Below are 69,738 nucleotides of genomic sequence, written 5' to 3'. Positions count from 1 at the left end.
GTCAAGCAGGGCTGGCCATTCCCCCAGTGCAGGCCCTGAGCCCAGCAGGAGGAGGCAAAAATGGCCATGCAGCCAAACTCACCCATAAACCTGTGGAGAGTGGCCAGTGCTGGAAGTGGCCAAATAGGGCGGGCACCACTGAAAGCTCCCTCCAGTCCCATGCCCTAACAGGTTGCCCTGAGCTCTACTGTCCTCAGCCCAGAGAATCAAAGCACAGCAGCACGGCCTTGTGGGGGCAATCCCTTCAGCCTGTTCCTGACCTCAGCTTTGGAAGAAGAGCCCAACCTCCAGACACCGGCACTGAGGAAACCCCCTTTTATTACAGAGATGTGACACGGGAGGCCACTGTACCATTGAGCCAGGCACATGTGCAAAGACCTTTGGGTCAGACAGACTGGGTTCATGCCTCTGGAGAAGCGGACTGCATGCAGACATTCCAGAACAAACAGAATTATCACAGATAAAAAGCCCAAAGCACAGGAGGTTCCCCAGATACATTGGAAATCACTGGTGAAGAGACATGGGCAGCTTATTGCTGCTGAAAGACTACGGATTGAATGAGCTTCTTCAGTGCCTCCTTGAGCTCCTGGTTCCTCATGCTGTAGATGAGGGGGTTCACTGCTGGAGGCACCACCGAGTACAGCACTGCCACCACCAGGTCCAGGAATGGGGAGGAGATGGAGGGGCGCTTCAGGTAGGCAAACATGGCAGTGCTGATAAACAGGGAGACCCCGGCCAGGTGAGGGAGGCACGTGGAAAAGGCTTTGTGCCTTCCTTGCTCAGAGGGGATCCTCAGCACGGCCCTGAAGATCTGCACATAGGACAGCACAATGAAAACAAAGCACATGAAGACCATAAAGACACCAAGAACAAGAAGCCCAATTTCCCTGAGGTAGGAGTGTGAGCAGGAGAGCTTGAGGATCTGGGGGATTTCACAGAACTGGTCCACAACATTACTGTGGCAGAGGGGGAGTGAAAATGTATTGACCGTGTGAAGGAGAGAATTGAGAAACCCAGTGCCCCAGGCAGCTGCTGCCATGTGGACACAAGCTCTGCTGCCCAGGAGGGTCCCGTAGTGCAGGGGTTTGCAGATGGCCACATAGCGGTCGTAGGCCATGACAGTGAGGAGAGAATACTCTGAGCCAATCAAGAAGAATACAAAGAAAACCTGGGCAGCACAACCTGCGTAGGAGATGACCCTGGTGTTCCAGAGGAAACTGGCCATGGCTTTGGGGACATGGAGCCCAGGTCGACAACAGAAAGTTTGAGGAGGAAGAAGTACATGGGGGTGTGGAGGTTGTTGTTGCAGGCTACACCGGTGATGATGAGTCTGTTGCCCAGGAGGGCAGCCAGGTAGATGCCCAGGAAGAGCCAGAAGTGCAAGAGCTGCAGCTCCCGTGTGTCTGCGAATGCCAGGAGAAGAAACTGTGTGATGGAGCTGTCATTGGACACCTGCTGCTTCTGGGCATGGCACACTGTCCAAGGAGGAAAAGACTGACAAGTTAGGGGGACTTCTCTGAGCAAAATCAAAGCCATTTGTCATACAACCTCCACCTCCTTCACAAACCCTTTGACAAGTTTGGTTCTTTTACATCTCCTCCTCCCCTTGCACCCAGGGGAGTGTTCTTGCATGTCAGAAAGCCCCAGCATTTGTGCTGCACTCAGGGAGAACAGAGGGAGTCCTGCGAGGCAAGAGGAGTGCCTGTGGCTTAGTGCAGAGGGAGGGGAGCTGGTCTGTCCCTCCGTCTGGCTCCCAGCTGCCCTGGGCCTGCCCCTTTCTGAGCTGGAGGGTGACCACACTCCCATATTACCCTGAAAAGCCACCATGCACTGCTGTGAGCAGAGGGATCCACCTCAGACCGCTAAATGTCTCACCCTTTCCTCAGGTCTCAGCACCCCACTTTTAGCCCAGGACACACAGGGCTCATGTCAGTAACCCATCAACATCTTCTCTGTCGTAGCATCTCTGATCTTCTCCATGGGGGCTTCAGATATCACAAAGGTGCTATAGGGCAGGTTTGCATCCTGGAGGGAAGCTCACAGCTTGGAAGGAATCCTCAAGGAGATGGCCAAGTGTCGTAATGATGGCATCTGATTAAGGATGATTCACTTCATACCCCAGCCCCAAAGACTGCATTGCCCACAGCCACACAGGTTAGAGGAAAGCTGAGACATGTGTTCCCATGGACACAGCTGCATGAAAGGACCCACAAGATGCACCTGTGACTTTGCAGCTAAAAATTCCCATCTCCGGAGAGCCTGGCAGCAAGACCAAGATAACAATAGCAATAGCACAAACAAGTGGAGAACCAAGGAAAAATATACATGGAGGTTGTGGCTGAGAGAGGCCAGGGCACTGGAGGGGATCATACGGAGGTTTCTGAATTCTCCCTCCCACATTTCTGGTTTTACTTTCCTCACATTCCCAGATCATATCCCTGCTGCCTGGAGATTTTCCTGCTGGGAGGTGTTTCCCTGTCCCATGGCTTTTCGCTGCCAGTGCTCACAGACCCCATCCCAACCTCTGTGCACTCACCTTGGCCCTCCAGAAACCTGCCTGTTTGCAGGGCACTGGCTGGGAGCATGTTCCTGTTTGCAGGTGGAAAAGGGCAGGTCAGAAGAATCCTGATGGGTCCAACAGAGGTGATGCTGGTGCTGTCCTTTGGCAGAGGAGTGGCTGAGGGCACTTTAGGAGGCTCCCGTCAGACTTAGTGATCACTCACTCAGCAGTCTCAGGGTCTTCTTCAAAGTTGACAGGTCCTTTTCCATTTATCCCTTTTCCATGATCCTCCCCACTCCATGTAGGAAATTGAAAACAAATTGAGGAAATCTTCATTATCTTTATGCTAATCCCTGCCAGGACCTTCTCCTTGAAACATCCCTGAGGAAATATTCTGGGGCTGAACTGGAGCTGTGAGCAGCCCTGACCCATGCAGCACCCTCTCAACAGCAGAAGGACCCTGCCCTACCAGGGGTCCCTTCTTCCACCCACAGATTCTCCCCACAGCGCTGCTGGGAGTTCCCCGGGCAGGCTGAGCACTGACCCTGGCACACAGACCGCTGGGGCACAGGGACCCTGCTCTGAAGGACAGCCCTGGCCATCCCTGGCTGTGCACCAGGCTTAACATCCTTGCAGTCACCCCCGGAGGAAGGCAGCCATCATGCCCTGTCCCTCTGATGGTGCAGCAGGGAAAACCTGCTCTGGAACATCTCTTCCTCCTCTGCACTGGAGAAGCTGTGAGAATCAACCTTAAAGATCCCACAGGCTGTGGGATGTAGCAGCTTTTGGAGATCCCTCCAGCAACTGCAGCTTCACTGCCCTGCTTCCAGGGACTTACCCTGTCAAGGGCTGTGAAGATTTTTCCCACAATGAGCTCTCAGCATCCTCCCACTCCGGGCTGCCTTTAACCTCTCCCTGCCTCGCTCCTCTCCCCTCGCTGCCTGCAGGTAGTGCCCTCAGCCCTGCTGCCCTTTGCAGAGGAGCTGCTCCGGGGCAGAGCTGTCTCTCTGCAGTGCTGCCCACTTGCCAGCAGCTCCCTCCATGCCAGGAGCCCAGCCCAGCTCAGCAGCAGAGGCCCAGCCCAAGGCACCACTTTCTCTGCCCCTCTGGCCTCCCTCCAAGTGTCCCTGGGGCTCTAAGGGCTGACAGCGCCTGAGAGGCAGCAGGGTCTCTCCTGGGGAGCAGGGGCTGTCACAGACTGATGTCATCACTGCCTCTCCCTCTCTGAATGCTGGAGAGATGGATTTTAGAAGTGGCATTTTCCCTAACATGGCGTGGTGGTCTACGAGAGGTGGAAATGTTCCCGTCCCTTTACCCCTCTCCCCATCACATTGCCAGGCGGGACACCTCGGCAGTGACAGGCAGAGATCATTTCCCCCCGGCACAGGGCAGGGATTCAGCTGAGCCATAAGGTGTCTCCTCTCTGGTGAAGAGGCCAGAGACTGCAGTGGGGTTCGGCTCTCCCCCATGCACCCCACAGACCCACAGCCGCTGGGATTCCTCTTGCTTCAGCTCAGGGTGCACAAAACAGGTGCCTGCAGACCAGCCCCTGCCCTGAGCACCCACTGGGATGTGTGGGGATGGGGGGTGGCAGTCAGCTGCTCTCACACAAACTCCTGGTGGCATTTGAGGTGCCAGGGGTGGTCCAAGACTTGTGCATGTGTCTGCAAGCTGTGATGGAGCATACCTGGGACACCCACACCTGCCTGAGCATCAGCTGTGGGGCTGGTGGGGAGGGTCCCTTGGCCACCTCACATTACACTCAATCTTTAGGGCATCTGAACGTCTGTCAGACCCACATTTCCATGGCAGCTGCTGGACTTTCAGCTGACCAAGAGGAGGAGTGCATGAGAAGGGGGGTCAGATTTGTCTTGCAGCACCATCCACTGCACTCCCTGGAGCTCAGCTCACTGCAAAGTTCAGGCACGTGCACATCCCTGCAGTGAAGGCACCTACCTTGTTTCAAGGCTCTGTTTTAAATGGCATCAGAAAGGCCTCTAGTGCCATGCCAGGGGAGGCTGGGGTGCCCAGTGAAACTGCCCGTGGCTGGCAAATGTGGCACAGGACCTCCAGGAAAGCCATGTCCCACTGGAGTGGGGTCTGGGCAGACACAGCAGGGCCTCCCAAAGGAGTCCAGTGCCTTTGTGCCAGCACCTGAATGCCAGCACCCCGGCAAGGAGGCAAGGTCCATCTCATCTACACACACATGTGCTGCAAGATTGGGAGGCACATCACACCAGGGTCTCCACTCATGTCCCTGGACTCTCAACCCCTGACAGTTCTCTTCTCCCATCTCCTCTACCCACTTACCTAATGATATGAAAAAAAAAAACCATGCCACTGATGTCCACAGGCTGGCTGGAGTGCAGGCTTACCTCACCTAGGGACTTTCTCAGGGGTACCTTGTGTTCCTGGAGACTGGCACAAGGTGCTGCTGAGTCACCTCAGGCAGCAAACTCCTCTCTTGCAAGGCCATCATGGCCCAGGCCTGCGTTTCTCTGCCTTGGAGACTGCAGGGTTTGTTGTCTTCATGAGCACCTCATTTCATCATTACATTGCCACCTGCCATCCTTCCCAGCACATCTTTGCTCTGAAGCAAAGCCTTTGCATACACGGGGTCCTGGGTGCTTGGTTCCAGTTTTCTCTATGAGAAGCCTTTGCTGAGCTGCTGCAACCGGAGTGTGCACCCATGCCCTCAGCCTGGGACACAGGCAGGAGCATCTGGAGCCCCTTATTCCATCACGGAGCTTCTGAGGGGGCCACTGCGGTGATGTGGTGGGACAGGTTGCACAGCGTTGGGTACTGTCATGGCTAGATACAGGCTCTTTAGGGGATGCTGGGAGTGGTTGGGGAAGGTGGGAGAATGAGACCGAGGCATGTCCTCTATGAAGGCTGGGGCAGATGGAATGTATGGTGGGGCAGAAGACAGGTTGCGTGAATGCAGGTGAGGAACAGAGGAGAAACCAGTGAAGGTGACATGAACGTGAGAGATAGAACCATCAGTCAGGGTGAGAAAGTGGACAAAGGCTTCTGTAGGCAGCCCAAGGAAGTCTCCAGATCAGCGACCTTTGCACTCATTGGATGGGCAAAGTGCTTGCGTGCAAACAGTCCCATGGGCTCCTGGAGAATCTCAGGGTCAACTTCTTTTCCCAGCTGCCAAGCTGGCCGAAAGGGTGAGTCAGGGCCGGGCAGGGATGTTGAAGTTTCAGCCTTGGCTGTGGTGACTGTGGAAACCAGCAGAGCACAGGTTTGGGATCTCAGAGAAGCAGACATTGTCCTGCTCAGAGCTCTGGTAGTAGGAGATCCCATGGAGAGGAAGCTCTGAAAGGGAAAAGTCTATGAAAGCTGAGAGGCCTTTAAGGACATCTTCCTCTGGGCACAGTGTAAAGGACCGATAGAAAAATGTGGTTTTTGTCTCGACATTGCCGCCGTAGCGCCATCCAGCGTCGCGCTTCGAAAAGACCACCTTCTCCACAGCTTTAAGAAAAACAACCTCGTGCGCCTGCGCACAGACTAAAGGCGCGAAAAGAGCCGAGGCGGGGACAAAAAGGCGCGAAAAGAGCAGAGGCGGGGACGGCACATCCGTGGCGAGCTGCACGTACGCATTTGTGATCCGCGCGTGCGTGAGCCCCTATATAAGGAGCACACGTGCCCCTCGGGCGGGGCGGCAGCGGCGGCGCGTGAGAGACCACTCCTCCTGTTCCTGCACCCTCAAGCCTCCCCCCCCCCGCTTCGGTCCCCGACGACGCCCGAGGCCAGCGGAGACCCAGCAGAAGATCGTCAGGACTCGAGGTGGTGGCGATAAACTCCTTTTCCTTCTCTTTCTTTCTCTTTCTCTCTCCCCTATTCTTTTCCCCTCCTCCCTTGCCCTCCCTCCTCCCTCCGTTCTCTTCTCCCCTCGAATAAAAGTCAAAGGTTGTATGACATTTGACCGATTCCAGCGTCTTAATCTCGTCCTTGGGATCGTATCGAAACCTCCCCCGACACTGGATCGGGACATTTAATTGGCGTCACGGACAGGATCCCTTGAGATGAGAGTGTCGTACAACCTTATGGTGTGCTGAGCGATTGTGTGTGAACGAGATGTACCAATAAGTACGAAGCGAGTGCGGAGTTCCGATCCGCGGTTCTGCTCTCCCGCGAGGGAAGCAGCCGGAGACGAACGAAGCGTAAGGAAGGAGTGGGTTTTGAGACCTTTGCACTGAAGCGCGCGCACTACTTTGTGATTTGAGCTCCTGAGGGGAGGATAGGGGAAACTTGAATTTTAGGGTGTGACCCCCTCAGGATGATATCCCCTTTGTAGGCTCTCCTCTGTCTCATACTAGTTTATGGTCTGGCCTCCTGGGGGAGTATAGGGGAAGCTTGAATTCTACGGTGTGACCCCCTCAGGACGATATCCCCTTTGTAGGCTTGTTTTTGTCTCATAATAGTGTGCGGATTGGCCTCCTGGGAGCGTATAGGGGAAACTTGTCTTTTTAAGGTTTGACCCTCCCGGGACGAATTCCCCTTTGTAGGACATGGCCGCCCAAAAGGCAGACAATTTTTGTGAAGAGACAGAGAGATTATATGAGTTTTTAGAAACGTACCGCTCTCGCCCCTCACCCCCAGGACAAGATTGGGCTCGGGACCACTGGTTCCAACTGCCAAGTGTTATGGACCGAATAGTGGTCTTACATAGAGAAGCTAGAGTAAAGAAAGGGAAAGGGAAAGCCATCGTATGTGCTGTGTTAGGAGCGTGTCTGGGAGCGACGGTGGAGGATAAGAAACGAGCGCCCTGTCCATCCGAGGCTCTGGCCGCTTTGTTGCAAGCAGCAATAACACCGCTGCGAGAGCAACTACTAGAGACCAAATGGGCGCTAGAGGAGGAGAAGCGCCAGAATATGATTCTGAAGGAGGAGCTGAGGGTTCAGCTCCTGAGGGAGGCAGACACCCCCGCTGAGGCTGAGGTAATGCTGGAAGAGAAAGGGGTACGCCAAATTTACCCCCAGAAAGATCTAAAGTGATTAAGGGAGACTGTGGATAACCGCCCCCATATGTGCCCGCTGGTAAAGACGGAATACATATACGAGGACGATAGTGACAGCCGTCCCCAAGTTGTAATGAAAGAAATCCCTTTTACTGCCACCGAATTGGCTAAGCTCCGAAAGGACTTTGCTAGAACAGCAAGGGAGTCCGAAACCGAATACGTGTGGAGGGTATCCCTGTCGGGGGGGGACGGGATCATGCTATCGGAAAAGGAAGAAGAGGGGTATTGGGGCCCCGGCGTCTTTCTCACAACGGGCGATCGCCGAGCCCCATGGTCTCTGACCCAGAGGGCTGCATATTGGGCGGGGGGGCTGAACCCATTGGAGAGGGGGGATCCCCTAGCTATAACTGGCTCGGTCGAGCAACTACTAGAAAACGTACAAAAGGCGGCTTGCCTACAAATGATGTACGACCGGGAGCTGAAACCAAATCTAAGCTCTCCAATGTTGCTACCTGTAGACCCCGAGCGGCTGACGCCGCTAATAAGAGGACTCCCTGACTCGCTAAAACCTATCGGGATCCAGTTACAGGGGAGAATTCAAAACGTGCCCCGCGAGGAGCGAATCGCAGCTGCCCTGGAAGGAACGGTAACCCCCGAAGAGCGGCAGTGGGGGAGAAAGGTGTGGACCTGGGGGGAGATAGCCCAGGAACTAATAAACTATGGGAGGAAATATGGGCCAGTAGGCAGAACTTACAATAAAGTGGAAACTAGGGCCGTGCGGACAGCGGAGCCGGCAAACAAACTGCTGGCTCCTTCAGGGGGAAGCCCCGACCCAATAAAAAGGGAGAAACCCCCATTCCAACAAGAATTGTGGCAGAAGGGACTGCAAAAGGGTGTGCCCCGAGACTTAATGGATGGGCTCCCCACCAAGAAGTTGGAGCTCCTGGTGCGGAGGTGGTCTGGGCAAGGACCCCCTCCCAAACTGAACCCGCCTTCTGCACCAGCGTTGGACAGGGAGGAAGGGTTTAAGAAGGATAAAAAGAGCGGCGGGAAACTAAAACCTCCGCCCCCTCAGGGTGAGGAGGGAGGCGGAGGGTGGATGTTCATCAGACAACTCACCTGCAACAATAAGGGGGACCTCCTCATTACCGTCGCAGTAGGGCCGAGGAAGAGGCCCGTGACCTTTTTAATTGATACAGGGGCCCAAATTACAGCAATAAAACAGAGCGAGGCAGAACGGTGCGGCATTTCAACCCCTTCTAAGCACCTGATAGTATTAAATGCCCTAGGGAAAACCCAATCTGTGCCCATGACCCCGGTAACCTTATGGCTACCAGGAGATGAGAGTCCGGTGAAGACCATGGCAGCCGTAGGACCTTTTCAAATGAATCTCCTGGGAATAGATGTTTTAAAAGGGAAACAGTGGCGGGACACCCAAGGGAACTCGTGGTCCTTCGGTGTTCCCCAGGTCAGAAGATTAGCCAGGAGCCCTAGTGCAGAAATGCGCCTGTTGCAAGCAGCGCCTCCCCTTCCTCCTTCCCGGCTGACCAATGTGAAACCTTACCCGTTACCCTTGGGAGCAAGGGAAGGCATCACCCCTGTACTAGAGGACCTTAAACGGCAAGGGGTCGTAATTCCCATACAATCCCCCTTTAACTCTCCTTTGTGGCCTGTTAGAAAACCCAATGGTAAATGGAGATTAACTGTAGATTACCGGCGCCTCAATAGCAATACCGGCCCTTTAACAGCTGCCGTGCCAAATATTGCTGAATTAATTGCAACCATTCAGGAGCAAGCCCATCCAGTGATGGCTACCATTGATGTCAAAGACATGTTTTTTATGGTCCCGCTGCAGCCTGGGGACCAGGAGCGCTTTGCCTTCACGTGGGAGGGACAGCAATATACATTCACTCGACTGCCCCAAGGATACAAACACTCCCCTACGTTGGCCCACCATGCACTGGTACAAGAACTTGAAATTATCCCTATACAAGCAGGAGTCAAAATTTTTCAATATATAGATGATGTGCTTATAGGAGGAACCCAGGTAGAGGACGTTGGAAAAACACAACGTGATATTGTCACCCACCTGGAACGGATGGGATTGACAATCCCACCCGAAAAGGTCCAAACTCCCTCCAGTGAGGTAAAATTTCTAGGAATCTGGTGGAGGGGGGGAATGGCCTGTATTCCTCCAGATACCCTATCCTCGTTAGACTCCCTCAAAATGCCCGAATCCAAAAAAGACTTGCAACACGCTCTAGGGCTACTTGTATTTTGGAGAAAACACATTCCTGACTTTTCAATTATTGCTAGGCCACTATACGACCTACTAAGGAAAAAGGCTCAGTGGGAGTGGACCCCAATCCACGAGGAAGCCTTGCAGTTACTAATTTTTGAGGCAAACACCCATCAAGCCCTAGGGCCAATTCACCCCACCGATCCGGTTCAGATCGAATGGGGATTTGCCCGTACTGGGCTCTCCATCCACCTGTGGCAAAAGGGACCCAAAGGGCCCACCCGGCCCATCGGATTCTATTCACGCAGCTTCAAGGATGCTGAAAAGCGATACACTACTTGGGAGAAGGGGTTGTTTGTAGTTAGCCTAGCTTTACGAGAGGCCGAACGAACTATTCGGAAACAGCCGATAGTCCTTCGGGGCCCGTTTAAGGTGACTAAGGCAGTCTTGGCAGGGACCCCACCCCCCGACGGGGTGGCTCAGCGAGTGTCCGTAAGGAAATGGTATGCTCAGATAGAACACTATTGTGAGGTCTTTTCTGTTACCGAAGGGGCTGCTAAAATGCTAACTATACAAGATGAGGCAGACTTAAATAAAGAAAACCCTCCACTGCCCCCCGTGGTCAAAGTAGCTCCCCCATTTTCAGAGCAGGTCCTAAACGCATGGTTCACTGACGCTTCCTCGAAGCGGGAAGGGGAGGTTTGGAGATACCGGGCTGTAGTCCTTCAAGTAACAACTAAGGAGAAAATAATTACAGAGGGAGAAGGCAGTGCACAGGTAGGGGAGCTGGTCGCAGTGTGGAGCGTTTTTAAACGCGAAAGCCAGACCACCTCCCCTGTGCACATTTATACAGACTCCTACGCCGTCTTCAAGGGCTGCACGGAGTGGCTCCCGTTTTGGGAGCAGAATGGCTGGGAAGTCAACAGACTACCAATCTGGCAGAAAGAGAAGTGGCAGGATATTCTCGAAATTGCAAAACGGGGCACATTCGCGGTGGCGTGGGTAGCTTCCCACCAACAAACCGATAGCCCAGCGGGCCGGTGGAATGCAGAGGCGGACGAGTTGGCCCGACTAGCCCTGCTACAGAGCACCCAAGTACAGGAAAATTGGGAACACCTACTAGAGTGGCTACATGTAAAGCGGAGGCACTCGGGGATCAATGATTTGTACCGGGAAGCACAAGCTCGGGGATGGCCAGTCACTAGAGAGGAGTGCAAGACTTGCATATCCTCCTGTGAACAATGCCGTGTTCGTTTGGACAGACATCCCCTGGAAAATGAGCCCCTGCACCTCAGGGAAGGGAAGGGTTTGTGGGAGGCCTGGCAGATCGACTATATCGGGCCCTTCCAAAAATCCGCAGGGAAACGATACATATTGGTGGGGGTTGAGATAGTCTCCGGACTCGTACAAGCCTGGGCTTGTGCAAAAGCAACTGGGGAAAATACTGTAAAGGCCCTCAAAGAATGGTTTGGGACCTTCCCTAAACCATGGACTATCCAGTCAGACAACGGCACGCACTTCACCGCCAAAATAGTCCAGGAATGGGCAGCTCGGGAAGGGATTTCGTGGGTGTTCCACACTCCGTATTACCCGCAGGCAAACGGAATTGGGGAACGGACCAACGGGCTGCTTAAGCGCTTTTTAAAACCCCACCAACCGGGATGGGCCGAGCGGGTGGGGGAGGCGGTGACCAATGTCAATAATCGCTGGGGTACAAACGGGTGCCCGAAAATTGCGGCATTTTGCCCGCAAGCCCCAACCATGGTACCTGTTTCTCGAAACCCCAACTTCCCCAGTGCATCATTTTTCTCTCCTGGCCAGCCGGTCCTGGTTGAGCTTCCCACCATGGGGGCTGTGCCTCTGGTATTAGATACCCCCCTAAACAAACATACATGGAGAGTGAAAGATACATGTGGGAGAACCCACAAAATCCACACCAAATGGATTATTCCCTCCTTCTAACCCAAGGAGCGAGTTTTGTTCCTGTTTCTGTTTTTAAGGGCAGCGATGTGATCACGATGCACCTGCTACTTTGGATCATTTTAACTCAGGGACACTTCCATGAAAGTGATGAACGACCACTCCCTCTACCTTCCCCTCCTCCATACAACCCCTTCGAGAACAATGAGTTTGTGCTATTAGCAAAAGCCGTGAGTCAAACTTTCAATCTGAGCCACTGTTGGGTTTGCGGCGGACCCCTAGGGCTATCAAGTTGGCCGTGGACATCCGCACCTCTCACCCCAGACCAAATTGTAAGCAAATATAGCGAAGCCGCAGACGATCCATGGGATGGCAGTGGCACCTGGCCAATTCAGTTTCCAACAAAGGGGCAATATTGTTTGAGTCGCACCCAGAAAGGAGGGGTTGAAGTGGGAGAAAGCACATGTCAATGGACTCTCACACGTAAGCCCCTCGACAAGGAAAAGGACCTGTGGGTGTGGCTTAATGAAACAGGGCGTAACCAGGGGTTTAAGGGATATTGGTCAAGCAAAAATGAAACCTTGATTCTCCGACATTACAAACAAACTTGTAAATGGAGGGGTACTTATGGGGCTTGGTATTGTACTGGCCGAATAAGGGATGGGGCAACCACCTTTTTCAGCCCTCTGGGTGACAAAGACACAACTTATTTTCAGTTTCCACCGGGGAAAGATGGGCCATTTGCTAAGGGAAATAAAGCCAAAAAGGGGCATTATTGGATTTGTGGGAACACAGCATATAAGTTCTTACCCGCGGGGTGGTCAGGAGTTTGTTATATAGGGATTATAAGGCCCCTCTTTTTTCTCCTGCCAGAAACTGGTGGACCCCAGCTAGGCATAAAAGTGTATGATAACCTCGGGGATAGAAGGATTGCCCGTAAGATGCGATCTACCAAGATAAATTTAGGTGGGACACAAAAATGGGGAAATGACGAATGGCCCCCTGAGCGAATAATTGAACACTATGGGCCAGCAACCTGGAATCCTAACGAGCCCATTGCAGGGGCAAGAGAACCAATTTATAACCTAAATCAAATAATTAGACTACAAGCAGCCCTAGAAATTATCACCAACAAAACTGCTGATGCCATAGACCTATTAACTCGACAATCGCAACAAATGCGCATGGCAATCCTTCAACACCATATGGTTTTAGATTATTTATTGGCTGAGGAGGGAGGGGTGTGTGGAAAATTAAATATCTCTAACTGCTGCTTAGAAATTGATGATGTGGGAGAAGTAGTTCTCCAGTTGACCCAAGATATCAGGAAAATAGCCCATGTCCCTGTTCAAACCTGGAGTGGTTGGAACGGCGATTTGTGGTCCTGGTTACCAGGGGCACCCTGGGTGAAACAATTAATATTGTATCTATTATGTGCAACCGCCACCTTACTGTTCCTACCCTGCATAATTCCCTGTTTTATTCAATTAATTCGACATGTTGTGTCAAATATGCAATTTGTTCCCAGCGCTCCACCTGATGGTGCAACAAAAATCCGTACCATCCATCAGCCACAACCTACCTCCGTACCAATCATTTAAACCCATTCCCAATTCCTCCTGAAGGAAGAAATTGCATATTGCCAGTTACTGTTAACCCCATTCCTAATGTTTGTACTCCAAAGTTGAAGAATTGTTAAAGTTGTTCGAGAATGAGTTTGCATTGAGCAGTACCCCAGTTCTTCTGTGTTAAGATGTTCCTTCACCTAAAACAATGTTGTTCCCTTCCTCCTTCCCACAATTTTCCTCCACCCTTATCCCCAACTCCCTCAACTCCCGTTTTCTTCCTTTCCCCCTTCTTTCCTCTCTCTTTCTTTCTCTTCCTCCTATGCCACCAAGCTGCAATGTCGAGCCACGGGGTGGTGTAAAGGACCGATAGAAAAATGTGGTTTTTGTCTCGACATTGCCGCCGTAGCGCCATCCAGCGTCGCGCTTCGAAAAGACCACCTTCTCCACAGCTTTAAGAAAAACAACCTCGTGCGCCTGCTCACAGACTGAAGGCACGAAAAGAGCCGAGGCGGGGACAAAAAGGCGCGAAAAGAGCAGAGGCGGGGACGGCACATCCGTGGCGAGCCGCACGTACGCATTTGTGATCCGCGCGTGCGTGAGCCCCTATATAAGGAGCACACGTGCCCCTCGGGCAGGGCAGCAGCGGCGGCGCGTGAGAGACCACTCCTTCTGTTCCTGCACCCTCAAGCCTCCCCCCCCTGCTTCGGTCCCCGACGACGCCCGAGGCCAGCGGAGACCCAGCAGAAGATCGTCAGGACTCGAGGTGGTGGCGATAAACTCCTTTTCCTTCTCTTTCTTTCTCTTTCTCTCTCCCCTATTCTTTTCCCCTCCTCCCTTGCCCTCCCTCCTCCCTCCGTTCTCTTCTCCCCTCGAATAAAAGTCAAAGGTTGTATGACATTTGACCAATTCCAGCGTCTTAATCTCGTCCTTGGGATCGTATCGAAACCTCCCCCGACATTGGATCGGGACAGCCAGCTTCTGGGGATACCTCCAGGAACACCAGCTACATTGCCCTGCAGCCAGAGACTTACCATGTAGAGGGCTGTGAAGATCTCTCCCACGCAGTGAGCTCTCAGATCAAAACCTTCGCATTCCTGATTGCCTTTAACCGCTCAATGCCAGAGAGACCTCGACATAGTGGAGCCAGGTCAGTGGAGGGCCACCAAGGTCAGTGGGGTTGAAGAACTTGTACTGGGAGAAGAGGCTTAGAGAGCTGGGCTTGTTCAGACAGGAGTAGAGGAGGTCTTGTGGGAAACATGTAGCAGCATTACACGGTTCCCAGGAAGACGGAGTCAGGCTCATGTCTGTGACACAAGGACAAGAGGCAATGGGCTGAAACAAGAGAGGGTCAGGCTAGAGAGAGGGAGAAACTTTCCCAGCATGAGGATAGTCAGGTGCTGGAAGCTGTTTCCCGGGGAGCGTGTGTGGGAATAAATGAGATTGTGTTTTACTTTGACGAGATGCAGCTGTGCTCTTGAGGCTTGTTACAAGCAGGTTCGCAGGAATGCAGCTGTGGCCTTGAGGCTTGTTACAAACAAGTTTGTGAAACTTAGAGGCAGAAAAATAAGGATGAGATTGGATACATCCCTGAAAGAGGAATTCGCGTGCACCAACTTGAAGAACCAATAAGTAACGCTGAAGAGACGCATGGAGGCAAGACAGTAACCAATGAAATAAGTTTTGCTTGCTTGTGAACACTAGATCATATTATAAAAGCTATAGATTGTAAAAATAAAGTCGTCTTCGCTTGTCTGCACTTGTCTTCGCTTGTCTTCGCCTAAACTTATATGCAGAGTCCATGTTTAATTGCCACAGAAGGAGAAGAGAGAGCCTGAGCTCTCCCTATGGCACATGACTCGAATCATCCAGATGAATACCTCTAGAGGCCACCCTGAACATAATGAGTAGGGACAGGTTCAGTTGCCCTTCTTTTGGGCATTAGCTGTCATTTCAGTTGGCCAAAGGAAATTCCCAATAGCCTCCAAGACGATACCATGGTGAGAGTTGGTTATAGACCACCCAACCAGGATGAAGAGGCAGACAAAGTATTCTGTAAGCAGCTGGGAGAAGTCTCACAATCACTAGCCCTTGTTCTCGTAGGGGACTTCAACTTGCCAGATGCCTGCTGGAAATACAATCCAGCAGAGAGGAAAGAGCCGAGGAGGATCCTGGAGTGTGTGGAAGATAACTTCCTGACACAGCTGGTGAGGGAGCCAATGAGGCAAGGCACCCTGCTGGACCTGCTCTTTGTGAACAGAGAAGGCCTGGTGGGTGATGTGATGGTTGGAGGCTGTGTAGGGCATAGCGATCAGGAAATGACAGAATATTCAATTCTTGGAAAAGTAAGGAGGGAGGATCAGCAGAACTGCTACCTTGCACTTTTGGAGGGCAGACTTTGACCTGTTCAGGAGTCTGGTTGACAGAGTCCTTTGGGAGGCCGTCCTGAAGGGCAAAGGAGTCCAGGAAGGCTGGGCATTCTTCAAGAAGGAAATCTTAAAGGTGCAGGAGCATGCTGTTCCCATGTGCTAAAAGACAAGCCGACAGGGGAGAAGACAGGCCTGGCTGAAGAGAGAACTTTGGCTGGAACTCAAGAAAAAAAGGAAAGTGGGGAGCTCCCAGTTGAGTGGAGGTTGGCAAATATGACGCCTGTCTACAAGAAGGGTGAGAAGGAGGATCTGGGGAACTACAGGTCTGTCAGTCTGACTTTGGTGCAGGGGAAGGTTATGGAGCACATCATCCTGAGTGCCATCATGTGGCACGTACAGGACAACCAGGTGATCAGGCCCAGTCAGCATGCGTTTATGAAAGACAGGTCCTGCTTGACTAAACTGGTCTCCTTCTATGACAAGGTGACCCGCTTAGTGGATGAGGGAAAGGCTGTGGATGTTGTCTACTTGGACTTTAGTAAGGCCTTTGACACTGTCTCCCACAGCATTCTCCTGGAGAAGCTGGCTGCTCACGGCTTGGATGGGTGCACTCTGCGCTGGGTTAAAAACTGGCTGGACGGCCAAGCGCAGAGAGTGGTGGTGAATGGAGTCAAATCCAGTTGGTGGCCGGTCACGAGTGGTGTTCCCCAGGGCTCAGTGTTGGGGCCAGTCCTGTTCAACATCTTCATTGATGATCTGGATGAGGGGATCAAGTGCACCCTCAGCAAGTTTGCAGATGACACCAAGTTGGGCAGGAGTGTCAATCTGCTGGAGGGCAGGAAGGCCCTACAGAGGGACCTGGACAGGCTGGACCGATGGGCCAGGGACAACTGTAGGAGGTTCAACAAGGCTAAGTGCCGGGTCCTGCACTTGGGTCAAAACAACCCCATGCAACCCTACGGGCTGCGGGAGGAGTGGCTGGAGAGCTGCCTGGTGGAGAAGGACCTGGGGGTGTTGGCTGACAGCCAGCTGAATATGAGCTGGCAGTGTGCCCAGGTGGCCAAGAGGGCCAATGGCATCCTGGCCTGTATCAAGAATAGTGTGGTCAGCAGGACCAGGGAGGTGATAGTGGCCCTGTACTCGGCATTGGTGAGGCTGCGCCTTGAGTACTGTGTTCAGTTTGGGCCTCTCACTACAAGAAAGACATCGAGGTGCTGGAGCGTGTCCAGAGGAGGGCAACGAAGTTGGTGAACGGTCTAGAATACAAGTCTTATGAGGAGTGGCTGAGGGAGCTGGGGGTGCTCAGCCTGGAGAAGAGGAGGCTGAGAGGAGACCTTATCGCTCTCTACAACTGCCTGAAAGGAGGTTGTAGCGAGGTGGGGGTCAGTCTCTTCTCCCTAGTAACAAGTGATAGGACGAAAGCAAACGGCCTCAAGCCGCACCAGGGGAAGTTTAGGTTAGATATTAGGAAAAATGTCTTCACTGAAAGGGTGGTCAAGCACTGGAACAGGCTGCCCCGGGAAGTGGTTGAGTCTCCATCCCTGGAGCTATTTAAAGAACGGATAGACGTGGTGCTCGAGGACATGGTATAGTGATGGACTTGGCAGTGATAGGTTAACGGTTGGACTTGATGATCTTAAGAGTCTTTTCCAACCTTAATTATTCTATGATTCTAACGAGGGCCCTGCAATGCCAGGAGAGACAGCAATGAGGAGACAGCAGGCAAAGGGCCATAAGACTGGAGAGTGTTTCAGGGCAACCTCTTGGAAACCCCATGGGCTGGATCCAGTGCAGCCATCCCCTGCCCTGTGTGCTATTAGAGACACCCCGTGGTCCTGCCCAGCCCTGTCCTTGGCTCCTGAGCAATCAGGGATGATGGAAAAGGGCTCAGCAGCAGTGCTCCTGCTCCAGCTGGGTCTGCTTCTGACCCTGACCAGCACGGCCAATGCAGGGTCACCCCAAGGCCCCAGGGCACCACAGCCCCCTCCCTCTGCAGAGCAGCAATGCCAGCGTGGGGCCTTGCAGGAACCAGGAATGTCTGGCGAGGCCGGCACAGACATGCTGACCTGGGGAAAGCCTCTCTGGAGAGCAGGGATGACTGTGGAGAAGGGCAAGGGAGCATTTCTGTGGCTGCAGGGAGGAATCCATGAGAAAGAGAAACCTCTTTCTGCAGGCACCCACTCGGGTCAGGCTGCTCTGTCCCCTGGCCAGGACTCCTGTGCTGGTGTGGGGACAGGGGCTGACAATGACGGAGCAGAGTCAGTCTGTGTTGGGCATCTCCTGGACCAGAGGCCATGCTTCCTGCAGTTTCCCTAACCTCCATTTGCTCATGCCATGGTGAGCCTGCAGCCCTGGGGCTGATGGGGAGGCTGAGACAGGAGCTGCTGTGCCCTTCAGAGGGGCTGGGGCTGTGGGGTGAGTGCCCAGAGCTCTGCAGCACCCTGTGGCGGTGTTGTGGTTTAACCCCAGCCAGCAACTAAGCACCACACAGCCGCTCGCTCACTCCCCCCCGATGGGATGAGGGAGAGAATCAGAAGAGTAAAAGTGAGAAAACTCTTGGGTTGAGAAAAAGACAGTTTAATAGGTGAAGCCAAAGCCGCGCACACAAGCAAAGCAAAGCAATGAATTCATTCACTACCTCCCATCGTCAGGCAGGTGTTCAGCCATCCCCAGGAAACCAGGGCTCCATCATGCATAACGGTTACTTGGGAAACCAAAACAGTCCGGTCAAGGGGTCGAGCGCATCTGTCACACTCTGCCCCACTGTCAGCCCACAGGCACCACCTCAGTCCCTCTGCGCTGTGTGTTGGGTGTCACCACGGGCCCTCCCCTGAGCCCGTGCAGGGAGATAAGATACAGTTTAATAATTGAAGTACAATAAAACAGAACAGTTTAATAGGTAAAGCAAAAGCCGCACGCAGAAGCAGAGCAAAGCAAGGAATTCATTGACTCCTTCCCATCGGCAAGCAGGTGTTCAGCCATTCCCAGGAAAGCAGGGCTCCATCACGTGTAATGGATACTTGGGAAGACAAATGCCATCACGCCGAACATCCCCCCCTTCCTTCTTCTTCCCCCAGCTTCTATACTGAGCATGATGTCATGGGGTATGGAACAGCCCTTGGGCCAGTCTGGGTCAGCTGTCCTGGCTGTGCCCCCTCCCAGCTTCTTACACATCCGGCAGAGCATGGGAAGCTGAAAAGCCCTTGACCAGTGTGAGCACTACTTAGCAACGACTTAGCACTACTTAGTAGGAACCAAAACATCAGTGTGTTCTCAACATTGTTCTCACCCTAAACCCAAAACACAGCACTATACCTGCTACTAAGAAGAAAATTAACTCTATCCCAGCTGAAACCAGGACAACATCGCTTGTGCCCTGTCCCCCTTCTGTTCCTCCTACTTGACACAGCCTCCCCCAGGTCCTGGAACCTAACCAGCCCTATCTGCACCCCATGTAGGGTTTCATAGACACCCCTGACCCAGGGTCTGCCAGGGTCTGAACAAGGAGAGAGGTCGAGCAGGGCTGGCCATTCCCCCAGTGCAGGCCCTGAGTCCATCAGGAGGAGGCAAAAATGGCCATGCAGAAAAACTCAGCCATAAACCTGTGAAGAGTGGCCAAATAGGGAGGCCACCAGTGAAAGCTCCCTCCAGTCCCATGCCCTAACACATTACCCTGAGCCCTACTGCCCTCAGCCCATGGAGAACACCAGCACAGCAGCACGGCCTTGTGGGGGCAATCCCTTCAGCCTGTTCCTGACCTCAGCTTTGGAAGAAGAGCCCAACCTCTAGACACCGGCACTGAGGAAACCCCCTTTTATTACAGAGATGTGACACGGGAGGCCACTGTACCATTGAGCCAGGCACATGTGCAAAGACCTTTGGGTCAGACAGACTGGGTTCATGCCTCTGGAGAAGCGGACTGCATGCAGACATTCCTGGAGAAAGAGAATTATCACAGATAAAATGCCCAAAGCACAGGAGATTCCCCAGATGAATTGGAAATGACTGGTGAAGAGACATGGGCAGCTTATTGCTGCTGAAAGACGACGGATTGAATGAGCTTCTTCAGTGCCTCCTTGAGCTCCTGGTTCCTCATGCTGTAGATGAGGGGGTTCACTGCTGGAGGCACCACCGAGTACAGAACTGCCACCACCAGATTCAGGGATGGGGAGGAGATGGAGAGGGGCTTCAGGTAAGCAAACATGGCAGTGCTGATAAAGAGGGAGACCACGGCCAGGTGAGGGAGGCATGTGGAAAAGGCTTTGTGGCGTCGCTGCTGTGAATGCATCCTCAGCACGGCCCTGAAGATCTGCACATAGGACACCACAATGAAAACAAAGCACACAAAGCCCACAAAGACGCTAACAACAAGAAGACCAGCCTCCCTGAGGTAGGAGTGTGAGCAGGAGAGCTTGAGGATGTGGGGGATTTCACAGAAGAACTGGTCCACAGCATTGCCTTGGCAGAGGGGTAGTGAAAATGTATTGGCTGTGTGCAGGAGAGAATTGAAAAAAGCACTGCCCCAGGCAGCTGCTGCCATGTGGACACAAGCTCTGCTGCCCAGGAGGGTCCCATAGTGCAGGGGTTTGCAGATGGCAACATAGCGGTCATAGGCCATGATGGTGAGAAGACAGTACTCTGCTACTACCAAGAAGGCAAAGAGAAAAAGCTGGACAGCACATCCTGCGTAGGAGATGTCCCTGGTGTTCCAGAGGAAATTGGCCACGGCTTTGGGGACAGTGGTGGAGATGGAACCCAGGTCGATGAGGGAGAGGTTTAGGAGGAAGAAGTACATGGGGGTGTGGAGGCGGTGGTCGCAGGCTATGGCAGTGATGATGAGGCCGTTGCCCAGGAGGGCAGCCAGGTAGATGCCCAGGAAGAGCCAGAAGTGCAAGAGCTCCAGCTCTCGTATGTCTGTGAATTGCAGGAGGAAGAACTGGGTGATGGAGCTTGTGTTGGATGGTTGCTGCCTCTGGGCATGGGGTCCTGTTCCCACGGGAAGGGTTAATGATGAGGAAATGTCTCTGAGCAAAATCAAAGCTTTCTTTTAGACCCTCACTCTGACACACTCTGCCCCATTCCCCCACCCCCCACTTACTCCTTTTCCAGGAGACCTTCCTTCAGCTCTGTGGCTGCAGCTCTGGCTGAGTGTGCTGTGAGGAGCAGGGCCTCTGCCCGCTGGCTGCTGAGGAGTCAGCCCTGCTCTGCAGCAGTGGGTTCATGGGAACGGTGGGGCAGGGGCCAGTCCTGGTGTTCGACTTTCTCAGATGAAACTGGTCCTAATGCAGAAGGGCCTGTCAGCATCTGCACTCCCAGTTCTAAGGAAAGGGGATAACAGAAGGCACTTCAGGAGGTTTGGGGATTTTAATGCTCCACCCCCATCTCACCTGGGCAGTTTTCTTGGATTTCAGAAAACTTCAGCATTTCTTCTGCACTCAGGGAGAACAGAGCGAGTCCTGATATCAAAAGGATTGCCTGGGGCTTAGTGTAGAAGAAGGGGAGCTGATCTGTCTCTCTGTCTTGTTCTCAGTTGCCGTGGGCTTGTTCTCCATGAGAGGGAGGGTGATCCCACTGTTTTGCTACCCTGAAAAACAACCAGACTTTGCTGAGAACAGAAATATCCCCCACAGACCACTAAATGTCTCACCCTTTCTCAGGGTCTCAGCACCCCACTTCTAGCCCAGGACACACAGGGCTCATTTCACCACCCCAACAGCATTTCCTCCATTGTAGCATCTCTACACTTCTGCATGGGGCTTTCAGATAACAAAAGGGTGCTAGGGGACAGGTTTGCATTCTCAATGGACTTCTCAGCTTGAAAGGACAAAGCTTCTCAAGCAGAGCTTCTCAAGGACACAGCCAAGTGTCCTAACGATACCATCTGATTAAGGGAAAACCAGCTTATTCTCCAGCCCCATAGACCTCATTGCCCACAGCCCCACAGGTTAGAGGAAAGTTGGAACACTTGTTCCCATGGACACATCTGCCTGAAAAGACCCACAAGATCAGTGTGTGACTCTGCAGCTAAAAATTCCCATCCCCGGAGAGTCTGGCAGCAAGAAGATAACAATAGCAATAACACAGACCAGTGGAGGAACAAGGCAAAACACAGTGAGGGTGTGGCTGAGAGAGGCCAGGGCAGAGGCATTGGGGCACTCAGACAGCGTTCCCCTTCCCCAGCTGTGCACGCCACCTCCCAGATACCACCATTGCTGGGCAGCTGCTCTCAGCCCCTGCGCTCTGCAGAGGGAACTGGGCCCGTGGCTGCAGAGCTGCACCACGGCTCTGCTGGAGCTCTGGCTGCAGGGGAGGTGGTTCACGCCTTGGAGCCCCCAGCCCTGAGGGCAGAGGCTTTGGTGGGTGGGAGAGGAGGCAAGGGGGCTTGCTCAGAGGAAGGCATCTGCATTGGAGGGGATCATACGGAGATTTCTGAATTCTCCCTTCCACAACATTTCTGGTTTTACTTTCCTCTCATTCCCAGATCACATCCCTGCTGCCTGGAGATTTTCCTGCTGGGAGATGTTTCCCTGTCCCATGGCTTTTCCCTGTTCAGCAATCACAGACCCCATCCCAACCTCTGTGCACTCGACTTGGCCCTCCAGAAACCTGCCTGTTTGCAGGGCAGTGGCTGGGTGCATGTTCCTGTTTGCAGGTGGAAAAGGGCAGGTCAGAAGAACCCTGATGGGTCCAGCAGAGGTGATGCTGGTGCTGTGCATAGGCAGAGCAGTGGCTGAGGGTAATTTAGGAGGCTCCTATCAGGAGTTACTGATCACTCAGTCAGGAGTCTCTGTGACTTTTTTAAAGTTGACAGCTCCTTTTCCATTTGTCCCTTTTCCACTATCCTCCTCACTCCATGTAGGAAATTGAAAACAAATTGAGGAAATCTTCATTATCTTTATGCTAATCCCTGCCAGGACCTTCTCCTTGAAACATCCCTGAGGAAATATTCTGGGGGGGAACTGGAGCTGTGAGCAGCCCTGACCCATGCAGCACCCTCTCAACAGCAGAAGGACCCTGCCCTACCAGGGGTCCCTTCTTCCACCCACAGATTCTCCCCACAGCGCCGCTGGGAGCTCCCCGGGCAGGCTGAGCATTGACCCTGGCACACAGACCGCTGGGGCACAGGGACCCTGCTCTGAAGGACAGCCCTGGGCATCCGTGGCTGTGCACCCGGCTTAACAGCCTTGCAGTCATCCCTGGAGGAAGGCAGCCATCATGCCCTGTCCCTCTGATAGTGCAGCATGGAAAACCTGCTCTGGAACATGTCTTCCTACTCCACATTTGAGAAGCCATAAGATTCATCCTTAAAGATCCCACAGGCTGTGGGATGTAGCAGCTTTTGGAGATCCCTCCCGCAACTGCAGCTTCACTGCCCTGCTTCCAGGGACTTACCGTGTCAAGGGCTTTTTAGATTTTCCCACAATGGGCTCTCAGTGTCCTCGCACCACAGACTGCCTTGCCTTCAACCTCTCTCTGCCTTGCTACTCTCCCCTCTGTGCCTGCAGGCAGTGCCCTCAGCCCTGCTGCCCTTTGCAGAGGAGCTGCTCCTGGGCAGAGCTGTCTCTCTGCAGTGCTGCCCACTTGCCATCAGCTCCCTCCATCCCAGGAGCCCAGCCCAGCTCAGCAACAGAGGCCCAGCCCAAGGCACCACTTTCTCTGCCCCTCTGGGCTCCCTCCAGGTGTCCCTGCGGCTCCAGGGGAACCTGCTGTGAAACAGGCTGAAGAAAACACTTCTTTTCCCTCCCTCAGCTGGGGAGACACAACTATTCCCAGCACTGTCATTTCTCCTATCAGGAAAACATTTGGGCATGAGAATCACCTTTCCTTGTCCCATCATGAGACAGGACAAGCAGACAGTAACAAGGAGGGATCTGTATTACCCTTGCTGAGGGAAGGGATGCAGATGAGTCAATAGACGCTTCTCATTTGTGGTTTTGCAGTCCTGGGGCTAGAAGGGGACTTAGCTCCCTCCCATGCACAACACAAACCAACAGGACGTGGGATTCCTCTTACATCAGGTGTGCAGGTGGGCACAGAATAGGCACCTGCATGTGAGCTCCTTGCCTCAGTTCCCATGCCTGTTAATGGGGATGGAGGGCAGGACTGGGCTGTTCAGACACAAAGCCTGGTGATATTGAAGGTGTCAGGAGTGGTCAAAGACCTGTGGAGGTAACTGCAAGCTCTAATGGAGCCATTCGTAGAGACAGGCCAACATCTGGGGGAATCCTCTTAGAGGCTGCTGGGAATTTTCTTTGGCCAACTGAAATGACAGCTGATGCTCCAATGAGGGCACCTGAACCTGCCCCCACTCATTATGTTCAGGGCAGCCTTGAGAGTTATTCATCTGAGCCACTGGAGCCATGTGCCACAGGGAGAGCTCAGGCTCTCTCTTTCTCTTCTCTATCGGCTGTATTTACTAGGTCTCCACTCACTCTACTGGCAGTTGCCTCATGTTCATCCCCACATTGCCTTACAGAGATCCGGGTGTCTACTCAATTTAATTTTTATATCCAGGCCCACAGAGCTCCATGAGATACCAAGGCTTGCAGAGACATCACAGGACCAGTGACGAGTGGCGTTCCTCAGGGGTCAGTCTTGGGACTGGGCTGTTTAACACCTTTGTTGGTGACTTGAACAGTGGGATTGGGTGCACCCTCAGCAAGTTTGCCGAAGACAGCAAGCTGTGGGGTGCAGTCGACACGCTGGTGCGAAGGGATGCCATCCAGAGGGACCTTGACAGGCTGGAGAGTTGGGCCCATGCGAACGTCATGAAGTTCAACAAGGCCAAGTGCAAGGTCCTGTACGTGGGTCGGGGTAATCCCAAGCACAAATACAGGCTGTGCAGAGAATGGATTGAGAGCAGCCCTGAGGAGAAGGACTTGCGGGTGTTGGTTAATCAGAAACTCAACATGACCTGGCAATGTGCGCTTGCAGCCCAGAAGGACAGCCGTATCCTGGGCTGCATCAAAAGAAGCATGACCAGCAGGTCGAGGGAGGTGATTCTGCCCCTCTACTTCACTCTCATGAGACCCGACCCGGAGTGCGGCGTTCAGGTCTGGAGCTCCCAATAGAAGACGGACATGGACCTGTTGGAGTGAGTCCAGAGGAGGGCCATGAAGGTGATCAGAGGGCTGGAGCAGCTCTCCTATGAAGACAGGCTGAGAGAGTTGGGGTTGTTCAGCTTGGAGAAGAGAAGGCCGCACGGAGACTTTCCAGTACCTGAAGGGGGCCTGGAAGAAAGCTGGAGAGGGACTTTTTATAACGGTATGTAGTGATAGGACAAGGGGTAATGGCTTTAAACTGAAAGAGGGTAGGTTTAGATTAGATACAAGGAAGAAATTCTTCTCTATGAGGGTGGTGAGGCACTGGAAGAGGTTGCCCAGGGAAGCTGTGGATGCCCCCTCCCTGGAAGTGTTTAAGGCCAGCTTGGATGGGGCTTTGAGCAACATGGTCTAGTGGAAGGGGTTGGAACCAGATCATCTTTAAGTGATTTCCAACTCAAACCATTCTTGTATTCTATGATGGTTCTATTTACTAACAGGAAAGCAATTCCCATTCAGGGTGGGTGTGTGACAGACACCCCAGAAGGCATTGCAAGCAGTGCGATTTGGTGCCTGTGTGCCATCAGTCAGAGGCATCAGTCATCAGATGCCATCAGAGAGGCAAGGTCCCTTCTCTTCCCAAGGGCTGCAGGCATTGCCGGAACACAAAGCACATCACACTGGGGTCTTTACTCACTCCCTTGATGATACAGCCAAGGAACAGACGAACCATTTTCACCGTGTGCCTGGAGACATCTTGTCTTCAAAGAAAGTATCCCCCAAGCACAGCAATGGGTCCTAACAAAACGCAACTGAAACTGAAAAGGGCATGCAAGGGCACCCAGATGAGATGTTTCTACTTCAGGAACAGCTACAGAAGAATCAGAAATACTGTGGGACCACTGCTAAAGGTAGTAAGAGTAGGTGTAGGTAGGCTGAGATACTCTACGTCCTCTTTGCCTCAGTTGCCACCAGCAAGGTCTCCCAGACCTTTGTGCTCTGAGGCAGAACTCTGGAGAAGAGCAACCAGCAGTGGATGAGGACCAAGGCAGGGGTTCCTTGAGCAAACTACACCCTTACCAGTCTATGGGACCGGAGGGGCTGCACCCAAGGGTGCTGAGAGTGTGTTTTTCACCAGGAGGCACTGGTGAAATTCCATTCTAATTCCAGTAAGAAAGGCACTCAGATGCTGTGAGGGATCTTGTAAAATGCTGTTCATTAGCATTAACGCTGTAAGGAGAGTGTACAGTGCCCCTGTATTCAGCACTGGTGAGGCCGCACCTCGAGTACCGTGCTCAGCTTTGGGCCCCTCACTACAAGAAGGACATCGAGCTGCTGGAGTGTGTCCAAAGAAAGGCAACAAAGCTGGTGAAGGGTCTGGAGCACAAGTCTTATGAGGAGCGGCTGAGGGAGCTAGGGTTGTTTAGTTTGGAGAAGAGGAGACTGAGAGGAGGCCTTATTGCTCTCTACAACTACCTGAAAGGAGGTTGTAGCGAGGTGGGGGTCAGTCTCTTCTCCCAAGTAACAAGTGATAGGATGAGAAAAAATGGCCTCAAGCTGTGGCAGGGGAAGTTTAGGTTGGATATTAGGAAAAACTTCTTCACTGAAAGAGTAGTCAGGCACTGGAACAGGCTGCCCAGGGAAGTGGTTCAGTCTCCATCCCTGGAGGTACTTAAATGATGGGTAGACGTGGTGCTTGAGGACATGGTTTAGTGGTTGACTTGGCAGTCATAGGTTAATGGTTGGATTCAATGACCTTAAGGGTCTTTTCCAACCTCAATGATTCTATGATTCTATGAGAGAATCATGCAGATCATCTTAGGTGCCTTTAGATGGTGGGAACCCCAAGTGGTGTAGCATTGAAGAGGCCTCTGACCCCCACACAGCATGCCATGCAGACCCCGCCCATAGAAGACAGTCTCCTGGTTTGGTCATCCAAGCTCCTCGTAGATTTTCTTACATGAAACGACCTCTTTTCCTCATCTCTACAGTCAAAGAGCAAGGATGTTCTCATGAGAACTCCTTGCTGCACTGTTAGGTACAGGCAAGGCCACGCAGGAGGCGTAAGGGCTGGTACTGAGTGGGAGCTGCCTGCAGGCCCCTTGGGACAATGAGCTGCTGAGGTTGTCCTGCGGCCAAGGGATCTGTGCAGCACAGCACAGGCGTGAAGGCCAGGCTGTACCTGCAGCGCAGCACCGCTGGCTGTACTGTGGTCTTCTGGTCAGGATCACTGCTCAGGTTTCCCTGGGAGAAGTCTGCGCTCCACCCTGGTGCCACAGCTGAGCAGCTGCGGCCAAACCGTGCACAGCCAGGAGGAGGTGGGTCGCAGGCAGGAGGAGCTGGACCCCCGTGGCTTGTCACACAACTGTGATGGTTTGGGATGAAATGAGATGTGGTGGGACAGCTTGCTCACATGGGGTTCTGCAATGGAAAAAAACAGGCTCTACTGGAGAGACGGGCAGAGAGGATGAGTCTGGGGGATGCCCCCTGTGTTGAGGGGATGCCCCTGGTGTTCTCCTGTGGAGGACGACAACCAGCAGTGGATGGGGATTGACTCAAGGACTCCTTGAGCAAACTCAAGCACCATTACAGAAATGGAGAGGGGTCATTTGAGCAGATCCCTGAACACAAGTATTGGTATGCCCTGACCCCTGAGATTCCACTTTTTGGTCCAGAGGAATATGATGCCCCTTGAGAAATCCTGGAATATCTCCTGACCCATGTGGTGGTTTAGCCTCTGAGGAGAATCCAAACAGCACCTCTGACTGGAGTAATTTCACCTTCAATGCTGATGTACAGGGCAGATGGAGGGACATCAGACCTTCCCGGCACTCTGTGGAAGGGTTAGGTCTTCAGAGATGCAAAATGGAGATAATGGTGTTGTGTCAGTGTCCATCACATAAAAATGTGGCCCGCCTTGTGCTTTTCACCAGTTTAGGATCTGTCCCGTGACAATTTTTTGTAAAACAATGAACTCCTCGCACAGACACACACACACGCTTGAAATAAGAATGAAAGGTAGATAGCAGAAATGAATTAGGGGCAACATTGTCTGAGAGATGGTACTGTGAAATGGTAAGAAAGGGTTAGCAATGAGAGAAAAAGCACTGTTCTAAAAACTTCATGCCAAAATCTAAATACTCTTATGTTACAACTGTCTTGTCAATTAAGAAGGAATGAGAGGAATACATTTAAAGAAATTAAATATATAATCAAGAAGAAGAAGAAATTTTAGAGCAAGGTACTGTTACTGCTTTTAATTTAAAGAGAAATAAGTCCATAACATGGCTGCTAAGACCCCACCCAGGCGCTCGCTCACTCTCCTCTCCTGAGGGATGGGGAGAGAATCAGAATGGCAAAGTGAGGAACTCATGGGTCAAGAAGAGGACACCTGAATAGGTAAAACCAAAGCAAAATCAGGAATACGTTCGCTGCTTCCCATTGGCAGGCAGGTGTTTAGTCCTTTCCAGCCAAGCAGGGCTCCATCATGAGTAAGGATTACTTGGGAAGAGGAATGCCATAGTCCCAAATGTCTTCCTCCTTCCTCCCCCAGCTTTTATTGCTGAGCATGATGTTGTATGAGATATCCCTTTGGTCAGTTGGGGTCAGCTGTCCCGGCTGATTCCCCTCCCAGCTTCTTGCCCACACTCAGCCTGCTCGTTGGTTGGGCAGCAGGAGAAACAGCAAAAGCCTTCGCACTGTGCAGCTGCTGTTCAGCAACAGCTAAAACATCAGTGTTTTATCAACACTGGTCTGGTCACAACCCGAAAACATAGCACCGTAGGGGCTGCTGTGGAGAAAATTAACTCCACTCCAGCCCCACCCAAGACACCAAGTGTCCCCTCCCACGGCAATCCTGACACCAGTTCTGTTCCATTCCTGGTCCGTTGCAGACCAGCCATCTGCAATACAAATGTGGGCACCAGATACACTCCTCCCGAGGCCTTGCACAAGCATTTAGACCTCAGAGAGTACAGGGAGGCCTCAGGGAGGCCCTCCTCTCACACATCTTGGTGTGCTTCCTCAACGGATGTCTGAAGGATCCATGAATGGTGACTGGAGAAACATGGCCATCCCCAGAGAACGAGATGGAAAGCCTTGAGAGCTTCTTAACTTTCCAGTTGGCAATTAGGCAGTGACTGGCAGTGTGTAGGGGTGGGAAGGAGGGTGGAGGGATGTCAGTGAGAAGCAAGGTGATGGTTCAGGGCTTTAGCAAATCCTTCCAACCATGTCTGAGCCCAGAAATGGAAAGCCATTGATGTCTGTGGGTGGAAGAGGAGTGGATGTGCCCCGGAAATGTGACTGAAGGTCCCTGCACAAAGCAGGGCTTATATGAGGACTTTCCATCATGGGAGCATGCCTCAACCTGGCAGATGGGGAGTGCTCATTGCTGGGGGTGCATGAACACTGCTCATCATGCCCCACGAGCCGACTTTTCTGTCTTCCTCTCCTTCACTACCCAAACTTGCCTGGAATTCAGGAAACATCCATGAACCTGGAGAATGCATGAAGCTCCTGGAGTGAGGTCCCATTACTGCAGGGGAGGTGGGAAGCCTTTGTGAGAGAAATGGGACTGGAGGGAGAGAGTGGTGTGTGCGTAGAAGAAAGTGTGTTATAGGCCAGAAGAAGAGCTGAAAGAACAAGGGGAAGTCATGCTAAAGTGGAATCATTCAGTGTTTGATTTGAGGCTAGGAGAATAAGGAGGTTGTGCAGTACAGTGCTGGGATTGAGGAGGCAAGCAAGTCTGGGACAGGGACAGCTTAGGTGATTGAGGGCCATTAGCAGGCCTGTGAAGCCAGATGGTTTTTGTGGAATTCACATGCATTGGCACATCCCCAGAAAACCACACCTTTGTCATTAAAGGAACAGAATCTAACACCAATCTAACACCAACCTGCCTCCTGCCTCCTGCCCCAGACACAGCCCCCCACTCACACTGACCCTAGGCAGAGTCCTGAGCAAGGCATGAAGGACCTCCTTTATCAGGTCCTGGGGGGCAGGGCTTGGCCACTCTGATCATAAACACCAAGGGCTTACATGGCATCAGAGCCACCAGCATACGGCCTTTGCCACCTGCAACCAGTGGCTCCCAGTTTTTGCTTGATGAGCCCCCAGGGACCGACACGTTGACTGCTCATTGCCTTCATGGCCTTGTCAGCGTTGGCCCTCAGTGGGGCCCCCAACACCCTCAGAAACTTGGTGTTTGCTTGTGCCTTGCACTTCTTTAGAGGCTTGCTCATTCTTTCAGTCTTTGCAGATCAGGAACTTGGCACCAGAGAGCTCATTAACATGCAAAACACCCTAACAAGCCATGTCTCTCTGCATCATTTTCCCGAATTCTTCGTGTCTTCTGTGGCTACTTTGAAAACTTTCAGGAGAGTAGCCAAGGAGAGAAGATTTAAATAAGAAGGAACAATAAACCAGTTTTACTTCTTTTTTCCTGTTTTCTTTATTTTTCTGTTTACAGAATGTTTCTTACCTCCCAACTTAAAAAAAAAAAAAAGAAAAAAGAAAAAAGAAAAAAGAAAAAAGAAAAAAGAAAAAAGAAAAAGAAAAAAGAAAAAGAAAAAAAGAAAAAGAAAAGAGAAAAAAGAAAAAAAAAAAGAAAAAGAAAAAAGAAAAAGAAAAAGAAAAGAATAGCTCAGTAAAAAATAATAGATGTAGTCCAAGTTTCCTCCACTGAAGTCCACTTCCCACTGTCGGTAACCTTAGTGGAACACTTTCAGTGAGATACATGGGAAAACAGGTAGAAACACAAGTGAGGACATGGCTCAAGAGGCCATCAGGCAGCCTGCTGAAAGACAAGGCAAGCTTCAAACTGCCTGAAGCTCAGGGCAGCACCTGGGGAGCTGAGAGGTGTGGGAATGGGTAGAGAGCAATGGGAGGAGGAAAGCTGGATGGACACTGGGAAATGCGTACGCCCAGGCAGCCTGCTGAAAAGATGCCTTCAGAAGTGGTCAGTTCAAGCAGGGCGTGTGGAAAGATGTGAAAGCGTGCTGAGAGTCAATACACAGTGCACTGGGCAGAGCAGGGTCAGGGGTGTAACAGGGGAGATGAGTATTTCTTCTCCTGAGTGTAGTACGTGGGCTGGAAATGTCCATGTTGGCATCACGGGAAAGCATTGTCTATGGATGAAAACTGTTCAAGGCATTTCAGCTGAAGCAAAATGTGCTCATGTTTTCTTTAAATGTTGATGATCATTCCGTCATCTTTTCAGGCAGTGGTGCTCAGAGGGTGCTCTGCAATAGAAATATCGGCACCAAAGGAGCTCCGCCTTGAGCCTTGTACAAGCCCCTGGACCTCAAGGACAGATGTGCCTCAGGGAGGTCTTCCTCTCAACAGAATGTGCTTGCCAAACTGGTAGGTAGGGGTCAATGAATTGCTGAATGGAGAGACATGGTCATTTCTGGAAGGGGAAATGGAAAGCCCTGCTGAGAAACCTGGCTGCTGCGTGGTTCAGGTCCAGAGAATCAGCCGCCAGGGAAGATGTCCGAACCGCAGACCTTACCCCCAGAGCATGGGGTAGCTGTCACCCAGACCCAGCCTTCCTTTTGCCTCTTTCCAGCAAGCTCTTGATTCAGAACTTTGGCTTTCCTCATTGCTCTCCAGTACTGTTTAATTTTCTTCATTGACAGCACCAGCCAGCCCTCCAGATGCCTCCTTTAGGTGGTCTTACTCATCCTGTGTCGTGTGGATCTATGACATCCATAGCAGCATGTAGGTGCCTCAGTCTCCTTATGTTGATTTGAGGGTTTACACTCCTTAGTTAATAATCCTCATGAGTAAAATTCACCTCTTCTCCACACATATCAGTAGGACAGCTATTTATGTTGGATGATGCCTTTCTAAACTCTCTGTCCCTTAAGAGAAGCACACAGTATCTGAACACTTTCAAAGAATCCTGCTTGGTAGCAACATTAACCTGAACTAAACCTTTGATAGTAGGACAAAATTCAGCTCTGTGCAGACTGCAAAAGCAGTGAGGAACCCTCTCCTTTCTTCCTTTCTCCCCATCACTTGCTCAGGACTTGGGAGGAGAAGAAATTAAGAAAGGTGACTTTCCTGGCTGCCAGTGATGGAATTCTGCTCCGATGAGTGCCTGACATCGAGACCCTCAGCTTCAGCTGAATCTCTTCTCTTTGGGAACACTGCAAGGCAGTGGCTCCGATGTCATGCTGTGTGTGCAGATGCCCGACACTCTGACAAGATAACACTGTGAGCAATTGCAGGACACTACAGGTAATGTAAGGGGTGACCTGTTTCATGGAGTTGCTGCCCAAGGTAGAAAGTGGCACAGCAACCATCTCAGAAACACCACAGGAGGATGTAAAAGAAGACAAGCATGGCCAATGTGGAAAGGATTAACAAGTGTGGTGGGTTGACCCCAGCCAGTAACTAATCAGCCACCCAGTCACTTGCTCACTCCCCCAACAGCAGCCTGGGGAAGAGAAATGGAAAGGTAAAAGTGAGAAAAGCTCTCGGGTTGGAATTAAGAATGGTTCATAAGTGAAGCAAAGCTGCATTCACAAGCAAAGCAAAAAAGGAATTCATGCCATTGGCAGGAAAATGTTCAGCCATTTCCAGGAAACCTTCCAGGCCTTCATCTCATGTAAAAGTGACTTGGGAAGGCAAATGTCATAACCACAAATGTCCCCCCGTCCTGTTCCTTTTCCTGGGCTTTTCTTGCTGGGCATGATATCCTACGAGATGGAATAGCCCTTTGGTCATTTGGGGTCAGCTGTTCTTGCTGCATCCCCTCCCAGCTTCTTGCCAAACCCGAGCCCACTCATTGGAAGGGCAGCGTGAGAAACAGCATGAGAAGGCCTTCCTGTTGTTTAAGCACTGTTCAACAATAGCTAAAAGAGTTTTGGTCAGAAATCCAAAACTTGGATCCCTACGGATTGCTATGAAGACAATGAAATCCATCCCAGCCAGACAATTATTTCCACAGTCAGAGGGAACCTGAGGGCTTTCCCTCATGGTGAGGACACAGAGCTGTGAGGAATGAGAGTGTCATTCAGACTGGAAGGGACCTGGCTAGATATCTGTAGAAAACATCCTGCTCAAAGCAGGGTCACACTAAGTTGCTCATGGTTTTACCCAGATGGGTCTGAGAAACTTCCAGGGATGGAGGCAGCGCACACGATCTGGGAAATGGCTTCCCATGTCTGACTGTCCTCACCTTGCAAAAGTTTCTCCCTATCTTGAGCCTGACCCCCTCGTGTTCCAGCTCATTGCCTCCTGTGCTCCTGCCTTGCACCACAGTGTCTTCTTGGGAACCTCACCGTAGGCAATGCAAGTCTCTTCCATCCTCCCCACAAAGCCCTCCATTCTCCAGGGTGAACAAGCCTCTCCTCAGCCTCTCCTAACAGGACCAGTGCTCCAACCTTGACCATCTCTGTGGACCTCCACTGAAATTTGTGGATCCTCCAGCTTGCCAATATTTCTCTGGCATTGCGGGGAAACAAAACCAGAGCAAGTATTCTGGATGTGGTGCCACAAGTGCTGAGCAGAGGGAGAGAATCACTTGCCCTGGCTGTGCTCCTGCTCACACAGCCCCAGATGTTGTTGGCCATCTTTGCTAAATGGCTCATCTTTTGCCTAATGGAACCCAAAGACCAGCAGACCCTTTGCTGTGGAGCTGCTACCTGCCTAGGCAGTCCCTGTCCTAGGACGTTTCAGGGCCTACATCTGAGGCAAAGAGGACACAGAGAATCTCACATCTGTCTACACCTGCTTTTACTAAATTCAGCAGTGGCCACACAGGGTCTTTGTTTCTTCTTTAACTCTTCCTGAAGCAGTAAACACTCCTTATGGTGCCCTTCAATTGCCTTTCAAGTTTAGACTGAGTTTCCATCTGGACCCTTGCGGAGCTTGGAGGATGCTGTCCTTGAAGAGCAGCTGTCCTGAGCTCTTCCACCATGAGCTCTGTCTACTCAGGAACAGCTCCAGCTCCTCCTGCCTGTGCCTCTGGCTGAGGGCACTGCTGCACATTTGGGCTGAAGCACTGCAGCTGTGCAACCACGCCAGCTCTGATTTGTCATAAGGAATCCTGGTGCCAAGTGTCCAAGACACTTTGAAAATGCTTTTCATCAGTGCAGAGACAAGGCATGGAAAAAAGAGAGCTGCATGTCTTTCTAGCCTCAGGTCTAAAGACCCAGAATGAAATGCTTATTTCACTCTACTGAAGGTATCCCCCTGGCTTGAAGAAATTAGATCTTTCCTTGTCACCTTCCTGGGTGTCCTGCCTAATGATGGGACAAAAAAAGTAGATGCTCATGCCCAAATCTTTTTCTGATAGGAGAAATGACACTGCGGGAAGTAAGTGTCTCTCTCCCCAGCTAACGGAGGGAACATCAGAGATGCCTTCAGCCTGTTTCCCAGCAGGTTCCCCTGGAGCCCCAGGGACACCTGGAGGGAGCCCAGAGGGGCAGAGAAAGTGGTGCCTTGGGCTGGGCCTCTGCTGCTGAGCTGGGCTGGGCTCCTGGGATGGAGGGAGCTGCTGGCAAGTGGGCAGCACTGCAGAGAGACAGCTCTGCCCAGGAGCAGCTCCTCTGCAAAGGGCAGCAGGGCTGAGGGCACTGCCTGCAGGCAGCGAGAGGAGATGAGGGAAGGAAGAGGGATGTTACAAGCTCTGTGGGGTGGGGTGATGCTGAGAGCTCACTGGAGGAGAAATCTTCACAGCCTTGAACGCAGTAAGTGGCAGTGGGGCAATGCACATGAGTGTCTTGGAGGGGTGTCCTAGTCATGGCACAAAATACTGCAGATAGGACTTGGCAGGATGGCTCTCGGGGTTTCTTTACTGTGGAGGAGGACATGCTCCAAAGCAGGGATACCCTGCCACATGGTCAGAGGACAGAACATGACAGCTGCCTTCTCCCGAGGATGGCTGCGGGGCTGTACAGCCAGGGGTGCCCAGGGCTGTCCTTCAGAGCAGAGTCCCTGTGCCTCAGGGGGCTGAGTACTGGGGCAGGGACTCTGTAACCTGCCAGGGTCAGCACTCAGCCTGCGTGGGGAGCTCCCCAAGGAGCTGTGGGGAGAAGCTGTGGGTGGAAGCAGTGACCCCTGGCAGGGCAGGATCCTTCTGCTGTCCAGAGGGTGCAGCGTGGGTCAGGGCTGCTCAGACTTCTACATCACTCAGAGGACATTTGCAGAGATTTCCTTTTAAAGATGGATGTCAAGGTAGGGGATTACCTGAAAGGGAAGAAGGCTTTGCTTTGATGTTTTCCACTATTAGTTGACTGGGTGGGCAGTGGGAGATGGGAATTTATTTCTCTGCTCTGCAGTAGGCAATGAGACCCCAGTTCTCACTAGGACTTGTCTGAGCTGCTCCTTAGCCCCCGCACACACAGAGATGTCCCTGGGCAGTGCCCTGCTGCCAGGAGGTGCCTGCAGGGCAGAGCTGAGCACACAGCGGGTGGGATGGGCTCTGTGAGCATGGAGAGGGAGGAGATGTGGGCACAGATGAACAGGCTGTGGCCAAGATGAGCTGCAGGCAGCAGAGCCATGGACAGGAAGGAAGAGAGACCTGCTGCCAGCAATGCTGTGGGAGTGGGGATTCAGGCATCTCCCTGCCATCCCTGCAGTGCAGGTTCTATACCTGGAGCAACCCCCTGGTCTCCTCACTCACACAGCAGAGCCTCTGCCCTTAATGTCGTGTTGACTTGGCCATGAGTTGCCTTCCCAAGCAGCCTGACCACCAAAGAGGAGAAAAACTCAAGGGTCTGACTGTGTCTCCCTCTCCTGCCTCCCTTGGCAGGGCTCCTTTGGCATGTTCTTCTCTTCTCCCTGCCTCCCTTCTTCTCACCGTTACACTCACTGGTGTGGGGGATGAGGATTCAAGTGCAGTTCAGACACCAACGCTGCGTGTGCTGTCACACACATATGGCCATGGAGGAAAAGCACCCAGCTCGCACCCTGTTCACCTGTGGGGCTCTGGGTACTGCAGTGTGTGCGGCTGGCACTCATCTCACCCTCCCTGCAGGACATAACAAATTCAGGAGAGTTGACTCTGTCCTTGGGAGGTCCTGCTGGGCTGCAGGCTGCCCTCCCGTAGGGCACAGCTCTCCCAGGGCATCTCTCTGTTTTGCAGGAGCCCCATGGAGAATACACCTCGGTGCTAAGGCCACTGAAATGCTGCTGGGTGGCTGCATGTGGGCAGCTGTCATGAGCCCTCTGTGTCCCTGGTTGGGAGGGCAGAGCTGAGATCCTCCTCAGGTGCGATGAGATGGGTTGAGGGTTTGCAGATCTGCACTTGGAAACTGGATTCCTCTGCTCCCAGCAGTGGCCTCTTTTGGGGGAACAGAAGACACAAACCAAAATCCCCATAGCTCTGCTCTGCAGTCAGGTGAATTGGGAGTGACAATGCTGAAAAACTCTTTGACATCACAAGCAGATTTAATCTGAGATCACCCCGAGTTCCTGTTTACCTACTGGTGTAGGGCAGGATTGAGTCCTGCAGAGCCCCCAGCAGAGCCTGCTGCTCCCTGGGGCACCCTCAGCCAGCACCAACCACAGCTCACCAAAGCTCTTCCTGAAAAGTGAAAGGCAGTTTGGGGGTTTCTATAAGAATTTGAATAGATTTTTCCCGAAAGCACTCAGCGCTAATTTCTCCCTTACTTTACCTCCTTGAACAGATCCCCATTCGCAGAGGGACAAAACGTCCAACAGCAGCTCTATCACCCAGTTCCTTCTCCTGGCATTCGCGGACACACGGGAGCTGCAGCTCTTGCACTTCTGGCTCTTCCTGGGCATCTACCTGGCTGCCCTCCTCAGCAACGGCCTCATCATCACTGCCATCGCCTGTGACCACCACATCCACAGCCCCATGTACTTCTTCCTCCTCAACCTCTCTGTTCTTGACCTGGGCTCAGTCTCCACCACTTTACCCAAAGCCATGGCCAATTCCCTCTGGGACACCAGGGACATCTCCTATGCAGGATGTGCTGCTCAGGTCTTCTTTGTATTCTTCTTGTTTGGTGCAGAGTATTTTCTTCTTACCATCATGGCCTATGACCGCTACATTGCCATCTGCAAACCCCTGCACTACGGGACCCTCCTGGGCAGCAGAGCTTGTGTCCACATGGCAGCAGCTGCCTGGGGCACTGGGTTCCTCTATGCTGTCCTGCACACGGCCAATACATTTTCACTACCCCTCTGCCAAGGCAATGCTGTGGGCCAGTTCTTCTGTGAAATCCCCCACATCCTCAAGCTCTCCTGCTCAGACACCTACCTCAGGGAAGCGGGGCTTCTTGTGGTTAGTGTCTTTGTGGGCTTTGTGTGCTTTGTTTTCATTGTGCTGTCCTATGTGCAGATCTTCAGGGCCGTGCTGAGGATCCCTTCTGCGCAGGGACGCCACAAAGCCTTTTCCACGTGCCTCCCTCACCTGGCCGTGGTCTTCCTGTTTGTCAGCACTGGCATGTTTGCTTACCTGAAGCCCCCCTCCATCTCCTCCCCATCCCTGGACCTGGTGGTGGCGGTGCTGTACTCGGTGGTACCTCCAGCATTGAACCCCTTCATCTACAGCCTGAGGAACCATGAGCTTAGAGATGCTTTACGGAAACTGATCCACTGATCCAACGGGTGCTGTTTCCCTGAAAATAACCTGCCTCCCCTCCTCTGCATGTTTCCCAGAGTTTAACTTAAGCCACAAGTCTGCTTTTTTCTTTTGTGATAATTCTACATAGAGATAATTTTCTGGGTTCACACTCCTTCTGTGGAGGTTTGATCCTGTTGTGTCTGACCCTCGCACAACACTGTGTCAGATGTGGCCCATCAAATTGTAGCTCTTCAAAAAAGGGCACCTCCTGGCTGCAGTGCGTGAAGACTGGGCTCTTCTTCCAAAGTTCCTTCCAAGAAAATGTCCAAGGAATTGGTCTTTTGAAGTTTCTGTTCTGCCTTTGTTCTCAGTGGTTTTGTGGTTAAGCTCATGGTATAATTGGGTTCCATTAGATCAAAAGTTCTGGTTGTAAAGGCTCTCTTCTTGATGTGCAATGCAATTGGAGATGGTCCATGAGATCCCCATTATTACCTCAGATTGCTTCATGTCTGACAGGACTGATGGCATATACCAGACTCTCTGGAAATGAATTTGGAGGGGTCAGGAGACAATGGGGACTCATCACATAACTCAGGTGGGGTTGGAATGAATGGAGACTCAGAAAGTGAAACACCCTCAAAGGTGAAGTCCACAAAAAGTAAAGCACTAAATTGACATATCCATGAAGAAGGCCTCTGCAGGGCCATGGGAGTCAGTGGAAACCCAGCAGGCACAGGGAAGGGAGAGTGGAGAGTTGCAGGAGCTGCCTGAGGACCCCCAGGGCCAGGACTCTGGTGCTGTCCTGGGGAGCGGGGCTGGTGGGAGCAGAGGAAAGGGAAAATTCAGTTGGGTTTGGGAATCACCTACAAGATGAATTTAGGAGAGCCAGAGAATGCCTAGCCTCTGTTTCCTCATGGCCTTGTGTCCAGCAGCAGCCGTGGGGCTGATGGGGAGCCTGAACCCCGCTGTCTGCCCCCCAGCAGCTGCTGTGGCCTTCAGAGGGGCTGGGGCTGTGGGGTGAGTGCCCAGAGCTCTGCAGCAGCCTGCGCTGGGCAGTGCCATGGAGCCAGCCCAGGCTGGGCTGCTCTGCTGGGCTGGGCTGGGCTGGGGAGAGGGCAGGGGAGGTGGGGAGAGGTGGGGAGGGTCTGGGCTGGGCTGGAAAGAGCCCGGGAGAGAAAACCACCAGTGCAGAGCTCAGGTGTGTGAGTGTGCAGGGTAGGGGCAGCCAGCACTCACGGTGCAGAGCCAGGTGTCATGGTGAAGGAAGCAAGGCATCCAAGGTGCAGAAGAGAGGGTCCTGGCCTGTGCCATGTTTCCAGGACACCCTGGGGAAACTGCCCCTGGAAATTTGTCCCAGACCAGTCCCACCCACCGGCCATTTCCATCTCTGGCCATACACCCCAGGCCTGAGGGGGGACCTTTGCTGCATGGTCACCCCCATCCTCCTCTGGGGCTCAGTCATACCCAACTCCACTGCCATTATACATCAAAAGGGAACCATTTTCCTACTGATAGCCATTACACACCAAATCCCACAGCTCTTGCCACAGTTGGTCTCTCAGCCAAGCCTCTTCTCAGACAGCTCCAGCTAGGTCAGTTGCTCATGGCCTGGTCATGACAAATATTGAGAATTTCAATTGATTGAAATCCCACATTAGAGGATTTGTTACATTCTGTTTACAACCCAAAGCACCCCATGCTCTGCTGGTATCTCATTGCCTTATCTCTGGCCAGAAACTTCCTCATTTCAATAACTGACTATTACCTATTATTCTCCTGCCAAGCAATATGAGTACAAGACCGGTTTCACCTTCCTGAAAGCCTCCACATGAGGACTGGCAGGTCACTATTAATTTCTCAAGACCTTCCCTTCTGCAGGTTGAACAAGGCCCTTTCCTCCACTTTCTCCTCCCAGGCAAGTGCTCCAGCCCCTCAGCAGCTCGATGACTCTCCACTCAACTCCCTGCCAGTTACCAACACCTCCCTTGCAGTGGTGGTGATCTCTGGCCAAGAGCCCAGCAGCCCCACAGGCGCTCCCTCCCTCCTCCCCTTCCCCAGTGGGGGCCCAAAAATGGACATGGTTGTGTACAGGTGGTCTAAGGAGCGATGAGCAGGGGGAGACAATCACTGCCCTCACTCTTTTGGTGAGACTCCAGGACCCTGCTGGCTGCCTTTGCTACCAGGTCGCACTGCTGTTTCCTCTTTTGCTTTCTGTCCCCCACCACCACCAGGGCCTTTTCTGCAGAGCTGCTCCCCAGCCAGGCAGTCTCCAGGCCCTGCCACTGCAGGCTGTTAGGCTCTCCCAGGCACAGGGCATGGTCCATCTTCTGTCTCCTGAAGTTCCTGACAGGACAGTCCTTCTGCCTGTCAGGTGTTCCCCTGAATGGCATTCCTAGGGCACAGGAATGGTCCTCCCAATTTAGTGCCACCCACAAACGTGGTGACAGTTGCCTCATCCGGGTCATGGATGCAGGTGTTAAACTGCACAGGGCTCAGGAGAGTCCCCTGTGCTGCCCCACAATGCCCCAGTATGGCCCACTGGCCTCCAGGTAGGGTGTGATCCCTTCTCCACTGCGCTCTCAGCCTCATCCTCCAACTGCTGTTTCACCCATCTCTTTGTCAACCCATGCAGACTGTGATGGCCCAATGGGGTACCAGGATATCGAGGGAGACCATGCCAAAAGCCTTGCTGAAGTGGAGGCAAACGACATCCACTGTTGTCCCCTCGTGCATAAAAGCAGTTCCTTCATCAGGAAGGCCATCAGGTTGGGGAGGCATGATTTACCCTTGGCTAAGCCATGCTGACTGCATTTGGACACCTCCTGCTCTTTGAGGTGCCCAGCAATGTCCCCCAAGAGCACTCATGGGAAGGCTCACTCCTCCCCCAAGTGAGCTTGTACAGCCTGGGGTTCCCGGGGTTGCGCTTCTGGCCTCTTTCAACGATGGCTGCAACATCAGTTTGTCTGCAATCACAAAAGATCTCTATCAATCTTGCAACCTCTCAAAAGGGATATTCCAAGGAAATATTGATCTTCCAGTGTAACTTCATTACCAGTGTTCTGCCTCTTACACCGTGTATTGAATTTATATTTAAATTAAGTTTAAATTTAAATTATTAAAAGAAATTAAAATGATTTACATTAAATTAATTTTTATCTTTCTTATGTTTTCACCTCTCTTGATTGAAGAACCATTTCTAAGGTCATCTTTTCAGATGCAGACTGCCTAGACAAAAGCCCTTTCCCTTATTCTCCAGGTTTCTCCTCCCCTTACTCTTTCTTCATTCAGATTCCTCGCACCCATCCAGTTGCTGCTTTGACATCAGGGACTTAAAAGTTTGCCTGTCTTGCAGCAGTCTAATTGTCTCCTTAGCCAACTCTTTAATTCTGTTTATATCTCTCTTCTTTGGATCTGCCTACCTGAAATAGTTCTCCTAAGATTAGCCCCTGTAGAAAGGCAACCTCATTAGAGGCAGCTTGGACTTAGCATATGCTTGCAGAGTCTGTTTTCTTTATGGAACTTGACCATGCTTGACTTTTCCTTTGCTTGCAAATAGGAAAAACCCTCCTGTGCCTGTGTGCAGCCACGTCTCTAAGGAGAGCAGGGGGGAGATGGTGCAAAGGAGCTGTACCATCCAGCTGCAGAGATGAGTGGAGAAGGCTGCTGTAAGGAAAAGTCCCAGGTGGGCAAGGAGAGCAATGGTGGGGTTGGGGAGGTGAGGTGGGAGGTTGTCAGAGCTCAAGGGACAGCTTCTCCTACCAGTCCAGACCTCCTGAGGAGACACCCTGCAGCGATATCTATTGGAGAATGCTGCCATCACCTCTTCTCTAAACTAAAAAATTATAAAACTACACCCTTGGAAATAAAACCTCATCTTTATTAGAAGCTCTTTGAAATCTTTCTCCACAAATAATACACTAGGAAACAGACTTATGAAAATTACAGGAAGAGAGATGGCTTGTTAGGGCTTACTTTATTTCAGTGAGCCCCATGGAGGATTTGTGCTGAGTCCTTCAGCTTCAGGCATTGAGAAGAGATTGCACAAACCTCTCCAAGAGTCAGCATCAAAAGCAAAACCCAAAGTACCCTGAAGTATTAATAAGCCCCACTGAGGGCCATTACTGGCAAAGCCTCCCCAGGGACTCGTTAGAGCAGAGAATTGGAGGCCCTGATTGCAGGCAGGCAAAGGGAATGTGCAGGCAGCTCAGATGCTGAGGAAACCCTGGCTTCATTTTATGAAGCAGCAAGGCCAAGCGCTGACCCCCAGCCCCAGGGAAGGCAGGTCCTGTCCCTCACGTGTTGCTCAGGGCTCTTCCTGGGGCAGTGGGATGTGGGGGGGTGATGCTGAGTGCAGGACAAGGCTATGACAGCTCCCAGCCTTACTGGGGGTGTGCAAGGAGGCAATGAGGCCCCCCAGTGCCTTAGGACAACATGTCTCCTCACAGGCCTTGGGGGCAGAGACAATTGCCATAGTTAAAGGGAACGGCCTAGGATTCCCTTGGCCACTTCCAGCCTTGCCAGTGCTCTTTGCCATCTCCACCACAGCTTGTCCTACGCTGTCCCACAGCTGCTTCTTTTGCCCTGCAGGCTGCAGATACCCATCTCGCTTCCTCACCTTGCTGTCATCCTGCCATTTCCATACATTCACCGACGTCTCTCCACCCTCACACTCTGTTCCTTGAAACACAAGGACATGGACTGACCTCATCCTCCTTCTGGAGGACTTCATGTCCCACAGCACCACCCTCTGAGTGACATTTCTTCCTCCTCATGTCCAATCCCCACCATCCATGCTGCACTGTGTGGCACTGTTTCGCTCTCCTGCTCTTTCCTACATCCAAGGAAAGTTCCACCATCTGGGAAAGCACCCTTCTAAACAGGCATCCAAACCCATCAGCCTTCTTGTAGCCCTTCATCTGACCAGACACAAGTAACCTCACCATGATCTTCCAAGGCTGCGAGCCTTTCTGCTTCTCGGATAGACATGACCAAGCTGTGTGCCTGCTGCTGTCCCATCCTGTACTCAGGCAGAAGAGACATGACAGCCACAATACAAGCCCTCTTCCTGGAGTGAGCCTGGGTCCTTTGGCAGAGGGGGTCTCCCAGCCAATGTGCCAACCAGGTGCCTTCTGCTGGCCTGTCAGAGACACTGGCAGAGGGGAGTTTAGCAGCACATATCCCAGCCATGAGTCAAGGGCTGACCTATCGGCTGTTTCAGGAAGAAGTGACCTCACAGCGCCTTTCCCAGACACATTCCTGCTGTTGGCCTCTCACCTCCAGAGGCAGAAGTGACCTCACAGCCCCCTTCACAGCCATTGGCTTCCCAATGGATTATGAGTTCCCGAGACACAATTGACCGCATCATACTGTTCCCAGCCATTACCCTCTTTGTGGCCCAGGACGTGAGCAGACAGAAGTAAGCTTGTTCCATCAAATTTATCTAAAAGATTTCCTATCAATGATTTGCGTGGAGAAATGTTTCTCAGAGGAACTGCTGTATTTATACTGGTGCATTTTATGCCTCTACTTCTTCTCTTTTTTTCCTTCTTCTTCTGTTTATTCTGTCTTCAAAAAGCTCTCCAAGGAAAAGATTCATTGAATCCTAGAATACCTCAGCTTGGAAGAGACCCCTGAACATCATCTTGTCCACCTATCGTGCTCAAGGCAGGGTGAACAAGATAAGGTTGTGGAATGGGTCTGCCCAGTTTGGCATCATTCACAAAGGAGCTGAAAAGGCACTCTGGCACATTATCCAGGCAGTTAATGAAGACACTCCAGAGTGTTGGCCCCACTGCCTGCACTGAGGGATGCCACGAGGAAGTGGCCACCAGCAGGACTCTACCACTGCTGACATTTGGGCTGGATCCACCAGCCACCTTCCCACCCACTACATCACCCACTGCTTGAGTCCAGATACCTAAACTGGAAACCAGTCTGGCTATAAAGAGACTATAGGAAAACACGCCAAAACCCTTGCTAAGGCCCACATACATCCCCCTCTTTCCCCTACCCACACAGGTTCAGCAATGCCTCTCTTGTCCTACAAGTACCTGGAAATGGCTGCAGCAGTATTTGGCCCATCCCCTTCCCAGGGACTGAGGTGACGCTGACCAGCCTGTAACTCTCCCAGTCCTCCTTCTTGCACTTCTGGAAGAAAGGTTTGATGTCTGCCTTTTCCAAGGACCCCAGAACCTCTCTGATGGCTCTGACACCTTTGAGGGCACAATCCAGAAAGGGTGACATGAGCAGCCAGGAGCATTTGCAATGAGCCTGTCCCAGGCAGCTGAGATGAGTCTCCCTGGGCCAGGGGGGTTTGTTCCTGGAGTCACACATAGAAAGGGCAGGGTTCTGTCAGGCATCCACATCTGAGCTGGCCTTGTGGACTCCTTATGCACCCAGCAGTGTTCAGAGACACAGTCTTTCCCCTTACACAGAGAGGCTGGGCACTGCAGGACTCATAGGGACTCTCTGGCCTCCTGCTGCCACTGCCAGAGGCTGGGAGGCACCTCAGCCCTGCAGTGTATCGCCCCGTTCTGCACTCATCTGAGATGCCCCTTGGCATGAGGAATGGACACAGGGACCTCAGTTCAAGGAAGCACATCCCAGTGCTGCCTTCAGGTGGTTTCCCATGGGATGTTGCTCCCAGCGAGAAGTGACCTGGAGGCGCTGTCTGTCCCACAGGCCTCCATGGAAACCCAAGGAAAAGCTGATGGCATTTGTGCTCACTCAGGTTCATCTCAGCTCACGTACGTGATGTGCATGCTTACATCTCCCCTGTACAATGCAAACATGGACTTCTGACCTAGTCATGCGTTGTCATTCCATGGAGGGACAAAGAACCTCTCCGAGCTGGAGTGAGAGGCCAGTGCCGGGAATGGTGGTTGCAAGGGGCTGGTCTGTGGCCATTGCCCTGGGGCACCTTGCCCAGGGTGTTAGGCAAACAAGGTCACAGACCAGACCCTGCTCTGCTGGTCCTTCCAGCCTCTCGCAGGAGACCTGGCTGTGCGAGGGACACTGCTGTGTGCCCCAGCCCTGCACACTCACACACATTAGAAGTTCACTGGTGTTTTCCTCCCCAGGGCACTTTCTTGATCTTGTTCTTGACAGCAGCTTTGGAAGAAGACCTAAGCCTTCGGACACTGCCCTGAGGACATCATCACCCTTCTTTATGGAAGCGCTGTGATGGAGGCCAGCTCTGTCACAGAAGTGCCCATTGTGCCCAAGCTGCCAGAGCTCTCAGGGCTGACATCAACACAAGGGATCAGGAAGAGAGTGTGGAAGTGGAAAGAGAACAGCTCTTGAAGACCAAGTGCTGGTGCTCCCTGGCAGTGCTGCCATGCCGGGACTCTTTTCCCTTCCATCCATGCATAAAGGAACTCTCCCTGCATCTCCAAAAAGGCCTTTCAGGAAGGATCTCAGGTAAAAAAATAGTCACTGAAGTGCTCTTTATTTTGTTTAAACACACAGAGAGCATGGCTCCTCATTTAAAGTACCACTCAGTCAGAAAAGAAAAGCAGAAAATTAATTAGAAAGGGGACAAGTTTATCCCAAGTAAAAAACCTCCACCACCACCAAAAAATACAGAAGACAGGCTGCGCCTGTAATGAATTACATTATAACAGCTATGAAGAAGACAATGGGCAGTTTATTGCTCCAGAAAAACATCCAGTTATCAGTTTCCACACAGCACACTTAAGCTCGTGGTTCCTCATGCTGTAGATGAGGGGATTCAGTGCTGGAGGCACCACCGAGTACAGCACTGCCACCACCAGATCCAGGGATGGGGAGGAGATGGAGGGGGGCTTCAGGTAGGCAAACATGGCAGTGCTGAGAAAGAGGGAGACCACGGCCAGGTGAGGGAGGCACGTGGAAAAGGCTTTGTGGCGTCCCTGCTGTGAGGGGATCCTCAGCACGACCCTGAAGATCTGCACATAGGACAGCACAATGAAAACAAAACAACCAAATGCTACTAAGAGACTAACCATAAGAAGCCCCACCTCCCTGAGGTAGGCATCTGAGCAGGAGAGCTTGAGAATCTGAGGGATTTCACAGAAGAACTGGTCCACAGCGTTGCCTTGACAGAGTGGCAGTGAAAATGCATTGGCTGTCTGCAACACAGCAGAGAGGAACCCAGTGCCCCAGGCAGCTGCTGCCATGTGGACACAAGCTCTGCTGCCCAGGAGGGTCCCATAGTGCAGGGGTTTGCAGATGGCAACGTAGCGGTCGTAGGCCATGACGGTGAGAACCCAATACTCTGCTGACATCAAAGAGACAAACAGAAAGAGCTGGGCAGCACATCCCATGTAGGAGATGTCCCTGGTGTCCCAGAGGGAATTGGCCATGGATCTGGGGACAGTGGTGGAGACTGAGCCCAGGTCAAGAACAGAGAGGTTGAGGAGGAAGAAGTACATGGGGGTGTGGAGGTGGTGGTCGCAGGCGATGGCAGTGATGATGCCCAGGAGGGCAGCCAGGTAGATGCCCAGGAAGAGCCAGAAGTGCAAGAGCTGCAGCTCCCGCCTGTCTGTGAATGCCAGGAGGAGGAACTCCTTCATGGAGCAGCCATTGGACATCAGCTGCTTCTGGGCATGGAAACTGCCAAAGGAGATAAAACAGAAAAATTCAGAGAAGCTTCTCTGAGCAAAATTTGATTCCTTCTTTGTGAAACACCTAAGTGAGCTTTTCTTTCCTGGGGGACCGTTATGCAGCTCCGAGGCTTCAGCTCTGGTTTGTGCTGGCTGAGTGTGCTGTGCAGAGCCGTGCCCTCTCCCCAGGGGCTCCTTGAGGGTCAGCCCTGCTTTACAGCAATGACCCATGGAGGCAGCAACAGCCCAGGGTGTTTGGAGGGAGGGTTCCTGAGCAGCAGTTCCCTGTGCTGCACTAGAGCGCAGGGTGAAAGCTCCGAAGGACGCTTTCTTCCACAGAGGAAGGTGGGAGATGAGGTGCAGCAAATGTGTCTTGTTATACTGTGTTTTAGTATTCAGACACCCCCATCCCACTTGGGACATATATACTGGAAAGGGTAAAATTCCCCCTTTGCCCCATTGCTCTCAGTGTAAACCTGCATCAGTGCTCGCATCCAGGAGGGCTGCTCTGTCCATCAGCCTGGTGCCCAGCTGCTCTGTCCTTGCACCACTCCCAGCTGGAGGAGGACTGCAACCAGAGGTTGTTCCAAATAAAAACCTGGTCTGTCCTGGGAGCAGAGGGGTCCTGTTGAAGGTGCAGATTTCAAAACACCTCTCCTTTCCAGCACAGCTCTGCAGAGTATGATGAAGAGGACAGGACAAGGATGCTGCTTTGTTTGAGTAGATCAAGTGCTCTCAGACATCACCAGGGTCCTACAGGAGAGCTGTGCCCTTCTGGAATGATGCTCACAGCCCCACAGGACTCCCTGTCCAGCCTGATCAGGTGTCTGAAGGTGATGTCTGCTAAGGGAAGCAGTCTCTCATTGCCCAAGCACTGAGTGCAGCGGCTCGAGCCTGGAAAATGAAGAGAGGGCTTGGGCACCTTGGTCCCATGGAAACACTTCCAGGGCAGCGCCCTCCAGGTCAGGGCCAGAGCAGGCACTCAGCACCCCCACCCCTTGCCCCACACCACCACCATTACTGCCAGGGAGCCCAAGAGCAGGAAGAAGAGCAGCACAAGCAGGTGGAGGAACAAAGAAAAACCCTGTGACTCTCCTCCTAAGGGAAGCAAGGAGAGGAGAGGCAGCCGGGCACTCAGGAAAGCCTTCTCCTCACCCACCTCCCGGTTAGCAAAAGCCCAGGGCAGTCACTCACAGCCCCTTTGCCCTGCAGAGGGAAGCGGCCCGGTGTCAGGGGAGATGCCCCTCTGCTGTGCCAGAGCTCTGGCTGCAGAGGAGGCACCTCCTGCCCTGGACCACACAGCCTTGAGGGCAGAGGCTGTGCTGGGTGGGAGACGAGAGCAGGGGTCTTGCTCAGAGGAAGGTGTCTGCACTGGAAGGGATGACAGGGAGCTTTCCAAAGTCTCCCTCCCATGACATTGCTGGTTGGAGTTTCCTACAACACTCTGCCCACGTGTTTGCAGCCTGGAGCTATTCCTGGCGGGAACTGTTTTCTCCCTCCAAGTTTTCCCTGTCAGGGTTCACAGACCCCATCACCTACTCCTGTCTGCTCAGCTCTGACATGAAGAAACCTCCCAGTTCCAGGCACTCTCTAGAGGTACTGCCTGTTTGCAGGCAGTGAGGTGCAGGGCAGACAAATCCTGCTGAGGCCAGCAAAGGTGATGCTGGTGCTCTCTGGAGGTAGGGGAGGGGATGGAAGCAGTTGACTTGCCTCCCACCAGACCTCCTGATCTCTCAGTGTAGCAGCTCAGGACTCTCAGTCTCCCTCTCCAAATGCAGCAGCGTCTTTCCCCTTTTTCCAGAAACAGCAGGAAACTGAAAGCACAGCCTCAGGAAAGCTCTTTACCTTCAAGGGATCCCCTGCCTTGCTCTTCCTCTGCAAAAGTCCCCTCTGAAATGCCCTGGGCAGCTCTGGCTGCACACCCGGCCTTCACCCCTTCATATCTGTCTAACATGAGCCCCTGGGCTGGGAGGCCTCCTGACAGACCCGGTGTGCTGTAGGCTATGAATGCTTTAGGAGATGCTTCCAGGAACGGCAGCTGCATTGCCCTGCACCAAGAGACTTACCGTGACAAGGGCTGGAAAGGTTTCTTCCCTTGCAGCTCTCCTCTCTCCCCCCACTCCAGGCTGCCCTTAATCTCTCTCTGCCCTACTCCTTTTCCCAGAGCCCTGCTGCGCTTGGCAGAGGAGTTGCTCCCTGGCAGAGCTGTCTCGCTGCACTGCTGCCTGCTTCCCATGAGCTCCTTCCATCCCAGGAGCCCATCTCAGCCCCGGAGGAGGGAACCTGCCCAAAACGTCACTTGCTCTGCCCCCAACCCCACTTGGCGCTCCCTCCAGGTGTCGCTGGGGCTCTCCAGGAACCTCCTTGGGAAGAGACTGAAGGAATCACCGATGTTGCCTGTCTCACCTCTGCAGAGACGTTTCTTTGCAGCAGTGCCCTTTCTCCTCTCTGAGACACAGTTAGGTCTGAGAATCCCCCTTCCTTGGCCCATCGTGAGACAGGACACCTGGACACTGGCAGGGAGGCATCTCCTTTAGCCATGCTGAGAGAAGGCAATTAGCTGGGTCAATGGAGGCATCTCCTCCTAGATTTTTAGTGCTGGGGCTGGAAGGGACCTCAGCTCCCTCCCGTGCCTGCCACAAACCCACAGGACATGAGATTCCTCTTGCTTCAGTCATGGTGTCTCCTAAAAATTTGCACCTGCACTCCTTTTCTGTGGTCCCATGGTCATCAATGGAGATGGAGACCAGGAGTTCACGCACAAACACCTGGTGACATCTGAGGTGCCAGATGTTGTCCACAATAATGGAGCAGTACTGAGAGATTGGGAAACATCTGGGGGCATCATCATCCTGCAGCCTGGTGAGGATGCCAGCTGAAATGACGGCAGATGCCCACATTTAGGACATCACCCCCTGTCCCTACTCACGCTGTTCAGGGCCACCTAGAGAGGTGTCCAGCTGACCAAATGGAGTTCTGTGCCAGAGGGAGAGGGAAGCCTTTCTCTTTCTCCCCTCCTTTAGCTGTATTGACTAGCTGTCTGTTGTCTGTAACAAGAGTTGTCTCACACATCCCCACGGAGCCTAACCTAATTCAGGGCAGCTGCTCATTGAATGGCCAAACACAGGCCTGTAGGGCTCTGTGAGACGCCAAGGCTCTCCACCAAAACTGACTGTGGCTGGCAGGGACAGCACAGGACCTGCAGGAAAGCCGTGTCCCCTCAGAGCAGGTGCGTGACAGACACCCCAGGCACCATCTCAGATTCCTTCGGTGCTTGTGTGCAAGTGACTGATTGCCACCCCTGCAGTGAGGCCAGCCCTGTCCCATCTCTGTCCAGCAGATGCAAGGCACCGCATGAATAAGAAGCACATTGCACTGCGCTCTCCACTTGTGGGCCTATGTTCTCAGCTTCTTCTACTTCTCCTCTGTCCCATCCTTTACTCACCCTCTTGACGATACAGTCTTCAAAGAGCCCAATGAATTTCGAGTGGGCCAAATCACAGGATGTCCACACCCAAGGACACTTTCGGCAGCACCTTGTCCTTCCAGGAGATCAGTGCCTCTCTCCACCAAAGGCCCTGCAGGGCTACAGAGACACCACAGACAGCAATGCCCTCTCCTGCCAGGGCTGCCCAGCCCAGCCCTGTTTCTCTCGGACCTTGGGGACAGCAGGCATTGCTCTCTTTTGGGGCACCTCAAGTCTTTCTTAGAATGCCGTCTGCCATCCGCTCCAGCATGTCTCTGCCATGCAGCAAAGCTTTTGTGTACATGGGCTCTTGGGTGCTTGGTGTCCCTGTTCGCCATGACAAGGCTGAGGTTGGCCTGGAGCCACAACTTGGGGGCTGCGGCCGAGATGTGCAACACTCTCCTCTGACTGGGAACAGCCAGGAGGAGCTGGAGCCCCGAGGTCTGTCACAAGCTGTGACTTCTGAGGCACAGTGGGACACCTCCCACAGCTGGCGTGCTGCAACGGATGGATAAAGGTTCTTCACAAGGCACAGGCTGGGAGCATCAGAAGAGGAATACTTTCTGTGTGAAGGAGTTGCTTGGATGTATGGAGCTCCTTGCTGGGAAAGTCAACAGGTTGTGTGAGCTCTTGTGGGTGATGATCGGAGGAGAGGCCAGTTAGGGCGACATTGTGGTGGGAGAGAAAGAACTGGTGATCAAGGGGAGGAGGTGGACAAGCTCTTACTTAAGCCACTCCAGGAGGTCTCCAGGTCAGTGACATGGGGCTCTTTCTGGGGACCTTAATGACCCTGACATTCATTGGAGGGAGAACACAGCACTGTGAAAACAGACCAATAGGTTTCTGGAGGGTGTTGGAGCAATTTCTTTGCAAAGCCACCAGCTGGACCAACAGAGATGATGCTCACCTGGATCAGGTCCTTGCAAACCATGAAGACTGGTCAGGGACCTGAAAACCAGGGTCATCCTTGACTGTAGTGACCATGAAAAAGGGGGGTGCAGCTCTTGAGCAGCCTGAGGAGGGAGAGGAGCAGAGTGTAGGTGTCAGACCTCAGAGGGGAAGACTTTGGCCTGTTGAGGGGGCTTTTAGTGGGGATCCCGTGGGCAGCAGTGAAGGGCAGCACAACTCAGTACAGCTTGTCTTTAACGAGAGAATCACCCACAAAGAGCAGTGGTGAGTACATAGCTGACAAGACCAGCTTGGGTGAAGAGGGAACTCATGAGGAAGCTCCACAGGTAATGGAAGCAGAGAGGAGGAGGGTGCAGAGACTCACTTCAGAAGGAGGAATTTAGAAATAGGAGTGTTTGTTTTTCTTTTTTTAAGAACAGTTTTGGAAACCAGGGTGGGTTGAGATACAGGAGCACAGATGCCTGGTGTCACCCTCCATCTGCAGTTTCCATTGGAGGGTCCAGGTCTCCCACGGCCCCTTGTGGTCACTGTCAGTCCCAGGTGAGTGTATCAGGCACACCAGGACCTCCTGAAGTGGCACTGGAGGCTTCTGGTCAGGAACTGAGTTTGGCCTGCAAAGATGAGGCAACTTTCTTAACATGTATGAAGTACGGGAACATTTTCATCAGCTGAAATGTTTGAATACTTGACCACTGCTCTGTCCTGTATGGAGCGTACTGGATCTCACTAATCTTCTCGCTATTCCCACATGTCCTGATTCAACTGACCATTTCTCAAGTCATCTTCTCCAGCAGGCTGTCTGCACAGATGCCTTTTTGAGTGTCCATCTGGTTTTCCTCCTCCCAAAACTCTCCATTCCCTCAGACCCCTCCCAAGTACCCAGGTGCTGCTTGGAGCTTCAGGCAGTTGAAAGCTTGCTGCTCCTGTCTCCTGACTCTCTCTGTAGCCAGCTCCTTCATTGCCTTTCTCTCTGTCCTTTCCTGCTAATCTCACTGCACATTTTCCCCTCCAAAGGACAAGTGGGATTTAGTGGAGGCAACTTGGACTTCATGGACACCTGACGAATGGTATTTATTCTTCACTGAACCACTCTTCCTTTTTTTGTTTTTGTTCTTGTTAACGAAGAGAAATGCTGTGTCTCTGTGCGGCCACTTCTCCAAGGAAAGCAGAAGGAAATGGAGGCTGAGACATTCAGATCCAGCCTGAGTGGGAAAAGCTTAGATTTTAACATGAATGATATAAGTTTCAGGTGACCGGTGAGAGAAATGGCAGGTTGGGGTGGGGTGGGTGGGATGAAGAGTGTCTCTAGAGTGTCTGACAGAAAGGGTCTGGCTTTTCCCGCATGTTCATACTTCATCGTGAGACCCTCTGGATCTATATGACTTGGGGATTGTCTATATTGTTTATTCTGTAAGTAGGAAAATAAAGAAAACTGGAAAACGCATAAATCTTTTTAAAATGTTATTTCTTTTTGACATCTTCTCATTTAGACTCTACTCCTGAACTCTTTCTAACGAACCACACAAGAAGGGAGGCATTAAAGAAAACTGCAGAGCGCCATGGCATGTTAGGGTATCTGCATTTCCATGAGCCCTCTGCTGCCAAGTTCCTGAACTGCAGCTACTGAAAGGAGATTGAACAAGCCGCTGAAGAAGCCTTTAAAATGTGATTAAAATCTCCAGGACTGACACTGAGGGTGTCAGTGGGCCCCCTGAGGGCCATCACAGCTGAAGCCATGAAGGGAAGCAGGGGTGGAGGTACCCCTCCCTGGGGGCTGCCTTAAACTGGCAAGAGGTCAGCACTGGTTCCAGGTGACAAAGGCAATGGGCAGGTGGCTCTGCTGCCACGTCAGCCCTTGATGGGTTTCATCCAGAAGGATGGTCAAGCTCTGATCCCTGGCACCTGGGAAGGGAGATCCTTTTCCTCATGCATTGCTCAGGGCTCTTGATGGAGCAGTGTGATGTGTGGGTGTGCGATGACGGGTGCAGGACAACCCTAGGAGTGCCTGGACTCTAGGGGGGGATGAGGAGGCACTGAGGCCATGGGGCTGTAAGGAAATGGTGTCCCCTAATGGCTCTTGGTGGCAGTAGCTGAGAGGAGAGAGACCTTGGTTGTGTTGGGGAAGTCCCAGCCCCACCAAGGCCCTCAGTCATCTCCACCACGGGCTCTCCCATGCTGTCCCATGCCTGCAGCAGTTCTCCTGCAGACTTTGGCCACCCCCCTGCTTCTCCACCTCACTGTGTACCTAGGCTTTGCAAATGTCTTTTTGTCCTCCCTGCCTTTTGCTTCTAACACAAAGCTGTGGTTTTCTGGGGATTTGCCAAAGCTGTGAATCCCCAAGCAACACCTCCAGCTGCTTTTCAAAGCTAATGCCCCGTCCAACCTGACCTTGAATGGTTCCAGGGATGGGGCATCTATCACCTCTCTGGGCAACCTGTGCCAGTGTTTCACTGCCCTCATCGAAAAACGTTCCTATATCTAGTCTGAATCTCCCCTCTTTTAGTTTAAAACCATTACCCCTTGTCCTATCACTACAGGCCCTACTAAAAAGTCTGTCCCCACCTTTCTTCTAAGCCCTCTTTAATTAGTGAAAGGCAGCAGTCGCAGAGCCTTCACTTCTCCAGGCTGAAGAACCCCAACTCTCTCAGCCTTTCCTCATAGCAGAGGGGTTCCATCCCTCTGATCATTTTTGTGGCCCTCCCTAGATCCACTCCAACAGGTCCATATCTTCCCTGTACTGAGTATTTTAGAGAAAAATGAGAAAAAGGATAATTTTTTCACTAATTTTCCAGGACAAAACATTGCTTGGGGGATATTATGAAGGTGCATAAATACCTGAAGGGAAGGAATGAGGACAAAGGAGCCAAATTCTTCTCAGTAGTTCCCACTGTCAAGACAAGGGCTGATGGACACAGATAAAAACACATGACATTCCCTCTGAACCCAAGAAAACACTTTTTCACTGTCAGGGTGGTCAAACACTGGAACAGGTTGCCCAGAGAGGCTGAGGAGCCTCCATCCATGGAGGTATTCCAGACCCACCTAAACAAGGTCCTGAGCAACCTGCTCTAGCTGACCGTGTCTCAGCTGGGGAGTTGCACTTGATGAACTCCAGAGGTCCCTTCCAATCTCAACATCTCTGTCATTCTGTGAGTGTGAAGGAGAAAAGTGAGACGGAAAGAAATGAACAGCACATATTCTTGATGGCAAACACAGTGGGATCCTGTGGGGAGGGCCCACGCTGGAGCAGGGGAGCAGTGTGAGGAGGAAGGAGTGGCAGAGGTGTTCTGTGCTGACCGTAAGCCCTATTCACCATCCCCCCAGCTCCTCTTGGGGCTGGGGTGGGTAGAAGAATTGGGAGCAATGGAATAATTTGAGCCTGGGAAGAAGGAGTGGGGTGGGGAAATGGTCTTGAATATATTTGCTATGCTTTCTCTCTATCTCAATCTCTTTTAATTGGCAATAAATTCACTTGATCTTCCCCAAATCAACTCTTCTTTGCCCATGACAGTAATGAGTAAGTGATCTCCCTGTCTTTATCTTGACGCATGAGCTAGTCCACCTTATCTTCTGCCTTTGTCCTTTTGAGATGGGGCTGTGAGTGAGCAGCTGGGTGGGTGTCTGCTGCTGGCCAAGGCAAACCCACTACAGGACCACCACAGCAGGACTGCTGTGTGCAGCCTGGGGCTCAGCAGCACAAGGAAGATCCTGACAGACTGAAGCAAGTCCTGCAGAGGCCGGAAGGATGGCTGGGGCCTGGAGCAGATAATGGACAAGGAGAGGCTGAGAGAGCTGGGTTTATCAGAAATCCCTCAGAGCCAAACACCAGAGCAAGGACCCAGGCCACCTGGTAAAATCTCAGTCAATGAAGATTTTCAAAACTGGTCAAGACAAGCACCTGATTGAGCTGGAGCTGTCTGAGAAGAGGCTTGGCTGAGAGTCCAGCTGTGGCAAGAGCTGTGGGATTTGGTGTGTAATGGCTGTCAGAACCTGCTTCCCTTTGTATTACTAATGGCAGTGGAGTTGGGTATGACTGAGCCCCAGAGGAGGATGGGGGTGACCATGCAGCAAAGGTCCTTCCTGAAGGCTGGGGTGTATGGCCGGAGATGGAAATGGCTGGTGGGTGGGACTGGTCTGGGACAAATTTCCTGTGGCAGCTTCCCCAGGGTGTCCTGGAAACATGGCACAGACCAGGACCCTCTCTTCTGCACCTTGGATGCCTTGCTTCCTTCACCATGACACCTGGCTCTGCACTGGGAGTGCTGGCTGCCCCTACCCTGCACACTCACACACCTTAGCTCTGCACTGGTGGTTTTCTCTCCCGGGCTCTTTCCAGCCCAGCCCAGACCCTCCCCACCTCTCCCCACCTCCCCTGCCCTCTCCCCAGCCCAGCCCAGCCCAGCAGAGCAGCCCAGCCTGGGCTGGCTCCATGGCACTGCCCAGCGCAGGCTGCTGCAGAGCTCTGGGCACTCACCCCACAGCCCCAGCCCCTCTGAAGGCCACAGCAGCTGCTGGGGGGCAGACAGCGGGGTTCAGGCTCCCCATCAGCCCCATGGCTGGTGCTGGCCACAAGACCATGATGAAACAGAGGCTAGGCACTCGCTGCTCTCCTGAACTCATCTTGTAGCTGATCCTCAAGCCTCACTGAACTTGCTCCCTCCTCTGCTGCCACCAGCCCCACTCCCCAGGACAGCACCAGAGTCCTGGCCCTGGGGGTCCTCAGGCAGCTCCTGCAGCTCTCCACTCTCCCTTCCCAGTGTCTTTCAGGTTCCCAGTGAACCCCATGAAACTGCAGAGTCCTCGATTTAGTGCTGTAGTGTGTATTCCTCGATTTAGTGCTTTACTTTTGCGGGACTTCACCTCTGAGGGTGTTTCACCTTCTGAGTCTCCATTCATTCCAACCCCAGGGCACGTGGTGAGTCACATCCTCTCCTGTCCCCTCCAAATTCATTTACACAGAGTCGGGTACATGCCATCTGTCCTGTCATGCATGAAGCAACCTGAGGAGATAATGGGGAGCTGATGGACCATCTCCCCTGCCATTAGACACCAAGAAGAGAGCCTTTAAAAGCAGAACTTTTGATCCATTGTAACCCAACATTGCCATGAGTTTAGTCCCAAAACAATTGAGAACAAAAGGAGAATAGAAATTTTAAAAGACCCATTCCTTGGACATTTTCTTGGCATTGCGCCCAAGAGATCCCCTTTAACTGAAGAGCTCCTATCTGACAGGCCAGACACAACAGGATCAAACCTCCACAGGAGTAGGAACCCAGAAAATTATCTCTAAATAGAATGATTACAAGAGAAAAAAGCAGACTCATGGCCTAAGATAAACTCTAGGAAATGTGGAGAGGAGGGGAGGCAGGTTATTGTCAGTGAAACAGCACCCATTGGATCAGTTTCCATAAGGCATCCTTGAGCTCCTGGTTCCTCATGCTGTAGATGAGGGGGTTCACTGCTGGAGGCACCACCGAGTACAGCACTGCCGTTACCAGGTCCAGCAAAGGGGAGGAGATGGAGGGGGCTTCAAGTGGGTGAACACTACAGTGCTCAAAAACACAGAGACCACGGCCAGGTGAGGGAGGCACGTGGAAAAGGCTTTGTGGCGTCCCTGCTCAGAGGGGATCCTCAGCACAGCCCTGAAGATCTGCACATAGGACAGCACGATGAAAACAAAACACCCAAAGCCCACAAAGACACTAACCACAAGAAGCCCTGCTTCCCTGAGGTAGCAGTGTGAGCAAGAGAGCTTGAGAATCTGAGGGATTTCACAGAAGAACTGGTCCACAGCGTTGCCTTGGCAGAGGGGTAGTGAAAACGTATTGGCAGTGTGCAGGAGAGAATAGAGGAACCCAGTGCCCCAGACAGCTGCTGCCATGTGGACACAAGCTCTGCTGCCCAGGAGGGTCCTGTAGTGCAGGGGTTTGCAGATGGCAACATAGTGGTCATAGGCCATGATGGTGAGAAGCCAATACTCTGCTGAAATCAAAAATACAAACAGAAAGACTTGGGCAGCACATCCTGCGTAGGAGATGACCCTGGTGTCCCAGAGGGAATTGGCCATGGATTTGGGGAGAGTGGTGGAGACGGATCCCAGGTTGAGGAGGGAGAGGTTGAGGAGGAAGAAGTACATGGGGGTGTGGAGGCGGTAGTCGCAGGCTACGGCGGTAATGATGAGGGTGTTGCCCAGGAGGGCAGCCAGGTAGATGCCCAGGAAGAGCCAGAAGTGCAAGAGCTGCAGCTCCCGTGTGTCTGTGAAAGCCAGGAGGAGGAACTGGGTGATGGAGCTGCTGTTGGACATTGTGTCCCTCTGCCCATGGGGATCTGTTTAAGGAGGTAAAGGAAGGGAGAAGTTAGGGCTGACTGCTTTCAGGAAAATCCATTCACATTCTTATAGGAAGCCCCCAAAGAGCCTTTCATTTTTCGGGAAGAGCTTTGGTGAGCTCTGCTTGGTGCTGGCTGAGGGTGCCCCAGGGAGCAGCAGGCTCTGCTGGGGGCTCTGCAGGACTCAGTCCTGCCCTACAGCAACAGGTAAATAGGAACATAGGGTGATCTCAGATTAAATCCAATCCTGATATCAAAGAGCTTTTCAGCATTGCCTCTCCCAATTCACCTGACTGCAGAGCAGAGCTGTGGGCAGTTTGGGTTGTGCCTTCTGCTCTAGTTGCCCCAGCACAGCTGAGCAGTGGTTGGAATGCAGCAATGCCTGGCATTTCTGCTGCACTGCAAGGGAAACCTTGTGGGTGCTGAGAGTGGGCACAGGGACTGTCCCTTAGTGCAGAGTGAGGACAGCCGCTCTGTCCATCAGCCCTGCTCTCAGCTGCCCTGTGCTGGCAGCTCTTCCAGCTGGAGGACTATCGCACTCGGGTGTTCCCCCCAAAAGAAAGAGGCCAGTGCTGGGAGCAAAGGAATCCAGTTTCACATGCAGTGCACATCTCCAACCCCCTCACTCCATCGCATCTTACCTGAGGAGGATCTCAGCTCTGCCCTCCCAACCAGGGACACAGAGGGCTCATGACAGCTGCCCACATGCAGCCACCCAGCAGCAATTCAATGGCCTTAGTACCGAGGTGTCTTCTCCATGGGGCTCCTGCAAAACAGAGAGATGCCCTGGGAGAGCTGTGCCCTACGGGAGGGCAGCCTGCAGCCCAGCAGGACCTCCCAAGGACAGAGTCAACTGTCCTGAATTTGTTACGTCCTGAAGGGAGGGTAAGATCAGTGCCAGCCGCACACACTGCAGTACCCAGAGCCCCACAGGTGAACAGGGTGCGAGCTGGGTGCTTTTCCTCCATGGCCATATGTGCTGCACCAACGCAGCGTTGGTGTCTGAGCTGCACTTGAATCCTCACCCCTCACACCAATGAGTGTGACAGTAAGAAGACAAGCGGCAGGGATAAGAGGAGAACATGCCAAAGGAGCCCTGCCAAGGGAGGCAGGAGAGGGAGACACAGTCAGACCCTTGAGTTTTTCTCCTCTTTGGTGGTCAGGCTGCTTGGGAAGGCAACTCATGGCCAAGTCCCCATGCTATTAAGAGCTGAGACTCTGCTGTGTGAGTGAGGAGACCAGGTGGTTGCTCCAGGTATAGAACCTGCAGTGTAGGGGATGGCAGGGAGATGCCTGAATCCCCACTCCCACAGCATTGCTGGCAGCAGGTCTCTCTTCCTTCCTGTCCATGGCTCTGCTGCCTGGAGCTCTTCTTGGCCACAGCCTGTTCATCTGTGCCTACATCTCCTCCCTCTCCATGCTCACAGAGCCCGTCCCACCTGTTGTGTGCTCAGCTCTGCCCTGCAGGCACCTCCTGGCAGCAGGGCACTGCCCAGGGACATCTCTGTGTGTGCAGGGGCTAAGGAGCAGCTCAGACAAGTCCTAGTGAGAACTGGGGTCTCATTGCCTACTGCAGAGCAGAGAAATAAATTCCCATCTCCCACTGCCCACCCAGACAACCAAGAGAACACAACTCAAAGCAGAGATTTCTTCCCTTTCAGCTAATACCCTACCTTGACATCCATCTTTAAAATGACCCTCTGCAAATGTCCTCTGAGTGATGTAGAAGTCTGAGCAGCCCTGACCCACGCTGCACCCTCTGGACAGCACAGGGATCCTGTCCTGCTTCCACCCACAGGTTCTCCCCACAGCTTTGAAGGGCGCTCCCTGGGCAGGCTGAGGGCTGACCCGGTCAGACGGCAGAGTCCCTGCCCCAGCACACAGCCTTCTGGGGTGCAGTGACCCTGCTCTGAAGCACAGCCCTGGGCACACACAGGTGCACACCGAAACCCCTGAAGGCGGCCTTTTCCTTCTGACGGTGCATCAGGGAAGTCCTCCTCTGCAGCACGTCCTCCTCCTCTACGTTACAGAAACTGTGAAAGTCCTCTTGAAAATCCCACAGCCTGTGGGATGTAGCAACCTTTGGATATCCCTCCAGGAACACCAGTTACATTGTCCTGCAACCAGGGACTTACCATGTAGAGGACTGTGAAGATCTCTCCCATGCGGTGAGCTCTCAGCATCCTCCCACTCCACCCTGCCTTTACAGTCTCTCTGCCTCACCCCTCTCCTCTCAGCACTTGCAGGCAGTGCCCTCAGCCCTGCTGCCCTTTGCACAGGAGCTGCTCCTGGGCAGAGCTGTCTCTCTGCAGTGCTGCCCGCTTGCTAGCAGCTCCCTCCATCCCAGGAGCCCAGCCCAGCTCAGCAGCAGAGGCCCAGCCCAAGGCACCACTTTCTCTGCCCCTCTGGGCTCCCTCCAGGTGTCCCTGGGGCTCCAGGGGAACCTGCTGGGAAACAGGCTGAAGAAAACACTTCTTTTCCCTCCCTCAGCTGGGGAGACACAATTATTCCCAGCACTGCCATTTCTCCTATCAGGAAAAGATTTGGGCAGGAGAGTCAGCTCATCTTGTCCCATCATGAGACAGGACAAGCAGACAGGGACAAGGAGGGATCTGCGTTACCCCTGCTGAGGGAAGGGATGCAGATGAGTCAATAGACACTTCTCATTTGTGGGTTTGCAGTCCTGGGGCTAGAAGGGGACTTAGCTCCCTCCCATGCACAACACAAACCAACAGGAGGTGAGATTCCTCTTGCATCAAGTGTTCAGGTGGGCACAAAATAGGCACCTGCATGGGAGCTCCTTGCCTCAGTTCCCATGCCTGTTAATGGGGATGGAGGGCAGGACTGGGCTGTTCGGATACAACACCTGGTGACACTGAAGGTGTCGGGAGTGGTCAAAGATCTGTGCAGGCAACTGCAAGCTCTAATGGAGCCGTTCGTAGAGACAGGCCAACATCTGGGGGAATCCTCTTAGAGGCTGCTGGGAATTTTCTTTGGCCAACTGAAATGACAACTGATGCCCAAGTGAGGGCACCTGAACCTGCCCCCACTCATTATGTTCAGGGCAGCCTTGAGAGTTATTCATCTGAACCACTGGAGCCATGTGCCACAGGGAGAGCGCAGGCTCTCTCTTTCTCTTCTCCATCAGCCATATTTACTCGGTCTCCACTCACTCTACTGGCAGTTGCCTCATGTTCATCCCCACATTGCCTTACAGAGATCCGGGTGTCTACTCAATTTGATGTTTAAACCCAGGCCCACAGAGCTCCATGAGATGCCAAGGCTTGCAGAGACAGCCCAGGACCAGTGACGAGTGGTGTTCCTCAGGGGTCAGTCTTGGGACTGGCGCTGTTTAACATCTTCGTCAGTGACATGGACAGTGGGATTAAGTGCACCCTCAGCAAGTTTTCTGATGACACCAAGCTGTGGGGTACAGCCGACACGCTGGTGGGAAGGGATGCCACCCAGAGGGACCTTGACAGGCTGGAGAGGTGGGCCCATGCGAACGTCATGAAGTTCAACAAGGCCAAGTGCAAGGTCCTGTACATGGGTCGGGCAATCCCAAGCACAAATACAGGCTGTGCAGAGAATGGATTGAGAGCAGCCCTGAGGAGAAGGACTTGCGGGTGTTGGTTAATCAGAAACTCAACATGACCTGGCAATGTGTGCTTGCAGCCCAGAAGGCCAACCGTATCCTGGGCTGCTTCAAAAGAAGCATGACCAGCAGGTCGAAGGAGGTGATTCTGCACCTCTACTCCACTCTCGTGAGGCCCCGCCTCAAGTACTGTTTTCTGGACTGGAGTTCCCAATAGAAGACAGGCATGGACCTGTTGGAGTGAGTCCAGAGGACCATGAAGGTGATCAGAGGGCTGGAGCAGCTCTCCTATGAAGACAGGCTGAGAGAGTTGGGGTTGTTCAGGCAGGAGAAGAGAAGGCTCTGGGGGCAGCTTCTAGCAGCCTTCCAGTACCTGAAGGGGGCCTGTAAGAAACCTGGAGAAGGACTTTTTATAAGGGCATTGTAGTGCTAGGACAAGGGGTAATGGTTTTCAAGTGAAAGAGGGTAGGTTTAGATTAGATACAAGGAAGAAATTCTTCTGTATGAGGGTGCTGAGACACTGGAAGAGGTTGCCCAGGGAAGTTGTGGATGCCCCCTCCCTGGCAGTGTTCAAGGACAGCTTGGATGGGGCTTTAAGGAACCTGGTCTAGTGAAAGGGGTCCCTGCCCATGGCAGGGCGGTTGGAACCAGATCATCTTTAAGGACCCTTCCAACCCAAACCATTCTGTGAATCTATCATGATTTTATGACCAACAGGAAAGCAATTCCCATTCAGGGTGGGTGTGTGACAGACACCCCAGAAGGCACTGCAAGCAGTGCGATTTGGTGCCTGTGTGCCATTGAATGATGCCATCAGTCAGAGGCATCAGTCATCAGATGCCATCAGAGAGGCAAGGTCCCTTCTCTTCCCAAGGGCTGCAGGCATTGCCGGAACACAAAGCACATCACACTGGGGTCTTTACTCACTCCCTTGATGGTACAGCCAAGGAACAGATGAACCATTTTCACCGTGTGCCTGGAGACATCTTGTCTTCAGGGAAAGTATCCCCCAAGCACAGCATTGGGTCCTACCAAAACGCAACTGAAACTGAAAAGGGCATGCAAGGGCACCCAGATGAGATGTTTCTACTTCAGGAACAGCTACAGAAGAATCAGAAATACTGTGGGACCACTGCCAAATGTAGTAAGAGTAGGTGTAGGTAGACTGAGATACTCTACATCCTCTTTGCCTCAGTTGCCACCAGCAAGGTCTCCCAGACCTTTGTGCTCTGAGGCAGAACTCTGGAGGAGAGCAACCAGCAGTGGATGAGGACCAAGGCAGGGGTTACTTGAGCAAACTACACCCTTACCAGTCTACGGGACCAGAGGGTCTGCACCCAAGGGTGCTGAGAGAGTATTTTTCACCAGGAGGCGCTGGTCCATTCTAATTCCAGTAAGAAAGGCACTCGGATGCTGTGAGGGATCTTGTAATTAGTTAGTGCTCATTAGCACTAACCCTGTAAGGAGAGAATCATGCAGATCATCTTAGGTGCCTTTAGATGGTGGGAACCCCAAGTGGCGTAGCACTGAACAAGCCTCTGACCCCCACACAGCATGCCATGCAGACCCCAGCCATAGAAGACAGTCTCCTGGTTTGGTCATTCACTGTACAGACCATCTTTGTCCCATGTCCCATCATCATCCTTGGCCCCTCTGTGCCCCCCTCCACCGGTCATTTCTCTCAGTGGCCACCTGGGACTTGCATCAGGATTTCGCAACTCTAAGCTCTTCCCACTAAAGACTGTAGCTCAATGCTTCAGCTCATTTGCACACATTCTCACCCGCTTTCTTTGGAGAACCAGCTGCACACACTCACAGAAGAATGCTTCTTACCTCCCAATTTTAAAAAAAAAAAAAAGAAAAAAAATAGAAAAGAGAAATAAAGGAATATCTCAGTAAAAAATAAGAGATGCCGTACAAGTTTCCTCCACTGAAGTCCACTTCCCACTGTCGGTAACCTTAGTGGAACACTTTCAGTGAGATACATGGGAAAACAGGTAGAAACACAAGTGAGGAGATGGCTCAAGGGACCATCAGGCAGCCTGCTGAAAGACAAGGCAAGCTGCAAACTGCCTGAAGCTCAGGGCAGCACCTGGGGAGCTGAGAGGTGTGGGAATGGGTAGAGAGCAATGGGAGGAGGAAAGCTGGATGGACACTGGGAAATGCGTACGCCCAGGCAGCCTGCTGAAAAGATGCCTTCAGAAGTGGTCAGTTCAAGCAGGACGTGTGGAAAGATGTGAAAGCGTGCTGAGAGTCAATACACAGTGCACTGGGCAGAGCAGGGTCAGGGGTGTAACAGGGGAGATGAGTATTTCTTCTCCTGAGTGTAGTACGTGGGCTGGAAATGTCCATGTTGGCATCACGGGAAAGCATTGTCTATGGATGAAAACTGTTCAAGGCATTTCAGCTGAAGCAAAATGTGCTCATGTTTTCTTTAAATGTTGATGATCATTCCGTCATCTTTTCAGGCAGTGGTGCTCAGAGGGTGCTCTGCAATAGAAATATCGGCACCAAAGGAGCTCCGCCTTGAGCCTTGTACAAGCCCCTGGACCTCAAGGACAGATGTGCCTCAGGGAGGTCTTCCTCTCAACAGAATGTGCTTGCCAAACTGGTAGGTAGGGGTCAATGAATTGCTGAATGGAGAGACATGGTCATTTCTGGAAGGGGAAATGGAAAGCCCTGCTGAGAAACCTGGCTGCTGCGTGGTTCAGGTCCAGAGAATCAGCCGCCAGGGAAGATGTCCGAACCGCAGACCTTACCCCCAGAGCATGGGGTAGCTGTCACCCAGACCCAGCCTTCCTTTTGCCTCTTTCCAGCAAGCTCTTGATTCAGAACTTTGGCTTTCCTCATTGCTCTCCAGTACTGTTTAATTTTCTTCATTGACAGCACCAGCCAGCCCTCCAGATGCCTCCTTTAGGTGGTCTTACTCATCCTGTGTCGTGTGGATCTATGACATCCATAGCAGCATGTAGGTGCCTCAGTCTCCTTATGTTGATTTGAGGGTTTACACTCCTTAGTTAATAATCCTCATGAGTAAAATTCACCTCTTCTCCACACATATCAGTAGGACAGCTATTTATGTTGGATGATGCCTTTCTAAACTCTCTGTCCCTTAAGAGAAGCACACAGTATCTGAACACTTTCAAAGAATCCTGCTTGGTAGGAACGTTAACCTGAACTAAACTTTTGATTGATAGTAGGACAAAATTCAGCTCTGTGTGCAGACTGCAAAAGCAGTGAGGAACCCTCTCCTTTCTTCCTTTCTCCCCATCACTTGCTCAGGTCTTGGGAGGAGAAGAAATTAAGAAAGGTGACTTTCCTGGCTGCCAGTGATGGAATTCTGCTCCGATGAGTGCCTGACATCGAGACCCTCAGCTTCAGCTGAATCTCTTCTCTTTGGGAACACTGCAAGGCAGTGGCTCCGATGTCATGCTATGTGTGCAGATGCCCAACACTCTGACAAGATAACACGGCGAGCAATTGCAGGACACTACAGGTAATGTAAGGGGTGACCTGTTTCAAGGATTTGCTGCCCAAGGTAGAAAGTAGCACAGCAATCACCTCAGAAACACCACAGGAGGATGTAAAAGAAGACAAGCACGGACAATGTGGAAAGGATTAACAAGTGTGGTGGGTTGACCCCAGCCAGTAACTAATCAGCCACCCAGTCACTTACTCACTCCCCCAACAGCAGCTCAGGGAAAGGTAAAAGTGAGACAAGCTCATGGGTTGGAATTAAAAAAGGCCTTCATCATGTCTAACAGTGACTTGGGAAGGCAAATGTCATAACCACAAATGTCCCCCCTTCCTGTTCCTTTTCCTGACCTTATATTGCTGAGCGTAATACCCTCTGGAATGGAATATCCCTTTGGTCATTTGGGGTCAGCTGTCCTGGCTGTGTCCCCTCCCAACTTCTTGCCAACCCCAGCCCACTCACTGGAAGGGCAGCGTGAGAAACAGAGAAGGCATTCCTGTTGTTTAAGCACTCTTCAGCAATAGCTAAAAGAGTTTTGGTCACAAATCTGAAACATGGAGCCCTGCGGGCTGCTCTGAAGACAATGCACTCCACCCCAGCCAGCCAGGGCACGCTGGACTTTTTGGAAGGTGTGAGAATGAGAACAGTGAAGAATTTGAGAGGGGGAAAAGGGAAGCAGTAAATTAAAGATGAGGCCAGGGATGGCATCGGGACTGTTTGGGGTGCCTGTGCTGCTGCCTTCTACCTGATGTGAATTATTTCCACAGTCAGAGGGAACCTGAGGGCTTTCCCTCATGGTGAGGACATGGAGAGGTGAGGAATGAGAGTGTCATTCAGGCTGGAAGGGACCTTGCTAGATATCCATAGAAAACATCCTGCTCAAAGCAGGGTCACACAAGGTTGCTCATGGTTTTATCCAGATGGGTCTGAGAAACTTCCAGGGATGGAGGCAGCGCCCATGCTCTGGGAAATGGCTTCCCATGTCTGGCTGTCCTCATGTTGCAAAAGTTTCTCCCTATATTGAGCCTGACCCTCTCGTGTTCCAGCTCATTGCCTCCTGTGCTCCTGCCTTGCACCACAGTGTCTTCTTGGGAACCTCACCGTAGGCAATGCAAGTCTCTTCCATCCTCCCCGCAAAGCCCTCCATTCTCCAGGGTGAACAAGCCTCTCCTCAGCCTCTCCTAACAGGACAAGTGCTCCAACCTTGACCATCTCTGTGGCCCTCCACTGAAATTGGAAACTGAAAGCAAAGAGGATGGCCAGGAACACACTCCCCTGGGTAAATCCAGTCTCCTTCTCTTTCAGACACCCAGAAATGGGATCCGAGTGGACATGCACTGGGGCACAGCCCTGCTCATTCATTCCCCTGCTCATCATTTGGGCATTCTGGAAAGGTGTATGCATTGTAGAGGTGCTGCCAGTGATCAGGGAGTTCCCAGAGTGTCTGTGACCTATCAAAGATGCTGGAGAGTGGCCTCGCTGTGCCATTGGCCTGCTTGCTCAGCTCCCTGCGATGCTGCCCCTCCTGTCTCATGCACTGGTAAAAGACTGATTGTTCAAGGGACCCCTGACTTGGTCCCCATCCACTGCTGCCTGGTCTCCTCCTGAGTTCTACCTCAAGGCACAAAGGCCTGGGAGACCTTGCTGGGGAAGTCTGAGGCAAAGAGGACACCGAGAATCTCACATCTATCTCCACTTGCTCTTGCTAAATTCAGCAGTGGCCACACAGGATCTTTCTTTCTTCTTTAACTGTTCCTGAAGCAGTAAACCCTCCTTATGGTGCCCTTCAGTTGCCTTTCAAGTTTAGACTGCGTTTTGATCTGGACCCTTGCTGAGCTTGGAGGATGCTGTCCTTGAAGAGCAGCTCTCCTGAGCTCTGCCACCATGCCTTGGCAGTTTATTCCATCAGTATCACAGCTCTGTCTCTGACATTAACGGCTCCCACTCATCCTGTCTGTGCTCCTGAATGACGGCACTGCCACACATTTGGACTGAAGCAACACCACTGTGGAACCAGGCAAGCTCATATTTGCCATAAGAAACCTTGTACCAAGTGTCCAAGACCCCCTGTGTGTAAAAGCAGAGATATGGCATGGGAAAAGAGAGCTGCATGTCTTTCTATCCCCACGTCTAAGGACCCAGGATGAAATGCCTAAATTCACTGAACAGAACACGTCCTCCCAGCTTGGAGAAATTAGATCCTTCCTGGTCACCTTCCATGTGTCCTGTCTAAGGATGGGACAAAAAAAGTAATTCTCATACCCAACTATTTTTCTAATAGGAGTAATGACACTGCAGGGGAGAAGCTGAGGGAGGGAACATGAGTGATGCCTTCAGCCTGTTTCCCAGCAGGTTCCCCTGCAGCCCCAGGGACACCTGGAGGGAGCCCAGAGGGGCAGAGAAAGTGGTGCCTTGGGCTGGGCCTCTGCTGCTGAGCTGGGCTGGGCTCCTGGCATGGAGGGAGCTGCTGGCAAGTGGGCAGCACTGCAGAGAGACAGCTCTACCCAGGAGCAGCTCCTCTGCAAAGGGCAGCAGGGGTGAGGGCACTGCCTGCAGGCAGCGAGGGGAGAGAAGCGAGGCAGAGAGAGGTTAAAGGCAGCCTGGAGTGGGAGGATGCTGAGAGCTCACTGGGGGAGAGATCTTCACAGCCCTCTACATGGTAAGTCTCTGGCTACAAGACAATGCAGCTGCCTTTTGCTGGGTGCTTTCCTAAAGCTGGCAAAACCCCGCACCTTATGGTATCTGTAAATACAACTCTCAGAGTTTCTCTAAGGCAGAGGAGGAGGGCGTGCTCCAGGGCGGGGACTCCCTCCTGCACCATCAGAGGGACAGAACAGGACGGCTGCCTTCTCCCAGGGATGGCTGCAGGGGTGTGAAAGTGGGTGTGCAGCCAGGGGTGCCCAGGGCTGCCCTTCCGAGCAGGGTCCCTGCACCCCAGGGGCTGTGTGCTGGGGCAGGGACCCTGCCGCCTGCCAGGGTCAGCACTCAGCCTGCCCGGGGAGCTCCAAACGGCACTATGGGGAGAAGCTGTGGCAGAAGGAGTTAGCCCTGGCAGGGCAGGGTGCTTCTGCTGTTGAGAGGGTGCTGTGTGGGTCAAGGCTGCTCAGAGCTTCAGTTCACTTCCAGAATATTTCCAAGAGGAGCTTTCAAGGAGAAGAGCAAGAAAAGAATTCCAACAATAAGGAACTTTCCTGAGTCTGTGTTTTAATTTCCTGCTCTTGGGGAACGGGAAGAGACAAATGATAAAGGAGTTCTTAATTTTGACAAGTCACTGAGACTGCTGAACTGTAACTTTGAGTGACCAGTAGGTCTTCCAGGAGTCCCCTGATGTGTTTTCAGTCACTCCTCTGCCTATGGACAGCACCAGCATCACCTCTGCTGGACACATTGGGGATAGTGACCTGTCCTTTTTTCCACCTGCAAACAGGAACATACGCCCAGCCGGTGCCCTGCAAACAGGCAGGTTTCTGGAGGGCCAAGGTGAGTGCACAGAGGTTGGGATGGGGTCTGTGATTGCTGACAGGGAAAAGCCATGGGACAGGGAAACATCTCCCAGCAGGAAAATCTCCAGGCAGCAGGGAGATGCTCTGGGAATGAGAGGAAAGTAAAACCAGAAATGTTGTGGGAGGGAGAATTCAGAAATCTCCGTATGATCCCCTCCAATGCAGATGCCTTCCTCTGAGCAAGCCCCCTTGCCTCCTCTCCCACCCACCAAAGCCTCTGCCCTCAGGGCTGGGGGCTCCAAGGCGTGAACCACCTCCCCTGCAGCCAGAGCTCCAGCAGAGCCGTGGTGCAGCTCTGCAGCCACGGGCCCAGTTCCCTCTGCAGAGCGCAGGGGCTGAGAGCAGCTGCCCGGCAATGGTGGTGTCTGGGAGGTGGCGTGCACAGCTGGGGAAGGGCAACGCTGTCTGAGTGCCCCAATGCCTCTGCCCTGGCCTCTCTCAGCCACACCCTCACTGTGTTTTGCCTTGTTCCTCCACTGGTCTGTGTTATTGCTATTGTTATCTTGGTCTTGCTGCCAGACCCTCTGGGGAGGTGGAGTTTTTGCTGCAGAGTCACACACTGATTCTGTGGGTCCTTTCATGCAGGTGCGTCCATGGGCACACATGTCCCAGCTTTGATGCTGTGGACATTGAAGCCTGTGGGGCTGGGGAATGAGTTGAATCTGCCTTACTCAAATGCCATTGTTAGCACACTTGGCTATCTCCTTGAAGATTCCTTCCAAGTTGTGAGCTTCCCTCCAGGATGCAAACCTGCCCTTAACAACTTTGTGTTATCTTCAGCCCCATGGAGAAGCACAGAGATGTTATGACAGGGAAAATGGTGACGCGTTTATGAAATGAGCCTTGTATGTCCGGGACTAAAAGTTGAGTGTTGAGACCTTGAGAAAGGGTGAGACATTTAGTGATCTGAGGTGGATCCCTCTGCTCACAGCAGTGCTTGGTGGCTTTTCAGGGTTATATGACAATGTGATCACCCTCCAGCTCAGAAAGGGGCAAGCCCAGGGCAGCTGGGAGCCAGACGGAGGGACAGACCAGCTCCCCTCCCTCTGCACTAAGCCACAGGCACTCCTCTTGCCTCGCAGGACTCCCTCTGTTCTCCCTGAGTGCAGAACAAATGCTGAGCCTTTCTGACATCCAAGAACACTCCCCTGGGTGCAAGGGGAGGAGAAGATGTGAAAAAAACCCAACCTCTCAACCTGCCTTCTGCCACCTCATTCCTTATCACTGGCAGTGCAGATGCTGACAGCCCCTTCTGCACTAGGAGCAGTTTCATGAGACAAGGTCGAACACCAGGACTGGCCCCTGACCCCACTCTTCCCATGAACCCACTGCTGCAGAGCAGGGCTGACTCCTCGGCAGCCAGTGGGAAGAAACCCTGCTCCTCACAGCACACTCAGCCAGCACCACCCAGGGCTGCAGCCACAGAGCTGAAGGAAGGTCTCCTGGAAAAAGAAAAGGGTGTCTGTGTGTAGCAGGGTGACGGTGTATGAGAAATGGCTTTGATTTTGCTCAGAGAAGTCTCCCCTGACTTGTCACTGTCTTTTCCTTCTCTGACAGTGTCCCATGCCCAAAGTCGACAAATGTCCAACAGCAGCTCCATCACCCAGTTCCTTCTCTTGGCCTTCACAGACAGGCGGGAGCTGCAGCTCTTGCACTTCTGGCTCTTCCTGGGCATCTACCTGGCTGCCCTCCTGGGCAATGGCCTCATCACCACTGCCGTAGCCTGCGACCACCACCTCCACACCCTCATGTACTTCTTCCTCCTCAACCTCTCTGTTCTTGACCTGGGCTCCATCTCTACCACTGTCCCCAAAGCCATGGCCAATTCCTTCTGGGACACCAGGGCCATCTCCTACGCAGGATGTGCTGCCCAGCTCTTTCTGTTTGTCTTTTTGATTTCAGCAGAGTATTGTCTCCTCGCCATCATGGCCTATGACCGCTACGTTGCCATCTGCAAACCCCTGCACTACGGGACCCTCCTGGGCAGCAGAGCTTGTGTCCGCATTACAGCAGCTGCGTGGGGCACTGGGTTCCTCTATGCTCTCCTTCACATGGTCAATACATTTTCACTGCTGTTCTGCAATGGCAATGCTGTGGACCAGTTCTTCTGTGAAATCCCCCAGATCCTCAAGCTCTCCTGCTCACATTCCTACCTCAGGGAAGCCAGACTTCTTGTAGGTAGTGGTTTTCTTTTTGGGATGTTTTGTTTCCATTGTGCTGTCCTATGTGCAGATCTTCAGGGCTGTGCTGAGGATCCCCTCACAGCAGGGACGCCACAAAGCCTTTTTCACGTGCCTCCCTCACCTGGCCGTGGTCTCCCTGTTTATCACCGCTGGCATGTTTGCCTACCTGAAGCCCCCCTCCATCTCCTCCCCATCCCTGGACCTGGTAACGGCAGTGCTGTACTCGGTGGTGCCTCCAGCAGTGAATCCCCTCATCTACAGCATGAGGAACCAGGACCTCAAGGGTGCAGTATGGAAACTGATAACTAACTGGTTTTTTGAGCAATAAATTGCTTCTGCATAGCAGTTATATTGTAGCTCATTACAGGCCCAGCCTGTCTTCTGTATTTTTTGTTGTTGGCGGTGGCTTTTTTGTTGTGACAATGTTGTCATCTCCTTTCTAATTCACTGTCTGCTTTGCTTTTCTGACTGAGCGGCAGTGTAAATGAAGAGCCATGCTCCCTGTGTTTTTAAACAAAATAAAGGACCCTGCCGCAACAATTTTTTTCCTGACATCCTTT

General features: G+C 52.5%; 4 protein-coding genes and 2 pseudogenes across 4 annotated transcripts; 2 read left to right on the top strand and 4 right to left on the bottom strand.

Moving 5' to 3' along the window:
• Positions 1-529: 529 nt before the first annotated feature.
• Positions 530-1,225, bottom strand: LOC148051194 (olfactory receptor 14J1-like). Its single transcript, XM_087738303.1, has one exon. It carries the CDS (start codon positions 1,223-1,225, stop codon positions 530-532), a length of 696 nt encoding a protein of 231 aa, XP_087594429.1.
• Positions 1,226-7,017: 5,792 nt separating this feature from the next.
• Positions 7,018-12,519, top strand: LOC148051193 (uncharacterized). Its single transcript, XM_087738302.1, is given in 5 exon segments — positions 7,018-8,542; positions 10,559-10,800; positions 11,302-11,469; positions 11,706-11,855; positions 12,499-12,519. Coding segments are annotated over 5 exon segments (2,106 nt in total).
• A 6,938-nt stretch (positions 12,520-19,457) lies between these two features.
• Positions 19,458-20,983, bottom strand: LOC148051192 (olfactory receptor 14J1-like; annotated as a pseudogene).
• Positions 20,984-36,268: 15,285 nt separating this feature from the next.
• Positions 36,269-44,440, top strand: LOC148051191 (olfactory receptor 14C36-like). The gene is made up of 2 exons (XM_087738301.1): positions 36,269-37,162; positions 44,291-44,440. Exons 1-2 carry the CDS (start codon positions 36,428-36,430, stop codon positions 44,438-44,440), a joined length of 885 nt encoding a protein of 294 aa, XP_087594427.1. The 5' UTR covers positions 36,269-36,427.
• A 320-nt stretch (positions 44,441-44,760) lies between these two features.
• Positions 44,761-45,708, bottom strand: LOC148051190 (olfactory receptor 14A16-like). Its single transcript, XM_087738300.1, has one exon. The coding sequence runs from the start codon at positions 45,706-45,708 to the stop codon at positions 44,761-44,763; it is 948 nt and encodes a 315-aa protein (XP_087594426.1).
• Positions 45,709-55,470: 9,762 nt separating this feature from the next.
• On the bottom strand, positions 55,471-56,054 carry LOC148051189 (olfactory receptor 14J1-like; annotated as a pseudogene).
• Between the last annotated feature and the right edge of the window lie 13,684 nt (positions 56,055-69,738).

Source organism: Nipponia nippon, unplaced genomic scaffold (genome assembly GCF_047370975.1).
Source record: "Nipponia nippon isolate SJK-2023a ecotype South Korea unplaced genomic scaffold, ASM4737097v1 scaffold_64, whole genome shotgun sequence".
Lineage (NCBI taxonomy): Eukaryota > Metazoa > Chordata > Aves > Pelecaniformes > Threskiornithidae > Nipponia > Nipponia nippon.
This window is presented reverse-complemented; position numbering and strand designations above follow the sequence as displayed.

Bases quoted from the DNA above. Each gene is read 5' to 3' on its own strand.
- LOC148051194 (XM_087738303.1), bottom strand. From the start codon at position 1,225: ATGGCCAGTTTCCTCTGGAACACCAGGGTCATCTCCTACGCAGGTTGT.
- LOC148051191 (XM_087738301.1), top strand. From the start codon at position 36,428: ATGTACTTCTTCCTCCTCAACCTCTCTGTTCTTGACCTGGGCTCAGTC. The intron at 37,163-44,290 runs CTGATCCACTGA...TGCCCTGAGGAC, and splicing joins TTAGAGATGCTTTACGGAAA to ATCATCACCCTTCTTTATGG.
- LOC148051190 (XM_087738300.1), bottom strand. From the start codon at position 45,708: ATGTCCAATGGCTGCTCCATGAAGGAGTTCCTCCTCCTGGCATTCACA.